General features: G+C 39.5%; 2 protein-coding genes across 2 annotated transcripts; one reads left to right on the top strand and one right to left on the bottom strand.

Annotated features, from left to right (window-relative positions):
• Nucleotides 1-32,116: 32,116 nt before the first annotated feature.
• LOC139743320 (monocarboxylate transporter 2-like) lies at nucleotides 32,117-52,345 on the bottom strand. The gene is made up of 3 exons (XM_071653810.1): nucleotides 52,309-52,345; nucleotides 37,154-37,294; nucleotides 32,117-32,361 (listed from the first exon to the last, which is right to left on the bottom strand). Exons 1-3 carry the CDS (start codon nucleotides 52,343-52,345, stop codon nucleotides 32,117-32,119), a joined length of 423 nt encoding a protein of 140 aa, XP_071509911.1.
• A 12,911-nt stretch (nucleotides 52,346-65,256) lies between these two features.
• LOC139743326 (uncharacterized) lies at nucleotides 65,257-68,695 on the top strand. The gene is made up of 2 exons (XM_071653816.1): nucleotides 65,257-67,007; nucleotides 68,440-68,695. The coding sequence occupies exons 1-2, from the start codon at nucleotides 65,292-65,294 to the stop codon at nucleotides 68,599-68,601; spliced, it is 1,878 nt and encodes a 625-aa protein (XP_071509917.1). The 5' UTR covers nucleotides 65,257-65,291; the 3' UTR covers nucleotides 68,602-68,695.
• The last annotated feature ends 3,394 nt before the right edge of the window (nucleotides 68,696-72,089 follow it).

Raw genomic sequence — 72,089 nt, forward strand, 5'->3', positions numbered from 1 at the left:
TCACTCTGTTCATTTCAAAAAAATCATTCATTATAATGTATCGTAGTGTACCGGTACATTGTTTTTGCATTATCTTATATTGTTGGAGGGACATAAAGCGACATTGGCGTGGTATCAGCGTTTTCACCGTAGCGTTTTCGCCGGAAAATGATAAATAATTGAAAGATACGGTAAAATTCACGAAGAATTGCTTTTGTTGTTGTTGTTTTTTTTAGATAAAAGGATATACACTGTATCATATGCTTTGGAAATTCCCTTCGCCGTCTAGAATAAAGACTAAGCGCTGTGGACATCATAACCTTTGGATATTCCCTTCGCTGCCTTGAATAAAGACTAAGCGCACCGCGTTTACAATAGAACACCTGTGAACATACCATAGAGCTTCATTTTACAGCTCTATGGAACATACAGAAGACAGTGCTCTTCTTTGTGTAGCGGTTAGTTTCGATTCAGAAGTATAGGGATATAACAACGAGACCAAATTGGTTAAAAATTAATTTACTATGACTAAGCTACTCATTTGGAAATGCTATCATAGCTTGATAAGCATATCTATGCCCGACAAACAAAATGACACCGAAAAGGTTTTACCACCTCAGATGGTACCAATATCTGGTCTGGCCCATGGACTACTAGGCGCCACGATCGGTGGCAGTTTTTTTCCCGTGTAAGAAGACTGCCACCGATTAAAAAAAAGAAAAGAAAACAACGACAAACAACTAGATCATAGGCGGTGTATTCGCGCGCATCCACTGTTCGTAGTCTCGTCGCATCAGACCAGCTGCATCCCCACCTAGGTTATAGGCTACATACTGTAATGCATGAGCCTGACGTTCGCACGCCCGCCTCGTGACGAGAGCATACTGCTGAACAGTGCTAGCAGCGCTCGCGTACTTCTCTCGCACGCCAATGCATGTAGAGCAATATCGACCGTAATGCATGCTTCGGATGTTGAACTACTATAGTAGCCACACAACCAGATGGCAACCAGCGGCATGCAACCAGGGAGGTGCTCTTCCCACCTCCTTGATGCAACGTAGGGCCATGGACGCAGGCGCGAACGAGTGCACCATGCCGAGCGCGATACGACTCACGTCGAGCTCCGCATGAGTTACCCAAATCTAGATAACAATAGAGTTCGTTAACAGCCTTGTACGAGTTTCAGTCGTAGGAATTGCAACACATTTACCCTCTCCATATTGCCAATGATTTTGCTCAGTTAGTATAATTCGTTTGCCTCCAGAAAAAACAAAAGGAACGGGTGTCGATTCTCATATTTTGCCATATGCAAGTACCTCCTTTAATCTAATGAACATTGCTTTCAGACCTATTAACCAAATTTCTTTTTGTTTTCATGGGAGATGTGCAAAAAACACAAGAAAGTTCACCTGTTAACAAACATACATCAATAGATTAATAAGACAAGTTTATTCGCAGCCAATTTCATTGATATGCAACATTCATCTCACGAACAGAAAAATGGATTCTTTAATCCCTCATAAACAATCCCACAGAAAAGGCAAGACATTCTAACAGTTTGCCAGAATAGTACGAAAAGATTTTCACTTTTTTTTCCAGTGAATAGGACCTACTTGGAATTGAGTACTGAAACGGAAATTGTACCTTACCAAATCATTTTCACACGTTGGTAAGAATGTATAAAACCTGAAGTGTGCCTTGATCCAGAATGAATTTTACAACTGTATTTATGAGCCTGTTATGTTGTTGGAAAATAACGTTGCTTATCATGTCATTGTGCTTAGTAGGGGCCAGATATGAAGCCATTAACTTGACAAAGATAGAAAAAAGGTAAGCAAAATAAATAGAACTATCTCTACGAAAAGGAAGGGCTGAACTCATTTTGATTTCTGCAAATATGAATGGTGTTTAAATGGTAATAAAATATACAAAAGAATCTTTAAGAAAAAAATCTCAGGAAATTATTCAAATTGTAGGCATCATATGCCCAATTATGTTTGAACTTTCAAAGGCTATACAGTATGTTAACATCTGATAGACCTGGGCTTCAGAAGTGCTCTGATATGTAGGCCTATGTTGCGAGATTTATAGTTAGTAAACGTTGGGTTGTCTTCGATAAAGTACAGTTTGCTTAATCTATTCCTGTGAGGTAACTGAAGTTAAAAGGTGAAATTTCCTTCAATACGAGATGAACTTTCAAGTTTTCAATCTCCGCCCTTGCGTTTCTGATAATGTTTATTGTTTACTCTCCAAAGGAATGGGGTTAGACATAAAAGATAATAATTATTCTATATGGTCGATTAGAATTACGGAACATAATTATTTTATTAGAGTCCACAAAGATTGTCATATAGAGACACATACGGAGAAAAAACTGTGCTTGTTTGTTTAACCTTGTTTGCTTTGTTACTGTTTTATGTTAAGGTTTTTAACACATAATGTACAAAACTGATCTCGGGGAATAAATTTATTCAAGTGAATAAAACTATATATTATATTCACCTTTATCCAGCAATTTGTTCTCAATAGTGTTTTGATCAGAGGAAAACTAGTGTGTTTAGTTGTCGCATGTCACAAGTTATCCCGGGTTACATAAAGAGCTGTCACTATACCTTGGCACTACAACTCGACTTCTGTGGAAACCGTTCTTTGTTATTCTGCCAAGTACCATTATATCCCCCCCCCCCCGAAAAAAAAGCGCAAGCGCGCGAAACCGCGCGAAACCGAGCGCTTTAAAAGTTCAATCGTGTGCAGTGGATGAAGTTGGGGGAGACAAATCATTTTGTCCCCCAAGCAATTCCCGAGATGAGGACAAATCTCGAACTTTCTTTATGGAAAATTGGACAACTACCGCCAGAATTATGCACCGGATCGCTGAATTGCAATCATAAATATGCAAAAGCTATACTGGGTCCCTTTCGATAGACTTTGTACACTTTTGAGATTGACGTTTTATTTCCTTATTTTATCAAAGAGTGTGCAGCAGATCTTTCACTTACAAAAGCTCCCTCATATGCAGAGGCGTCGATGGAGAGGGAGGGGGATGGTTCCCCCATAAAAGTATTGGGGACAAACAGATCATTTTGCTCCTCCTTGTAACTCCCGAGATGTGGAAATGTTCTTACTTTTTTTGATAGAAGACTGTCTAAATATTTCACCCAAAGATGGCTGAATTTCAATTCTGAAAATACAAAATCTCCCTCCCGTAAGAGGGGGATAGGCCTATCCCCTCCCATACCCTCCCCGTTCAATCATTTCTACTTAATTCACTTTAGATTGACAGATTTCAAAATGTTTCATCCAAAGTGTGTACCACTGTGACTACCAGGTCTGTTACTTCAGTTTAAAGAAATGCTAATGTTCCTTGGGTGGAAGGAGATATCTAGATACTTTCAATTAACGGAGGATCCCCCCCCCCTAAAAAAATATTATACACTTCTGGGATTGAAATTTCCCCAGATTACATCATAAATGTGTTTACGAGATATTTGTTGCTGCCAGTAATTGCCAGCAGTTGCGCCCGGTGCGCCCCCATCCCTTAACAACTGCTTAATTTCCAAAGCGAAAAAAGTACAGCTACAAACGGCAGTTTTTGGACTGTAAAATGTCAAAATATAAAGCTCGCTCGCTTCGCTCGCTCGCATTGAATCGTCATGCCATTCTCCTGATGTTGCTGCCGGGTAATTGCCAGCAGTTGCGCCCGGTGCGCCCCCCCCCCCTTATTTTTCAAAGCGAAAAAAATATAGCTACAAACGGCAGTTTTGGAACTGTAAGATGTCAAAATTTTCAAGCTCGCTCGCATCAGGGAGGTGGGAAGAGAAACACCTCCCTGCTCGCATTTAATCGTTATGTCATTCTCCTGATATTGCTGCCAGTAATTGCCAGCAGTTGCGCCCGGTGCGCCCCCACCCCCCTTAATTTCCTAAGCGAAAAAAGTACAGCTACAAACGGCAGTTTTTGGACTGTAAAATGTCAAAATTTTCAAGCTCGCTCGCTTCGCTCGCTCGCATTTAATCGTCATGCCATTCTCCTGATGTTGCTGCTGGGTATTACCAGCAGTTGCGCCCGGTGCGCCCCCCCCCCTTATTTTTCAAAGCGAAAAAGATATAGCTATACAAACGGCAGTTTGGGGACTGTGAAATTTCAAAATTTTGAAGCTCCCTCGCATTTAATCGTTATGTCATTCTCCTGATGTTGCTGCAAGTAATTGTCAGCAGTTGCGCCCGGTGCACCCCCACCCCCTTAATTTCCTAAGCGAAAAAATATAGCTACAAACTGCCATTTTGGGAATGTACAATGTCAACATTTTCAAGCTCGCTTGCTTCGCTCGCTCGCATTTAATCGCTATGCTATTCTCCTGGTGTTGCTGCCGGGTAATTGCCAGCAGTTGCGCCCGGTGCCCCCCCCCCCCTTAATTTTCAAAGCGGAAAAAATGTAGCTACAAAAAGCAGTTTGGGGACTGTAAAATGTCAAATTTTTCAAGCTCGCTCGCTTCGCTCGCTCGCATTTAATCGTTATGTCATTCTCCTGATGTTGCTGCCAGTATTAAATTGCCAGCAAATGCGCCCGGTGCGCCCCCCTTAATTTCCAAAGCGAAAAAAATATATATAGCTACAAACGGCCGCTCTTGGACTGTACAATGTCAAAATTCATGATCGCGTTCATGATCTTCAGTGTAAGAATTAAGACAAGAAGTTTCTCTACCATTTTATAGGCAAAATTGTTCAATAATAATCTACATAAAATGTACTGCTACCTTAAACATGTTGGACTGTTTCAAGTCGATAGAACACGCAAAAAAAAAATCAAATTGCACAAAAAGTCGTCATATTTTTGCTGCCACTTCCCTAACACTTTGCATGGAAAAGAGTGGGACATTTGATCCCTGTAAAGTGTGTGTGTGTGTGGGGGGGGGGGGGTGGGCGAGCTTCCCTCCCCCAGGGCTGCGCCGGTCCAGTTATGGGCTTGTAATCGTGGTGATGGTGACTGTCGCCAATCATCCCCCCCCCCCACTCCTCAGTACGGATTTACGCCGTTGATATATTTTCTATACACAAATACAGTATTCCACCAACAGAACAAACACAGACACGCTTTACATGGCAGAGTAAAACCTGCCCATCCTCTGCCCTTTCACAAGGTGAACCAGTTCATGTCCAATACAACACCAATGTAATGAGGTATAGTGTTGTGTACTACCGCTTACCTCAGTGATATCAGCATCCAATGTTGCTCCGTATTGCTTCATTGCAAACTGTATTTTTCTTTCTTTTCTCTATGTGTTCATACACTTGGTCGGAGGCATCGGAGGACCTTGCGAGAAATGGTCGGGTGGGGCGTTACTCACAGCAATGCACCATCTTCTCTGCTTGACTGAGCATCCAGGCTACACAGTATGTCCCCCCCCAAAAAAAAATAAAAAAAAAATAAAAAAATAAAAAAAAATCACAATCAGATTTTCGCATGATGACCCAATGACCCAATATTATTAAATTGTCTAAATGCTACTTGAGAGTCTTAAAAAATAAAGTTTTACCTCTATTTTGCTGAAAACCCCATTCGATTTGGTTAAGCGGTCACAGAGAAATGTGGATTGTTCCAAGTTTAGCAATTCGATGATCTTGTGTGTGAATACAATAGACAGAACTTGGAGGGAAGCAGCTATGATTAAGGGCTGGTATAGTTTCCGTTGAGATGGGGCTTCAGGTTTCCAATGTTTTCGGTGGTGATTTTTTTTTTTGAAGATAATGAAAAACATCCTAATTATATATGAAAGAACATGTAATTCTAAGCATATGCTAAGAGGAAGTCAAAAGTTTGTTTGGTGAAAATTGGTTATGAAATGTAGTGGCTGAGATATCCAAAACAAAGTGATCTTGACAATAGGTGGGACCCACCTTTCGTTAGGATCGCTTTGTTTAACATTGTTTTTGCATATCTCAGCGATTTGAAAACCGGTTATCATCAAATAAACTTTGAATTCTTCTTAGAATTGCATTTTTTTCATATTTCATAAAGTGGTTTCTAACTTGCAAGAAGTTAAAAGCTGAATCCTCATCTCAACTGATACTAAACCATCCCTTAGAATATCGCCATTTTGTCGGCCGTATCTTCAACACAAACAGAGGTATAGGGACATCTATATCCAATGCATTTCTTGCTATACCTTTGACCGTATGACCAAAAATTTAATTCTTTCTTTCTTACTTCAGTCCTTCATTATTAACACACCCTGCTAGTGAAAATCCGATCAGTTCTTGAATTATTTGTTGATTAAGCATATCTATGTCCTTATAATCCCAAGACCTTTGATCTTTGACCTCATGACCCATAAATAAATTTTTAAATGATATCTTTATCACTTTATCATAAACACACCCTGCAAGTTTGGTGAAAGTCCGATCATTCGTTCTTGAGTTATTGGGAGATTAAGCTTATTTTGTGCCCTGTATGACCTTTGTGACCTTTGACCTCATTACCCCCAAATTGAATAGTTGCTTGCTTACTTTCATTGCGCAAGATATATTTTTTGATTGTTCTCACATGGAAAATTTCTTTATAAACGGTATATTTTGTTGTGATATATACAGGATCGTCTCCCCATTTTTGTTGTTAGGAAAAATGCACCCATTTCACCCCATGACCAGCAGGCTGAACATCGACTGCTTAGAAAAAAAAAAAAAAAAAAACAGTACCAGCATTGACTCATTACATTTTGATTTTGCGCAGGAGCAACGGCTGGGTGTTTACCAAGAAAAGGACGCCAATATGATGAGGCATATGAAAACTTTAGTCGAAACATTGTGTATTTTTATGATAAAACATTCCTCTGTTTGAGCAAAATGATAACACATAAAGAACCTTTTGGTTCATGCGAGCTTAAAAATGAAGTAAAAAAAAATACTGAAGCACAAACGAACTCCGAGGAAAATATTTGACTCTGTTGTTTGGTTTAGCTCAAGTGGAAATCATCTGTGGCAATTCCCACAATGCGTTGCTCAAGTACCAATGAACATGTAACAGATTATTTTATAGAAATAGAAAAACTGTATAGAGAGGTATCATGCGGCTCATGTTATGAAAAGAAATCACGGAAAATGAGAGGTAAGAAGGTGAATAACCAGATGTCGCAGACTCTCGCCTATACGAATTTGAATATTCATAACGTGTTTACATCCCTGTTCGACATATAAGAATAAAAGTCATGAATGAATTATGGAAAGACCTTTGATGACAAGAATACACGGACGATGATTATGAGAGGAAGTATTTGCTTTTATTTTTATATGTTTTTACGATTACCAACGCACAATATTGTCCTCATAATCAATGTTTTGTGCGATGAGAATCTTTTTGTTGGTAGGTTTTGTTTAAAATATAAATCAACAACGGGGAAATTCAATCATTTTGCGCTGAATTGTAATGAAATGAGTTCAGAGTGCCATGATGTCTCTTGGCGTCTAGTACGAAGTCGAAGGTGACCCCATGATGACTGTAAGAGACTCGGTAGGTGATCATCAGTTGCAGGTGTGTGCTCTCGATCAGACAGTACCCGTAAGATCTGAACTCCTCAAAGATGCGAACGTGGTCTCTCCGTGTTTGCAGCGCCCCTGCATGTGCGCCGATCACTGTTGGTGTATCGAATCAGACCAAGAAGGTTTTATACATGGAGTTCCAACTGGCTGTAATTATTCAAACAGTTGTCAGATTTCTATTGATGCACAAAAGAATTCCACAGGTGCACTTGTGCCTTTGATGATCGATGTTCCAAGCCGCCGGCTTGCTGAGCAATCTGAAGATTCATTTTGAACGTTGTCATAATGTTGGCCATATTTTGCTTATTTATTTATTAAATGAAATGAAATTTCACTTAATAATAAAGCATGTAAAACAAAAGTCAATTCAGAAATTTGCGCAAAAGTGTAAATCAGAGCTGTATTATGTGAAAATGTTTAAAACTGTACCATCCTGGAAAGCTGCTTTTATCACTTTTCGACTTATTTCCCCAAATGAAACTAACATGTAATAATCTTCAAGTATAATTCTTTATTGATAGATATATCAGATTAGTGCCCACGTATGCCCAGTCGAGTAATTTTCATCTTCATTTCAGCATTTTCCCTCAATTTCTGTTCTCGTGTCCTCGTGTCTGTACCACCTAGCTTTTATAAGAAGGGATAGCGAAAAGTAATTACCATCACAAAGACATATCTTCCTTTGAAAGTGGCTGGTGATTATGAAGTGAGACACGAGTCAATTGTCTTCGCATCGGCGCGGCAGATCCTGTTTGGCACATGCTTCAAATATTTTTGAGCGGCGGCTTCGAACATAGATCAAGGGAATAAATACTCTGTTGTTACTCCATCTCTTCAACCTCCTTGATCAGACGAACCGTCCCGACTCGCGATAGCCGAGTTGGTGAGAAGGATCCTACGGTAATGAAAGTCTCTTCTTCATTCACGCACTTCCAATCGGGATTCACGTGATTTAATGGTGTTGAGTCCGCGTGATGTGATTGTTGTGAGTCTGACTGAAATGTCATTAAATCAAAAGATCCAAAACAGTAACGGGAGAAATCCACGCAGTTGCAGAATAGAAAAAAAAGGTGTTAGATTTTGGCAGAAAACTAATTGCATAGTGTATTAATGTAACAGGTTAAGTTCAATTAAGAGAGATACAATAGTTCCGGTCTGTTCACTGTAACAAAACCTTATGCGTATTCATGTATCATTATATGCCTTAATGATTTGAGTAATCACTGAATATATAGGTACTGAGGACATCGATGAAAAAATGAAGTTGTTTCATTTGCATTCAGCATAACATCGGTTAAGTCACGGTACCGGAAATTATCTATCACTTTAACACTGTAACACATGAGTTATACCTTACTATCCCATTTAGTTGTGGATTAAAGCATTGAAGTTGCAGGATCGTATACGAAAGTGACTGCGATGATATCAAAAACTCTTTGATATTAAATGAGTTTTCATATTTTTCCTTTTCTCCGTGAAGAAAAACTTTTGAATCAGCAGAAAGGCAAATTAATGCTTTCACAGGTCGAGATAATTCCACGTCTAGTGAAAATCGGGAAAACGATAAATCACGACCTACATGCAGGAATGCATGATTATTGAATTAGATCAAAACTACAAGTAGTATTAGCGATCTTTGATAATACATGCAGTATCGCTGTAGATACGCTGCATTTTCCACGCTCTCAGTGGAAACAAATCTTCAACGCAAAGACCCAACACAAATTTGGGTATTTTCAAGGGTGTGTACAGTTCTGGTCGAGGTGAAGATTTAGCTTTTAACATTTTGCGAGATATTCAGAAACCACTCTATGAGATGTCAAAGAGCATGCAGTTCTAAGGGGTATCAAAAGTTCATTCGATGAAAATTGGTTTTGAAATGGCTGAGATATCCAAAAACAAGGTGAAACAAAGAGATCCTAATAAAGTTGTGGCATGTCGCCTTTTATTATTAGCACTATTTTGGATATCTCATCCATTTGAAAACCAATTTTCATCAAATAAACGTTGAATCCTTCTTAAAATTACATGCTCTTTCATATTTCGTAAGAGGCTTTTCATTATCTCACTTAGGAATGTTTAAAACATGAATCCCTACCTCAACCAGTACTGTACAGTCCCTTTCAAAATGTACATGTATTTTGTAATTTTTTTTCTTTTCGTTTTGTCTCCTCTTCGTTTCTCAATGTCCAACGAACACAATAAAATCGATATAGCGTTGGAATAATAACAAAAAAAGATCAAGATTACCCGAAGGAGCATCGACACGGCCACAGATCGATCGAGAAGGTACCGGTATTATCTTACATGCATTGACTGAGACATCGACAAAAAGGCACATTTTACGCATTATGTACTTGAAAAAAAGATGGATTAAATTTCAAACAAAACAAGGGGCCCGTTTCATAAAACTTGCCATCAGTGACAAGTTGTCTTAGATGTGACAAGCTACTGAAATCCTTACATCTGATTGGCCGAGCGCAAATTTGCCATAGAAATGTGGCAGTTGTCACTGATGACAAGTTTTATGAAACTGGCCCCAGAAACGAAATGAAATTATCTCACGTAGGCTTGGTCGGTTCACTTGACCCATAAAATCTCTAGTGTTCAGTAACCAGTTCAGTAACCACCATGCTGGTTATAAATCGATACTGGTAAACTGTATAGAGAGAGACGAAGACCCCCCCCCCCCCCCCCCCCCTCCAATAATCTGAATATCCGCCACACTCCCGTTGACTGCATACAGGCTTCAGAAAGGTCAGAAACAGCGTAGTGTACTACTACGCAACGTCAAGGCGCATCACACACACACACACACACGCACACACACAACCACACAATCTTACACACGACGACACACAATGTACCTACATGTAACATGATATTGACAATTATAACCAGCGTAAAGAATAAATTCATCTCTATGCACCCCTTAACAAAATAACATACAGAGTTTGAATCTTGTGATTATATGCTGACATAATTAGCCGTGGACATAAATTATTTAGCGTACACACAAGAAGCGTAGTACACATGTACCACCCATTCAGGTGTGTACTAAATGAGCACCTAGTAAATGCCGCAGTATACAGTGACAGGGCCATCCGGAATGACAGAGTTAACACTGAAGACACTACCCTAGGTAAATCAGATCATACCACTGACATAATCATGGAGACAATATAATATTTCTTAGCTGCGCTATTGCATTTTTGGCCCCATGGCATCTTAGGAATTTTTTTGGGACGATGTGATTATGAATTTTGTATTTAGTGGAGAATCTGATGAGGAGTGAATAGATTAAGTAGCAGAAGAACATCAACACCTCTGCTATGCCAAACACGACGAAGGCCAGACGATAGTCAGACGTGACATCGAAGAGGAGACCTGAGGTGAAACGGAAAGAGTAAACAGAGTGTTGAGTTTCCATCTGGCTAGTCCAGATAATACTGGACGATTTTAATCGTCCGCATTCCCCACACTAACACACGCATACACATGCATGCACCCGCACAATGCGCCCAACCGCTGATTGCGACACTCCACCATATTGTCCCGGCGTTCAGACGATCCCCCTCTTCGCGGGGAGAGAGGGAGAGATAAACCCGGCGTTCAGACGATCCCCCTCTTCGCGGGGAGCGCGTAGAGAGATTGTATCTTTTTTACGATCGACCGTCCACACGTGTCTTGATATCCCCCGGTGAACGGGGGACAAATCACGGCTAGGCACCGTATGCGCGTACAAAATGGCATTTTGAGCATGCGCACTTAGTAGTCCAGTCAAAATAAGACAAAAAGTGGGTTAACCCACAACCATGGGCGTAAATCCCGGGGGGATGGGGGGATACATCCCCCCCTGAAATGGAGGAGGGGGGATGGCCGGTACAATCATCCCCCCCCCCCCCTTGAATTTTGAAAAAAAAAATGGAGGAAGCAGAAATGTGATTGTATAAATTTTGGCATATTGCATGACGTTTGTACGCCGGCCTTCAGACAGGTAACAGAGCTGAACAGTATTCTATCTTGTAGGAAAATGTATACATAATTTTCTCAAGCGCTCGCTCGCTGCGCTCGCTCGCGAAGAAAGTAACATCGACGTACACTGTAAGGTATGGCTCAGACGTTGACAACGTCAAATAGTATAGGCCTGTATGTAAACATGCTATTATATGACGAGAGTAACTGGGGACCATCTGCAAGATATGTACGAAAACAAACAAACAAACAAACAAACAATAAAAACTATATCGCCATAATTGAACCCCCTCCATTTCCTGAATCATTCCTGAGAAACGACATTGACTGGTGACTCAGTCAGGATAGATCTATGAGCATACCCAGGGAAGATCAGGGGCGTCGAATCTATCTTGGGGGGGGGGGGGGGGGGCAAAGGGGCATTTGCCCCGCCCCTACGAAAGTGTTTAGGCAGACAAATCATTTATCCCCCAAGCAATTCCCGAGATGAGGACAAATCTCGAACTTTCTTAATGGAAAATTGTCCAAATATCGCCAGAACTATGCACCAGATCGTTGTATTGCAATCATAAACATGCAAAAGCTCCGCTATACAGGATCCCTTTCGATAGACTTTGTACACTTTTGAGATTGACGTATATTTCCCTAATTTATCAAAGAGTGTGCAGCAGATCTTTCACTGAACAAAAGCACCCTCATATGCAGAGGCGTCGATGGGGGGGGGGGGGGAGGGGATGGTTCCCCCATAAAAGTGGGACAAACAAAAGCGAAAAATATAGCTACAAACGGCAGTGTTTAGGGTGTAAAATGTCAAAATTTTAAAGCTCGCTCGCTCCACTCGCTCGCATTTAATCGCTATGCCAATCTCCTGATGCTGCTGCCAGTGAATGGCAGCAGTTGCGCCCGGTGCGCCCCGGCCCCTTAATTTCCAAAGCGCAAAATATAGCGACAAACGGCAGTTTTGGGACTGTAAAATGTCAAAATTTTGAAGCTCGCTCGCTTCGCTCGCTCGCATTGAATCATTTTGCCATTCTCCTGATGTTGCAGCTAGTAATTGCCAGCAGTTTTCGCCCGATGCGCCCCCCTTAATTTCCAAAGCGAAAAATATAGCTACAAACGGCAGTTTGGGGACTGTAAAATGTCAAAATTTTGAAGCTCGCTCGCTTCGCTCGCTCGCATTTAATCATTATGCCATTCTCCTGATGTTACTGCTAGTAATTGCCAGCAATTTTCGCCCGGTGCGCCCCCTTAATTTCCAAAGCGAAAAAAATACCGCCACAAAGGACAGTTTTTGGGACTGTAAGATATCAAAATTTTCAAGCTCACTCGCTTCGCTCGCTCGCATTTAATCGTTATGCCATTCTCCTGATGTTACTGCCAGTAATTGCCGGCAGTTGCGCCCGGTGTCCCCCCCCCCCTTGATTTCCAAAGCGAAAAAATACAGCCACAAACGATAGTTTGGGGACTGTAAAATGTCAAAATTTTCAAACTCGCTCGCTTTCATTTAATCGTTATGCCATTCTCCTGATATTGCATGCTGCCAGTAATTGCCAGCAGTTGTGCCCCGTGCGCCCCACTCCCTTGATTTCCAAAGCGAAAAATATAGCTAATACAAAAACACAAACGACAGTTTTGGGACTGTAAAAAGTCAAAAATTTTCAAGCTCACTCGCTTCGCTCGCTCGTATTCAATCGTTATGCCATTCTCCTGATGTTGCTGCCAGTAACTGCCAGTAGTTGCGCCCGGTGCGCCCCCTCCCCTTAATATCCAAAGCGAAAAAATACAGCCAAAAGCGGCAGTTTTGGGACTGTAAAATGTCAAAATTTTCAAGCTCGCTCGCTTTACTCGCTCGCATTTAATTGTTTATGCCATTCTCCTCATGTTGCTGCCAGTAATTGCCAGCAGTTGCACCCGGTGCGCCCCCTTAATTTCCAAAGCAAAAAAATACAGGCACAAACGGCAGTTTTTGGACTGTAAAATGTCAAAATTTTCAAGCTCGCTCGCTTCGCTCGCTCGCATTTAATCGCTATACCATTCTCCTGATGTTGCTGCCAGTGATTGACAACAGTTAAGCCCGGTGCGGCCCCCCTTGATTTCCAAAGCGAAGAAGTATAGCTACAAACGGCAGTTTTTGGACTGTAAAATGTCAAAATTTTCAATAAAAGATTTCACCGTGGGAGGGAGAAACCCCCCTATCATACCCTCCCCCCCCCCTCGCTTGCTTCGCTCCCTCACGATCTCATAACCGCTCCCCCAATCCTGTCTACGCCGGTGATAGGCCCCACTATTTAGTAGGCCTTCGCAGTGATGTCGCACAGGCGGAGCAAGAGCTGAAATACCACGATTTAGTCATTCAATGATATATTGTGAATGTTTCATTTTCTATTGATTTTTTAAAGAAAAAACAAACAAAAATGTCACCAAAAGTGTGCACCAGATCGCTGAATTTCAGGTCTGAAAATGCAAAATCTTCCTCGTGTGGGAGAGGGACACCCCCCCCCCATACACACCCTCCCCCAGTTAATCCGGTCGCTCCGCTCTCTCTCTCACAGATATTTCAAAAACAAAAAAATGTCTTCATACTTTTAAGGTCTGATTTTCTGCCGGAAGTCATCTGACAAGCAAAAAAAAAAGCAACAAGAACAAAAAGTCTTCATATTTTTGCTGCCACTTTCCTCCCACTTTATATTTCATGCAAAAGAGTGGGACATCTGATCCCTGTAAAGTGTGCGTGTGTGTGTGGGGGGGGGGGGGGGCACCAAGCTCTCTCTCTCCCCCCCCCCCCCCCCCCCCCCCCCAGGCTGCGCCGGTCCGGTTATGGGCTTGTAATCGTGGTGATGGTGACCATCCCCCCACTCCTCAGCACGGATTTACGCCGTTGCCCACAACTAATTGCAACAGAAACGATTCCACTTGCATTTGACCAGGAGGAGCTATTAAAATAACGTATTAAAAGTTCCCTAAAATTCGAGTGGTGGATCAGTGTCTAGTTTGCATAAATTCAAAATGGCCGCCATACAACCTGTTTATGCCTATATCTCGGGATACGTAACGAATAGAAAGTAAATTCCGGTTTCTAAACCTATGGTTTTTAGGTCAAGGAATACAATTATGTTATCTGTAGCAACTTTCAAGCATCCCTTTATATAGTTTTTGCATATATTTGCATATAATTATATGCAAAATGGCCGCCATATTGCCTGTGCAAGCCCGTATCTTCGTATACCATTAATGAAGTACACTCAGGAATAAGTCGCTATATATCTGGACATAAAACCCACAAAAAAAAATATATTCTGGTATCTAAACCTACGTTTTTTTTAGGTCAGGGAATACAATTATGATATTAGCAGTAACTTTCAAGCTTCCCTTTATACATTTTTGCATATATTTGAATTTAATAAATGCAAAATTGCCGCCATAATTCCTCTACAGGCTTATATCTCTATCTGTAAAAGGTACCCAGTGGTGGTGTCTATGGTCTTAATTTTACTGCTGAAAGTCACTGTTGTAGAAAACGTTCCAATCAGGAATAATTACCTATATTTCACTAAAAATTTGCATATATTTATACATAAATCTATTAAAATTAAGAGTAGCTTATATCCATAAGCTACTCTACAAAAGTTTCATGAGTTTGGACATTTGTTTAGAGAATGTTCTTGTCATATCAGGGTACCATGTCACTCACTCACTTTCTGAATAAAAGACCCAGGGGTCCAGCCCTCACTGAGTATCTCAAGTTCACCTTCCATCCATTCTTACAGACTATTACTTGGGAGAGAGGAAATTGGAAGACTTTGGGAACCTCTAGGGCCATATCTACAAGCCTTTAGGGACCTCCATGGTCCAGGGAGGCATGATGTTCATATATTCATGACACTAGCAATAAATGCACCTACAGTACTAAGTTTGTTGAAAATTTGACCATATGTTTTCAAAAAGAGGATCAAAAATCAAAAGTGGCCCCCAATAATTTGGTCCCAGCCCCAAGGCGTCCGCACCTATAGGTAATATTTAAGGTGCCTTTGCCGGGCATCCCTTGGCCTGGGGTGGAGGGGGGGGGGGTTTGGGTATATATATATATATATATATATATATATATATATATAAGATGACGAAGTATGGTGGTAATGCATTTCAGTTCAACAGTGCTATTTATTCAGACCAAATTTTCGACGGATACATTCGTCTTCCTCAGGATCGACAATGACAATTGTGAAGAAAGACGAATGTTTTCGTCGAAAATTTGGTCTGACTAAATAGCACTGTTGGACTGAAATGCATTACCACCCTAATTCGTCATCTTTTCTGTACTGGTACCAACACATGGATTACAAGTATCATATATATATTAAATGTGTAATATTTCGAAAACAAGTTAAACTGCAAAAGTAAACTTAAATCTATATGCAATCTCCAAGATATTCAACTTTGTACATTATACCTAGCTCTGTTACACTTGGTTCTACTTTTGTGTGTGTGTGTGTGTGCGTGTGTGTGTGTGTGAGGGTGTGTGTGTGTGAGGGGACTTTTTTTTAATAATAGATTCCTTAATTTCGGGGTTCTGGGACCTTTTGGACATGGTGTCTATTTGAACACCTTGAAAGTCTATCATCCTTGGGATGCTACTATCCTAGTTTGTTGAAAATCTGTCATTACATGGGTTTTTTAAAGAGAACCTGGAAATGGTTTTTGAAAATGTATGCATGACCGACGACCGGACAGTAGAATATAAATGATGGCTATTTGCAATATTAGCTTGAACCTTTTTTGCTGTCTTGAACCTTTGGCTAAGATGAGTTTAAAATCTAATGGATCAAAGTCACTTGATTTCAAGAAAACTTTCTTTCGTTTCCTGTACATTATTTTCATTTTCTAGCTTGTGATAATACAGATACTAAGGTATGTAATGTGATCTCTCAAAATAGAGATCAATGATAAAAGTGAAAAACGAGTATACAAAACTATAGCTTACACTCACAGTGTTTTATGTGTTTACCACAAATTCTGGACTAGGATGGTGTGAAATTGCAGTCGATTAATTTAAAGCAAACAGGATCTCGGCTCCATTTCATACTGAAGCGTGGTAAGTCTCACGTTTGTTGTAAACTGTGTCCTTATTCCTAGTCACCAATTAGAACAGCATAATCTCACTCCTCACATATTTTAGAAATACAACATTACAAGTGTCTGATATATAATTGCCCGCATCTGACACTGGTATGGGTTGTGTGCAGTCAAATCTACTTGCCCTGCAACTATATACTGCCAGTTGCTAACATCCTGTCTTGCAGTTGCATCAGACTTTCTTCAGGAGTTCCTTAATAGCTGCAGCTTTGTCTGTAGTGATCAGAACATATTTGATTTTTTGATTAAACATCTTCCTCAAATCGTCCCAATTCCAATGATTGTATGTCATTTCCCTTCCACTGTTTAACTTGAAGAAAAGCTGCTACCGAGGTGGAGGGAAGGGACCTTTTGGAAGGGTTAGGAACAGAAAATGATGTTATGTATTTTGTTTTTTATCTGACTTAAGACTGCTTTTTCGCCAGCAAAACTGAATTCAGCCTTCATGCTTCTCGCATTTCTAAAAAACAACAACTGTGTGTTGGTGAAAATGTTATTAGTTGCGAAGACTCAATGCAATAGGAAACATTTCTTTTAATAAAGCTGCAGATACAACACGAAAAATGGTAAAAGTAAGACTTATAAGAATTTATATGCGTTGTATGAGCTTGAAGCCAATGAGAAGGATGCTGTTTGTATTGATCGACTGATGAATCCAAAGTACTAGTAATAGAAATGTTAAGGCATTTCCTCTTTTTTTTCTTTTTCTTTGTATCTGGCTGTAAATCACAATGTTTTACATTTTCAGTGAGTCACTGGGTGAAACCGTGCAAAAATATGACAAAATCCACTTCCATACAAATTATCACGGTCATATGTTGCTCATTGATAAACATGCCTTTACCAAAAGTTTTGCAACAAAGGACACAAGTATCAACTAAACATGGATGTAAATCATCGCAGGTAAGAAAAAATATGTTTGAAAAAAAAAACCACAACTTTTGTGTACCGTAAGCACACTTTCAAAGCTATACGAGATATGTCCAAACTCATGAAACTTTTGTAGTGTAGCTTATGGATAATCATGAACTTGATGATATGCCCCCCCCCCCCCTTTGGCAAAAAAAAAAAAAAAAGAGAGAGAAGAAATAAAGAATTGCAACATAGACACAAATAATAAGCAGTAAACATGAGGGCAAATTACAAAACATAATACATTAAATATCATGCAATCATGAAATATTTTAACGATTCCTACTACATAATTTCAGACTTTAATATTTGTGTACCTATTGAGCACACTTTGGAAGATAAGTTGAATTTACAGTTAAATAAAGATATGTTCTATTCGATGCTACTTACAGTTGTTTTCTGTTTTGAGGCTGTAATTCAAGAAAATGTGAGTACAATGTAATACAATACTTTTGATAAATGCAAGAATATACACACCACGTGTAAGATAATCATCAAGGTTTTAAATGGTATTATAACAATTTTCCCTTGATATCTTGGATGAGACATTACAGTACAATTAACGTTCTGCAGCTTGTATTCGTATATCTGAAATCATATTCACGGTATTAATTTGAATAGATTTATGTATAAATATATGCAAATGTTTAGTGAAATATAGGTAACTATTCCTGAGTGGAACGTATTCTACATCAGTGATTCTCAGCAGTAAAATTAAGACCACAGACGCCATCACTAGGTACCTTTTACAGATAGAAATATAAGCCTGTAGTGGCACTACGGCGGTCATTTTGCATTTAATTGAATGCAAATATATGCAAAAACTGTATAAAGGGAAGTTTGAAAGTTAATGCTAATATCATAATTGTATTCCCTGACCTAAAAAACATCTATAGGTTTAGACACCAGAATCTATTTTCTGCGGGTTTTATGTCCAGATATATAGCGACTTATTCCTGAGTGTACTACATTAATGACATACGAAGATACGGGCTTGCGCAGGCAATATGGCGGCCATTTTGCATGTAATTATATGCAAATATATGCAAAAACTATATAAAAGGATGTTTGAAAGTTGCTATACATAACATAATTGTATTCCTTGACCTAAAAACATAGGATTAGACACCGGAATTTACTTTCTGTGGGTTATATATCCCCAGATATAGGCATAAATAGGTTGTATGGCGGCCATTTTGAATTTATGCAAATTAGACACTGATCCACCACTCGAATTTTAGGGAACTTTTAATATGTTATTTTGATAGCTCTTCCGGGTCAAATGCAAGTGGAATCGTTTCTGTTGCAATTAGTTGTGGGTCATTTCATATTTTGACTGGACTAAAGGAGGAAAACAGCTGCATGAGCTGCGCGCTCTGTCCCCCACCAGAATTTGTTGCCGGGCTCGACAAGCTTTCCGGGGGACAGGGGAATGTCCCACCGAGCGTCCACACGATGGGATTGCCGGGGGATGTCCTGGCAAACGGGAGATTCCCCTCGCAGCGGGGGATCGTCTGAACGCAGGGATATAGGACACCAATTGGTACTCCCGAAAAAAATCAAATAAAAAAATCAAAATGTATTCAGGAGGGGTGATTTTGTGTAATACAGTGTACATACAGACACGCATCAACGTAAGTCCGTACGTACGCGGACACACTGCATGTCAGTGTATACATAATGCTACGAATACAGTCAAGGAAGTGGACTACCATCTGGCCAGAAGAGTGAGGAAAGAACCATACTGACTGACATGCTCTTGTTTCGAACGCGAAGGTTATTACTAGTATTAGGCCTGCATGAGTAACGTCTGATGCTAAGGGCTGTGGGATTAAGATTAAAGAGGAATCTCATTCCAGTTATAAGTTAGTCTGATAAGAAAGAGTAAAATCTTACGAGTACAAAGGCGAAAATTTGATCCAAATCGGATAAGTCATCGGAACAATTATAATCGGTGAAGTTATGATTTTGTAAAGTTTCGCTTTTTAATATTCTGCAGAATAGTTCGTATAGTTGATATGAATATGCAAATGAGTGAGCTGATGATGTCATCACCTCACAATTTTCCATTGATCGTGTACAAATAAAAAAAGGTGAAAATTCAATGTTTCTGTCAGTAAAACACGATGTCATTCCTGGACGAATAACTTTAGAATGCTGATCAGTTAGATATACATGTACCAGGTGCGAGACTGTGGAGTAATTGCGCGTGAATGAAAACCTGGAAATTAAAAAAATCTTACGTACGTATTACTATACGGCAAGTTGTGAAGGAATGACAACATTGCTGTGCATCTTCATTCTGACTGTTCAAAAACTGTTTCCTAAAAAATTAGCGAAACTTCAAAATGTCATAACTTTCTTCTTTTTTATCCGATTTAGATCAAATATTCACTTTTTGTGCTAAGAAAATATTACTCCTTCTTTTCAGACTAACTTTCAATTGTACCAGAATTCGCCTTTAGATTTGTTAGTGGAAGCCATTGATCGACCGTAATTCTCTCATGCTTTCAAATCACAGCCGAATTATTGCTTAGTTTCCTACAAACTGTTCTTTTTTTTCTGCAAACTTGATTTCTAAGAATAAAGAGCTTGTATCTAGTGACTTAATTTTGTCACATGTCTAAATTTGTCGAATGTCTATATAGCGAAACGTGTACTCTAAAATAAAGGTATATCCGACTGTGAGAGGACCATAGAGCTGCATTTACAGCTCTATGGAGAGGACCAATCTCTGTAAACGTATACAGATACTGTCCATATCAACACTGTGTCAGAAGCAGAATGAGTTATTCACCTGTGATAAAGCTTCCTGCAAGGGACCCGGCTCCATATGCGACGAATGAGAGGCCAAGTCCCATGTTGAAGTCTTCTGGAGGAACAGCATACTTGACACCTACGACGATTAAGGCACACTGGCTGTAGAGGATGAAACCGATGATGAAAGCATGGACGGCCTGAAAGGGGAAACTGCTGTCAATGTAATCAAGAAAGAACACCACGGAGCAAATTACACTGGAGACAGCGCCGGCGTCGACCTAGTCTAGCTTCTGGACTCTTCTTACTCGTAGGGGTGATTCAGTGTACGCGACAAGCCGTATGAGGGCGTGACACCCGAGGATTCCGATACGCCGAGAGAACTGCGATACTACAAGTAGTGCCCGTTCGTTGGGCGCGCAGTCTCTCGATTATCGCTATCAGAAAATTTGCGCCCTCTCTTGGTTTATCGCACCAAGGAAAAGGGGACGGAGCCCAGACTAGCGTCGACCCCGATGTACGGCTTGAAGAAGAGCATCAATGAGGAAATGGCAAGTCCGAAACACCCACCCATTCCGCCGATCATCGCTAGATACGATCCGTTGGACTGAGACATTCCTAAGTACTCTGCATGAGGAACGAGAAATAGCGTCCATCCAGCCCAAACAGCCATTAGGAAGAAGTTTGCTATGATAAACAGTGAGAAGAGCGGTGATCGATACAAGACTGACAGGTTTGTGGCTTGGCAGAGGTAGGTACTAGCTAAGAAGTTGCGCCGTCGATCTCTCTTGGGTGATACACCGTCATATCCGATGTCCTCTGCGGGATAGTTTTTAACTTCTCTGTGGTTGGATTCCACAGTGGACAATTGCTTGAAATCGGCACGTTTCTCAGGAGCTGAAGATTTTGTCAGCGGCCTGAGAGTCGCGGCGCAGACAAACGTGTTCATGTAGAGGGAAGCCAATATAAAGATGGTTCCCCACAGTCTGTAGTATTCGAACAACTTCTCGGACACGACTGGTAGCAAGAAGGCACCGACTGGTGAACCCATGATTGCAAGTGTGTTGATCATTCCGAACCTGATCGAGAAGTGTTCGTTGATGCCGAGTGTTGTACACACAAGTACGTTGTTTCCTACACCTGAGAAGCAAGAAATGAAAGCAGGGATCATTAGCATAAATCAGTTGGGTTTTTGTATGACACCATGCAGATTTCTTGCACAAGCTCCATAACACAACATAGGGAAGTCTTTGGTAAAAATAAAAGGTCGAAGTCAAAGATTCCACGGCATTTAATCGCCGCGGTCATGATCTTCATATTGTTCAAGCCCTGCGGGGGCTCTTTGAGATTTACGTGCTCAGTTCAGTTTAGTTTGGGTAAAGACCGGGCAACCAAGCAGAATTATAGAAGACCCTATACAAAACAACCTTTTCAGAACTTAAAGTAATACTCACCTAGGAAGGCCATGGAGAAACCTAGAGCCATCTCACTCTTTGAAAAAGCTGCCGAGACCAGTCCGACGCTGCAGGAGATGGCACCAAGGAACGCCGCCTTTCGAGGGGAAGTCCGCTTGACGAGGTATGACGCAAATGGCGCTGAGGGGAGGTATGAAATAGAAGAGGAAAGCGATCCGAAGTTGTTGGTTTCATCATAGAGAACAAAATAAACAAATATGTGATATTTTCACGTCTCATAAGTCTCATCATCGTCACGACCTACCAACTACAGGTGGTGGGTGCTGTATTAAACATTATATGTTTATATTCTATTTTTTTTATTGATAATACCTACAATGTTTTTTTCATTATCATAAATAATATATATCATAATGTGGACGATAGGGACTTTTTGTAAAAACAGAGTACAAAAGTCGCGTTTAGAGCATTTAAAAACACATTTCTGGGGAATTAACATATTGAAAAAAATCAGTTGGAAGGACTATAATCATAACATGCGGAGGGTACATTATGTGACGGTGTGAGCCCTTCGGCGAGGGAGCGAAGCGACCGAGCGGGGGAGGGTGTGAGAGTGGGATCCCCCTTCCACGGTAGGGACTTTTTGTAAAAAACAGAGTATAAAAGTCGCGTTTACCGAGCATTTAAAAGCAAATTTCTAGGGAATTAAACATAGGGAAAAAAATCAGTGCGAAGGACTATGATTATAACATACGGGCGTACATTATGTGACGGTGTGAGATCCTCAGCGAGGGAGCAAAGCGGGGGAGGTTGTGGGAGGGGGATACTCCCATGGTAGGGACGTTTTGTAAAAACAGAGTATAAAAGTCGCCCTTATAGAGCATTTTAAAAGAAATCACTGCGAAGGACTATGATCATAACTTATGAAAACTATTCATTTTACTATAAGTATATACGGGCAGAGCGAGCGAGCCACATTCACTTTGCTATTTGTCTGAATATTGTTCGAGCAATAAAAAATATTCTTATACTGCTACAAACAGAAGAAAAGGAAAAATGTAAGGTAAAGGTATGTTTCAGCGGGCACACTCGAGGACGCGAGGCTACCATGTATACACTAAATTTACTCAAAAGTTAATATTAGTGTATAGATATAATAATGTATATTGTTAATGTTTTATAATTAAAATTTCGCATTTTCAGTTATGAAATTGACAACTTTTAGACAAGAAAATGCCTTTATTATTCATTTTGGTCTTTAAATAATTGATTAATTATTTGTTACAGGGGACACTGGGGGGGGGGGGGGGGGGGCAAAAACTCGTTTTGCCCCCCCCCCCCCCCCCCAACATTTAAATGCCCCCCCCCCCCTTCCGGCGCCCTTGTCCTGAACAATGGGAAAGGTTTGAATGCTCTATCACATATTCATGAGAAATTCCACTATCACAAGTTTATCGATTGCATACTGCTCTGTTGCATACAACGATTTCGGTTGCTGCTTCGCGTTACATCTCGACTATAGAATGCACTCACTACGTAGACCTGGTATTCTATATGAAAACAAAGATTGGTCAAAAAAAAAAAAAGTTGTCTGCCATGGCCTGGCTGTTGCATCTCATTGCAAACCTTACCGCTTACTAGAAATATATACAGTCATCTATTTCACCTAGAAATTTTCAATTGTAATTTATATTTAAGGGAATTTAACTGTCTCCAGTCCCACATGTACGTTTAAATGATAAAAACATAACAAACAAAAAATAGTGAATTTGAAAACAGAAACTTTATGATTTGTGAACGTACAGGTTAACATAAGGTTAACATAAAGAGGCATATTGCTTTTATTATGTCGTGTCCTCCTATTTATGGACCTGCCCGAAAGTACACTCGTCATGTGTTTCTACAAGTTTACTTTTTTTTCCTTACTAAAGTAATTACACTCTATGTTTAAAGTCATTCCTGACGTAGTGATACTGGTAGGACCTATCTTTTCCAATAATGAAATTATTTTGAACAAATAGTTTCAAACATGTAATTTATACATGTTGTTGTAAACATTGTTTGTTTTCCTTGAAATCGTAACAAAACAAAAATGTAATGTTGGAAATAAAATTTGATTTAATCTTGGATTTGAAAAAAAAAATGGTTGTCACTTTCTTGTGTTTAATCTTGAACTTTCTTTCTTTGTTTACTCCATTTCCCTCGATCGCGTTCAGTTTAAGAATTTACAAGTTCCTTTACTTTTTTTTTCTTAACAGAATTTGTGAATGAGGTTTGGCTTGTCACTTTTTACCCTTTCCTCTTTCTTTAATCTGTTTGTTTATAGCTTTTGTCTCTAATATTGACCTGGATTTGAAAAAAAAGAGACAGATGAATATAATGATTCTCGAAATATTATCTATACTATACAGGTACAACAAGTATATATAAACCTTAAGGTTTCAATGTTTGAAATAATACATTTATCATTATCATCACGAGAATCCCCATAAGCATTATTGTGACATGACCTGTTCTCGGCACTCTTTCAGCAGAAACATCGGTCTGTCATCCAAATCTGTTACCAATTCATGTCAAATGACTGTAGGCCCCAAATTACAAACATATTAGTACATGTCACAATAGCAATATTACTATGCCTAAGAAGTTTTTTTTTTTAATGGTAGCTGTGGAATTTATACTTCGAAAACACATGATAATCTGCTTGTATTTAATGATATAATAATACATATAGGAATATAACTAAAATGAAGGAGGAGGAGGACCAAGCAAGGGGAGGATCTTGGAGATGGATACACCCGCTCCACACACACACACACGCACACATCAGAGATCTTTTGTGAAAGAATTGGATTTCAACGGTCTGGAGCACACTTTAGCAAAATATCTTGAAATCTGACAATGTAAAAAGTGTTCTAAAGTCAACATGGAGGGAGAGGTGAAGGGTAACGGTGTAAGACGGGATACTCCCCCCTCCATTTGTCACGTTCCAACTTGATGTCTAGAACCTAGACCAATATACAGTCAATCCTTTCTTCCTGCTTTTATCTTATCGGCACCAGTTTGCTGGTTATCTTACTACATGACTATAATAGTATATGTTTGAACAAAAGTGATACCACTCTCGCACACACAAAACACACGCATACACACACAAACAGAGATATACTCAGTATACACAAATACGGTATTCCACCAACAGAGTATAAAACCTGCGCACCCTCTGCCCTTTTGGCCGACGCACGATATTACAGCACGATTGAAGTTACTGAGCACATTGAGTGATATACATTCGTTTTTCATGCTTGTTTTGGCCATATAATACAAAAATTTGTCCAGATATCACATTTAATGCATAAATATGTATAGGTCAGTTGTATCACAAAACATTCTATACCATATAAAGATTTCTCAATAAAGCCTATATAGAATAAGGAGATATCACTATTTTTCTCAATAACCCGTAACTTTTTTAGTCTGTAGAAACAGTGTTATTATAACTATTGTTAACTATTACTATTGTTTAGCAATACAGTACTTAACATTGATTACACTGATTCAAATTTTCACGTTGGTCGTAATCCCTGCCTCACATTTTAGAACTGTTTAGAAGCACTAAAGCTGGGTTTTTTTTCTCATCTTCAAATAATGCCTTTAAGGGTTGTTACAGTGTCAGTTGAGATGGGGCTTCAGGTTTCCAATATCTTTTATGAAGATTTCTTAGATAATGAGAATATCTTATACAAAATATGAATAAAACATGTTATTCTAAGAGGAAGTCAAAAGTTTGTTTTGTAAAAATTGGTTGTGAAATGGCTGAGATATCCAACACGAAGAGATCCAATAGGTGGGAACCACCTTTTATTAGGTTCGCTTCGTTTTACATTGTTTTTGGGATATCTCAGCCATTTCAAAACCGATTTTCATCAAATAAACTTTGAATTCCTCTTATAGTAGTGGCTTCTAAGTATAGGCCTATAATATCTTGCAAGAAGTTAAAAGCTTAATCCCATCTCAACAGATACTACACCATTTCGACGACGGTATAATCTTCAACACAAACAGAGGTATAGTGACACCTACACAATATATTTCTTTCCTCTTACCGTATGACACAAAATCTAATTGTTTCTTTCTTACGTCAATACTCCATTATGAACACACCCTACAAATTTAGTGAAAAATCTGATCATCAGTTCTGGAGTTATTAGGAAGCATATTTTTGTCCTTATGCATGATCCCAAGACCTTTGATCTTAAACCTCATGGCCCACAACTTAAATGATATCTTTATCATTTCATCATAACACACCCTGCAAGTTTGGTGAAAATCATTCGTTCTTGAGTTATTGGGAAATTAAGCTTATTTCATGCCCTGTATGACCTCTATGACCTTTGACATCATTACCCCCAAATTGAATAGTCACTTGTTTACTTTCATAACGCAAGATAATCGTCTTTAATTGTTCTCACATGGAAAATTTCTTTATAAACGGTATATTTTGTTGTGATAGGATCATCTCCCCATTTTTGTTGTTAGGAAAATGCACCATTTTATCCATGACCAACAGTCTGAACATCGACTGCTCAGTAAAAACAAAAAACAAACCAAAACAAAAAACAAAACAAGCACTACTAACATTTTGATTTTGCGCAGGAGCAATGGCTCGATGTTTACCAAGAAAAGGACGCCAATATGATCAGGCAAATGAAAACTTTAATCGCAACATCGTGTATTTTTATGATAAAACATTCCTCTATTTGAGCAAAACGAAAACCACGTAAAGAACCTTTTGGTTCATGCGAGCTTAAAAATGAAGTAAAAAGAAATATTGAAGCATAAACGAAATCCGAGGAAAATATTTGACTCTATTGTTTGGATTAGTTCAAGCTGAAATTATCTATAGCAATTTGCACATTATATATGCGTTGATCAAGCGGGAACGAACATGTAACAGATCATTTTACAGAAAATATAAAAAATGTACTGTAAAAAGAGATGTCATGTGGCTCACGTTATGAAAAGAAATCACGGAAAATGAGAGGCACAAAGGTGAGTAACCAGATGTAGATTCTCGCCTACACAAATCTGAATATTCATAACGTGCTTATACTACATCCCTGTTCGACAATGAAAATAAAAGCCATGCACAAGATATGGAAAGACCTTTGATGACAAGAATACACGGACAAAGATAATTGTGAGAGGAAGTAAGAAATTTCTTTTAATTCTTATCATTTTTTTTACGATTACCAACGTACAATATTGTCCTATCTGACATAATCAATGTTTTGTGCGATGAGAATCTTTTTGTTATTAGGTTTTGTCCAAAATATAAATACGTAACGGGAAAATTTAATCATTCTATACGCGCTGAATTTGTAATGAAATGAGTTCAGAGTGCCATGATGTCTTGTGTACGTCTAGTACGAAGTCGAAGGTGACCCCATGACTGTAAGAGACTCGGTAGGTGATCATCAGTTGCACGTGTGTGCTCTCGATCAGACAGTACCCGTAAGATCTGAACTCCTCAAAGATGCGAACGTGGTCTCTCCGTGTTTGCAGCGCTCCTGTGCGCCGATCACAGTTGGTGTATCGAATCAGACGAACCGTCCTGACTCGTGATAGCCGAGTTGGTGAGAAGGATCCTACGGTAATGAAAGTCTCTTCTTTATTCACGCACTTCAATCGGGATTCCCGTGATTTAATGGTGTTCACTCCGCGTGATGTGATTGCCGTGAGTCTGACTGAAATGTCATTAAATCAAAAAGATCCCAAACACTAACTGGAGAAATCTAGTTGCACTACGAAATAGAAAAAAAGGTGTTGGATTTTGGCACAAAACTCATTGCATAGTGTATTAATATAACAGGTAAATTCTACTACGAGAAAATGCAGTAGTTCCGGTCGGTCCACTGTTACAAAACGTTATAGAGTCCTGTATCATTATATGCCTGAATAATTTGAGTAATCACTGAATATACATTGAGGACATCGATGAAAAATTGAAGTTGTTTCATTTACATTCAGCAAAACATCAGGTAAGTCACGGTACAGGAGATAATCTATCACTTTAACACGTGAGTTATACCATACCATCCCCAAAGGAGGATGGTATGGTATTGAAGTTGCAGGATCGTATTGAAGCATTGAAGTTGCAGGATCTTACAAGAAAGTGACTGCGATGATATCATAAACTCTTCAAAATCAAATGAGTTTTCATATCTTTCCTTTTCTCCATGAAGAACAACCTTTGAATAAGCAGAAAGGCAAATTAATGCTTCCACAGGCCGAGATAATTCCACATGAAAATAGATCAAAACTACTGGTAGTATCGCTGTAGATACACTGCATTTTCCACGCTCTCAGGTGAAACTAATCTTTAACGCAAAGGCCCAACACAAATTTGGGTACTTTCAAAATGTAAATGTATTTTGTAATTTCTTTTTTATTTTTGTTTTGTCTCCTCTTCGTTTCTCAATGTCCAACGAACACAATAAAATCGGTATAGCGTTGAAATAATAATGATAAAAAAGATTAGGACCTACCGTAAGAAGCATCGACACGGCAACAGATCTATCGACAAGGTAGCGGTATTATATTACATACATTGACTGAGACGTCGACAAAAAGGCACATTGTGCGTTATGTACTTGAAAAAAAAATGCATTATAAATTTTTAAAAAGCACAAAATGCAAGCATTATAATAAAGACAAACAAAACCAAAAACGAAATGAAAATGTTTTGGTGCGACCGATGTTATGTATAACGTCTTTAATGATCTCAGCACGTTGGCTTGGTCGGTTCACTTGACCCATAAAATCTCTACTGTTCAGTAACCAGTTCAGTAACCGCAATGCTACTTACAATAAGTAATTTCATCGTTGCTGGTAAACTGTATAGAGAGAGACGACGACCCCCCCCCCCCTCCAATAATATGAATATCCGCCAAACTCCCGTTGACTGCAGGATTCAGAAAAGTCAGAAACAGCTATATAATATTCACCACGCAGTGCATGTCAAGGCGCATCACACACACACACACACACACACACACACACACACAATCTTATACACATCTTACACACGATGGCACACAAACAGTGTACTTACATGCAACATAATATTGACAATTTATAACAAGTGTAAAGAGTAAATTCATCTCTATGCACCCCTTTACAATATAACATACAGAGTTCGAATCCTGTGATAATGTGCTGACACAGCTGTGGACATAATTATCATAGCGTATACACAAGAAGCGTACCGTACTAATGAGCACCTAGTAAATGCCGCAGTACATTGATGACAGGGCCATCCGGAATGACAGAGTTAACACTGAAGACACTACCCCATGAATTAGATGATACCACTGACATATGGAGACGTGACCCCGTTTACAGTGCGGGGCTGGGCCGAGTCGCGGCCGAGCCCAGCCTCAATTGCGAGGCCAGGCTCCGCAATTTTGTCCGTTTACACTGCCGGGCTCGGCCGCGCTTTTAATTCAAACCTTTCAATATTTTGTCGTAGTAGCGTTCTGCTTGTACAAACGCAATTTGGTATAGTCTGGTTTTCAGACAATTTGCCAACTGGATTCCGTGGCGACGAAGTCGCCGTTCGGGCAAAGGCCTTTGCCGAAGGAAAAATCCTTTGCAGGACAAAACCACCTTAAACTATACTAATTTCGACGTTGAGGGGGTTAATATCCTGAATAGCGAAATAGTACGGGCAGAGGGTTTGGAAGCCAGACTAAAATTGGCCGCGCATTAAATTGGACCAGTTCGCGTTTACACTGAGAAAAGGCCGGGCTTACCTAGCATGTATCTCAACCGTAGTCGCCCGGAGGTGCGCACGCATATTTTTTTTTTTTTTTTACCCGCAACTGTGTTTAGGCTCTGTCACACCTTTCCGGGCAAGCTACTCGGGCTTGTTACGTGTAGGGATTTTCTAGCATACCGGACATTCCTGAGGGCGGAAAAGGATTTGAGCGAGTCAGCGCATGTGTCTTACTTGCTGGACGCGTTCTACTTAAATTACACTTGCGAGTATACTGTGTGACCTTTGTACCAGTCGCGTGGGGGCTGACAACTCAGTGAAGGAATTCCTCTGATGGAATGGCTGAAATCCCACAGAATTTCATTATCTTGGCTGCATACGGGACTGCGAAGTACCTGCGTGGGAGTTACCTGGGAAGTGCTGCCGCTAAGGGCCTCCTACTGGCGTTCTGCGTGGACCTCTACGGGCATTCCCGCGACTCAAAAGTTTTGGTCATGCTCAAAACTTGGCTGCGGTTAAATCGGACTTGCGTGAGCTCCTCCGGGCAACTATACGCGCTAGATACTGTCAGGTGCGGACCAACTACGGAGAGCTCCGGGGAGTAAATTTGTTTCCCCGCAAGTCAAGCCGCAAAACTTCCCCAGTACGGTATGACAAGGCATGAATGAAAATTGCAAACATTCTTGATCGCCCGCTGAAAATCTTCTACGTGCTGGAAACTACCTCCTCGCCACAAGCCCGCGTAGCTTGCCCGGAACGGTGTGACACGGCCTTAAAATAATATTTCTTAGCTGCGCTGTTGCATTTTGGGGACGATGTGATTATAAGTTTTGTATTTAGCGGAGAATCTGGTGAGGAAGGAATAGGTTAAGAAGCAGAAGAACATCAGCACCTCTGCTATGCCAAACACGACGAAGGCCAGACGATAGTCAGACGTAACATCGAAGAGGAGACCTGAGGTGAAACGGAAAGAGTAATATAAACAGAGTGCTGAGTTTCCATCTGGCCAGACGAGTGAGGAAAGAATCATACTGACTGACATGCTCTTGTTCCGAACTCGAAGGCAATTATTACGTCTGCATGAGTAACGCATGATGCTAAGGGCTGTGGAATTTAGATTAAAGAGGAATCTCATTCTAGTTATAAGTTAGTCTGATAAGAACGAGTAAAATCCTACGAGTACAACGGCGAAAATTTGATCCAAATTGCATAATCGGCGAAGTAATGATTTTATGAAGTTTCGCTAATTTCTGCAGAACAGTTCATGCAGTTGATATGAATATGCAAATGAGTGAGCTGATGATGTCATCACCTCACTATTTTGCATTGATCGTACACACACACGTACACACACACGTACACACAATAAAAAAATGGTGAAAATCCAATGTATCTGTTATTCAATTGTAAAAGTGATATTCCTGGTCGAGTAACTTCAGAATAATGATCAGTTAGATATATCAGGATTTGAAACTGGGGGGTAATTGAGCGTGAATGAATCGTACATACAGTATATGGCAAGCTATGAGGGAATGACATCATCCCTGTGCATTTCATTTTGACTGTTCGTGAAATGTTTCCTGCAGAAATTAGCGAAACTTCAAAATGTCATAAATATTTTATTTTTCATCCGGTTTTGATCAAGTATTCATTTTTGTGCCAAGAAAATATTACTCTTTTTTTCAGACTAACTTTCAATTGCACCGGAATTCGCCTTTAAATTTGTTGTGAGTGCGTTTGGAAGCCATTGCTCTCATGCTTTCAAATCACAGGCGAATTGCTTAGTTTCCTACAAACTATTCTTTTTTTCTGTAAGCTTGGTTTCAAAGAATAAAGGCCTCGTATCTAGTTACTAAATTTTGTCAAATAACTCAATTTGTCGAATGTCTATATAGCGAAACGTGTACTCTAAAATAAAGGTATACCCGACTGTGAGAGGACCAATCTCTGTAAACGTATACAGATACTATCCACATCAACACTGTGTCAGAAGCAGAATGAGTAACTATTCACCTGTGATGAAGCTTCGTGCAAGGGACCCGGCTCCATATGCGACTAATGTGAGACCAAGCCCCATGTTGAAGTCTTCTGGAGGAACAGCATACTCGTTGACACCGACGACGATTAAGGTACTCTGACTGTAGAGGATGAAACCGATGATGAAAGCATGGACGGCCTGAAAGGGGAAACTGCTGTCAATGTAATCAAGGAAGAACACCACGGCGCAAATAACACTAGAGACAGCACCGGCATCGACCCCGATGTATGGCTTGAAGAAGAGCATCAGTGAGGAAATGGCAAGTCCGAAACACCCACCAATTCCGCCGATCATCGCTAGATACGATCCGTTGGGCTGAGACATTCCTAAGTACTCTGCGTGAGGAACGAGAAATAGCGTCCATCCAACCCATACAGCCAGCAGGAAGAAGTTTGCTATGATAAACAGCGAGAAGAGCGGTGATCGATACAAGACTGACAAGTTTGTTGCTTGGCAGAGGTAGGTACTAGCTAAGAAGTTGCGCCGTCGATATTTCTTGGGTGGTACACCGTTACATCCGATGTCCTCTGCAGGATAGTTTTTAACTTCTCCGTGGTTGGATTCCGAAGTGGGCAATTGCTTGAAATCGGCACGTTTCTCAGGAGCTGAAGATTTTGTCAGGGGCCTGAGCGCAGGCAAAGGTGTTCATGTAGAGGGAAGCCAGGATAAAGATGGTGCCACACAGTCCGTAGTATTCGAACAACTTCTCGGACACGACTGGTAGCAAGAAAGCACCGACTGGTGAACCCATGATTGCAAGTGTGTTGATCATTCCGAACCTGATCGAGAAGTGTTCGTTGATGCCGAGTGTTGTACAAATCACAAGTACGTTGTTTCCTACACCTGAGAAGCGAGAAATGAAGGCAGGGATCATTAGCACAAATCACTTTTTTTTTAATGATACAGTGCAGATTTCTTGCACAAGCTCCATTACACAACATAGAGAGGAAAGTCTTTGGTAAAAAATGATTAGGCCTAAGTCAAAGATACCAGGGCGTTTAATCGCCGCTGTCATGATCTTCATACAGTGGCGTTTCTAGGGGGGGGGGGGGGGGGCAAGGAGGGCACGTGCCCCGGGCGCCACTCCTTGGGGGCGCCAAAAACGAAAAAAAAAAGGTTTGCAATTTACTTCATTAGCAATTCAATATACTACCTCCAAATCACGCATAAGTCATCACAGACATTTCCTCATTAAAAACAACAAGAACAACAACAAATCAGTATACACAATGTTTATAGCTGAATACACATTTTTGGACACAAGGGGGCGACACATGTAATTATGAGAAATCTAAAGTACAAGTTTCATGGTTGACGACTTAGGGTGCTTAATTATTCCACTTTTTTTCTGCAGTTCTGCCATATTTAAGGTACGTAATGTTGCCTTGCGGCGATCACAAAAAAGGTCTATATAAGGGCGCAGTTTTAGCAGTGGCGTATCGAGGAAAAACGTGATTCACAACCAAATACATGTACTGAAGAAAACTCCAGCGTTTCCTTTGCAATAATACAAGAATTTTGACTCTCTACAACTTGTATATGCCTCTCTTCAACTTATATATGCCTTTTATCAATTAGCCACCATATCATTATTGAGAATTACACGATATAACTATTTGCCAACCTAAGTGAAAAATAAAAGGAGCTCACTCGCTGCGCTCGCTTGCACTAACTCTTATGCTTTGTGATTTTTTTCCCCAGTTTGTCAGTATACAGTTGGGCAGCAGAATTATTCAACCCCCTTGCATTATGGACACTCTGGCAAATTGTTTGTTCGTTCATTTTCCATCTGAGAAGATGGCTGGATCGCCCATATTCAGCTACGTTAAGCTGGTCTTCTATGGGGTCCAGTTGGATTTGAGGTGGGACCACTTCACCGGGTTAAACACCCTGCTCTTTACGATGAATGAATGAAGCGGGATCTTTTACGTGCATGAGTTGTTACTCTCTCATACACGGGACCTCCATTTTATGTCCTATCCGAGGGACTTGAATAACATTTTACTAAATCATACAAGTGGTGAACAGATAGTTTATTACAAATGCTTACCCGATCAATAGTCTTTGATTTGCATATAGGCCTAGTTAAAACTTTGATCATTCATGCATGAAGAGATACGGTCCAGTGAGCACATTATGGTCATTTCAGACCTTTCTGTGATCACTAAATCATGACTCGTTATGGTCTGATGATCACGATTAATTTATTTTGTTTTTATGGAATTTTAAATAATATCTTGCCATTCTATGCGCAACTCTTAGCATTTCAATGGGTTATATTCATTTTGACATGACTTAAACTTTGAATTATTGTATCCCCCGAACAGAGTTCGGAGGATACTATGGATTTGGCCTCGTCGCGACGCGTCCGCCGCCGCCGCCGCCGCCGCAGAGATGTCCTTGTGAGCGCTCTACCAGCTGCGTTTCTTCTCCGATCATCTTCAAATTTGGCATGAAGGTGTATGGTTAGACGAAGAAGCCTATTGTTCTTGGTGATGGCGCCCTCGCTTGTTCCGTCTTTATACATGAAAAGGTAAATTCAATAGGGTCTGCTTGTGAGCGCTCTACTGGCTGCGTTTCTTCTCCGATCATCTTCAAATTTGGCATGAAGGTGTATTATGGTAAGACGAAGACGCCTATGTTTTTGTTGATGACGCCCTCGCTTGTTCCGTCTTTATTCAAGAAAAGGTAAATTCAATAGGGTCTGCTTGAGAGCGCTCTACTGGCTGCAGTTCTCCTTCGATCTTCTTCAAATTTGGTATGAAGGTGTATTATGGTAAGAAGAAGACGCCTATTGTTTTTGGTGATGCGCCCTCGCTTGTTCCGTCTTTATACATGAAAAGGTAAATTCAATAGGGTCTGCTTGTGAGCGCTCTACTGGCTGCAGTTCTTCGATCATGTTCAAATTTGGCATGAAGGTGTATTATGGTAAGACGAAGACGCCTATTGTTTTTGGTGATGGCGCCCTCGCTTGTTCCGTCTTTATTCATGAAAAGGTAAATTCAATAGGGTCTGTGAGCGCTCTACTGGCTGCAGTTCTTCTTCGATCATCTTCAAATTTGGCATGAAGGTGTATTATGTTAAAGGGGAAGGCTAGTAACTGATCAGTGGGAATCAGTGCGAATGCTGGGGGATGATTGTTCCAATTCTTGTGGGATTCATTTAAGAGTACATAATATATCTATTGTTGTGTGAAAATAATTTGCTTCAGAACGGTCTCATATTCAAGTAATGTGCAACTTAATGCCCCGTCACTGACCAGGCATGCTAACCTGGAAACATTAAACTGCACATTACTTGAATATGAGACCATTCTGAAGCAAATAATTTTCACACAACAATAGATATATAATGTGCTCTTGAATGAATCCCATAAGGATTGGAAGAATCATCTCCCAGCGTTTCCACTGATTCCCACTGATCAGTTACTAGCCTTCCCCTTTAAGATAAAGAGGCCTATCGTTTTTGGTGATGGCGCCCTCGCTTGTTCCGTCTTTATACATGAAAAGGTAAATTCAATAGGGTCTGCTTTGGAGCACTCTACTGGCTGCAGTTTTTCTTCGATCATCTTCAAATTTGGCATGAAGGCGTATTATGGTAAGACGAAGATGCCTATTGTTTTTGGTGATGGCGCCCTCGCTTGTTCCGTCTTTATACATGAAAAGGTAACTTTTAAAGGGTCTGCTTGTGTGTGTGACGCTGGCCTTGTTTCTTGACCAATTTTTTTTTTCAAATATGGTATGTAAATATGATAGTCAAATCTATACATCTATACCTATTGATAATGCTGCCCTCACTGTTCCACCTTTTACAGGGTCAAAGGTCATTTTGATCATGTCAAAATTTGCAAAAGTGCTTATTAAATGTAATAACTTGATTGTTACTTACCCAACAGATTTATTCAGACTTGCTATAGGGAGGAGTATGGGTGATCATTCTACATGAAGGACAAAACAGTTTGTGGTGACGGCGCCCTCAGTGTTCCGACTTTGGATGCCAATGCTCATTTCTTGTCTGTGCTCTATCAGCCACATTTCTTATAAGATTTTCTTCAAATTTGGCAAAAAAGGTGCATTATAGTGAAATGAAGATGCCCATATTGTTTTTGGTGGTGGCACCCTTGCTTGTTCCGTCTTTATACATGAAAAGGTAAATTTTACAGGGTCTGCTTGTTTGTGCGACCCTGCCTTGTTTCTTGACCGATTTTTTTCAAACTTGGTATGTAAATGTATCATAGTCAAATCTATACACCTACACCTATTTGGATTTTATTGTATCCTGCAACAGTTGCCATATCATACAAAATTCTGGCCTAAAAAGTAATCCAGTTGGAGTATGGGAGACGGGTTCGGGTGATACATGTGTTCGATTGCGAGTGCTTCTAGTTAATATCATGGCTAAACCTCTGTACAAACTCTATGGTGGCAACTTTCACTAGAAATTAGTTCATTTAAATATTTTTGTACAATGAAAAATACCAATTGAAATATTAAGAATCATAGATCAAATTTAGTCATATTGTGTCACCTGTCAAAACATTGAGTGAACAAACCATGTTCAACGAAGCATTTCACGTTACGCTTCATTGATCACCGAAAGGACTGAAAATGACCATAAATGTGCTCACTGGACCATATCTCTTTATGCATGAATGATCAAAGTTTGTAACTATATGCAAATCAAAGGCTACTGATCTGTTATTTACTTGTAACAAACTATGTGATCACCACTTGTATGATTTAGTAATAATCTGCAGTTATAATGTAATTCATTATGCCAGAGTGTCCAAAATGCAAGAGAAGGGTTGAATAATTTTGCTGCCAACTGTATATCACCATTCATAAATCCAGCAGGACCAGCCATTATATCATAATGTTAATAATCACTTGAATTATCAACCATATATTGAAGAAAATCCCGTACTTCCCATACACGAACATCTTCAGAAAATGCTCACACTGATTGGTAAGTTTTAGCAAGCTTTTGGATTCAATACGTATGGTCGCATGATCTGTTATTTTATATACAGGGCAAGCCACCATATAACAGTGTGCCAGCATTGTATGATTTACAAGTACAACGAACTACGAGATGAGATAAGTGCAATGTTTCCTAAACAGAAATATACAAATTTCGGCTCACTCGCTCGTATAATTCAGAGTATTTTTTCAAGTCCTCAGTTTGATGGTATAAATCGTTATCTATAAGGCCGTCACTATATCTTGATTAGAATTGTAAGATTTGATAACCAAAAATGACAAGAATTCCATGTTTTCTAAGCTGAAACACACAAATTTTCTGCTCGCTCGCTGTGCTCGCTCGCCAAAATTTATCAAAATTTATTACATTTAAATCACCCTCAAAAGACACCTTGAAAATGCATATCATGTGGACTTTTTTAAAGACCCTACCGGGATGGGGTTGGGGTTGAACACTTTTTCAGAAATTAGGGCCGCAATTTTCGCGCTTGCCCCGGGCGCCGTTTTCCCTAGATACGCCACTGTCTTCATATTGGTCAAGCCCTGCGGGGGCTCTTTGAGATTTATGTGCTCAGTTCAGTTAAGTTTGGGTAAAGACCGGGCAACCAAGCAGACCCTACAAAACAACCTTTTCAGAACCTAAAGTATATACTCACCTAGGAAGGCCATGGAGAAACCTAGAGCCATCTCACTCTTTGAAAAAGATGCCGAGACCAGTCCGACGCTGCAGGAGATGGCACCAAGGAACGCCGCCTTTCGAGGGGAAGTCCGCTTGACGAGGTATGACGCAAATGGCGCTGAGGGGAGGTATGAAATAGGGGAGAAAAGCGATTCGAAGTTGTTGTTTTCATCATAAAGAACAAAATAAACAAATGTGTGATATTTTCACGTCTCATAACTCTCATCATCGTCACGACCTACCAACTACAGGTGGTGAGTGCTGTATTAAACATTATTTTATGTTAATATTCTTTTTTTTTCATCGATAATACCTACAATTTTTTCATTATTATAATGTAATACATATTATAATAGGGACTTTTTGTAAAAACAGAGTACAAAAGTCGCGTTTATAGAGCATTTAAAAGCAATTTTCTGGGGAATTAACATATTGAAAAAATCAGTTGGAAGGACTATGATCATAACATACGGGGGTACATTATGTCGTCGGTGTTTTCACGAACCGACGCTATTTCGATTTTGGTCAAAATTTTCAAAATCGAGATATTGGTACCAAATGAAAGTGCTTTCAGAACTCTACCAAATCCCAAGATTTTAGATCACAAAATTAATTATTCTTAATTTTATCAAAGAAAGAAAAAAACGACGGTACTCGAAATATCGAGAAATTGAGAAAAAGGAGTTTCACGAACCGACGCAGGAAAGGTACGCCGGTTCGTGAAACCCGAATTGCTAGGGTGAAGAGCAATGCGGGTTTTACGAACCGTCGCAGTTGCATTATTTTGAGCTTTGTTCAACTTACTGGCCTAGAATTAGGTTTTGGCCCTTATCCAGATCTCAGAGTGAGAACCAAACCTTCTGAAAGATGAATGACGACCTAAGCCAGCCCACTGTCCACGAGTGAAGTGAATGGTAAGCTATAATCCTATTAAAATCATGCTCAAAATAACAGTTTCAGTTGGACTACCATAACCATTAATTGCGGTAGAGTGTAGTCCCATGTATTCAATCGCGTGATGCTTATGAAGCCTAGTCTGTAAACGCCATCCAATTTCAATTAGATCCCAAATCATATTATTTTTAGTTTCTTTTCAACTTATGTCGTTACTTCTGAGACTACTGAGTACTGTAGTAGTAACGTCTGTGTGCAAGACATGCAAGATGTCAAAGTCTCGAAGACACTCATGGCTATGCCTTGACTTGAGTTGAAAATGAAATCATGAGATTGACAAAGTAGGCCTACTAAACTGAAAAAAGAAGTAAAAAGTCTAAAAGTAAAACTCAAAGGAAGAGTAAAGAATAAAGTTAGACATGTTAGACTTTAACTTTCAAGTTTAACTATTAAGTCTAAGTTAAGACTTTACTTGTAATGACAGTTACTAAATTAAACTAAGATCAGCTGAAGTCTAAGACCAAGTCAAATTAACACAGAGTCTATAGTGTAGCTCTAGATCTACATCTAGACTAGTGGTAATAGTAGGTAGAGTCCACCCATTTTTCCCCCCAATTTTTACTGGTCCATTCCTGAAAAAGTTACTGGTCAGTGTCCAACAGTGATTTTTCCTGGTCAGGGACCGTCGGACCAGTGCCAGTGTGCAGCGTTGGTGTAGATGTCATCTATGACAGTATGTGGTCTAGTGATACTACCTAAACACTACGAGTAGTACTCTACAGATTAGGTGGCTTTCCTGTACAGTGCAGTGTCAATATAGTATACTTGTGAATTCAGCCCTAGTACCGTACTGTGTGTAGATATGTGACATTATGTCTAACGTTAGTTCGAGTGGAGTACCTTTGAAGCACAGCGGTGGGTCTTTTTTTCCCTAAAACTTGTGAATGCGGCCCAACCAAATGGCGTTTAGGCCTACATATTTACGCGTGATTAATAGTGATACAGTAGCGCTGTCGATTTCCACAGCAGCCATACATAATCTTTTGTCCTTTCTTCTTTCCTTTTTTCCCTTTGTTCTTTCACCCTTTTTATTCTTGGAATCGAAGGACTTCTAAGAAATGTCCCTCGACTGATTTAACCCTTTTTAACCCTTTTTAACCTAACCTAACCGAGTAACCTTTAACATTTGTTAGGCCTAACATAACAGTAACACTGACTTAGCCCTGTATTGACTTTGTCTTTGGCCGACTTACTGAGATGGCGAGTCTAACTCTTTAACGTTAGTCTAAACGTAGTCGTTAGATCTGTCAGTGTCCGTGTCACCGGTTATTGTATATGGTGCCATCTCTAACGTACGTTAACAAGTTGATGTTAGTTATCTATGTCAACTTACTGATTCAGTAATAGTGGTACTGTCATCCTGTTGGATATCGCCGCAATATCATCCGTGACGTGTTAATTTCGTGTCACAAAGACAAAAGTTGCCAAGATCTAATAGTATTAGATGTCTAGATCTAGATGTAGTCTAGATCTATAATATAAATTTTGTGAACCACTGGTAACTTAAAAGTGAAAGGTCTAGACTTCACTTAGTCTATAATTAGACCAGACATTCATGAGGCAAAGGCCTATTTAGTAGATCTATTCTTATTCTATTTTAACGTCAATTCCTACTAACTCGCCACGTGTTATTCCTAAGGCCAAGGACTTCCGGGTTAGTGTTTTTTTTTTCATAAATACCAAACAGCAGACGTGTTTCATTTGCATTCTTGTGCAGACTTCATGAAAATATGTGCAGTATCAAAGAAATATGATGCACATGACAATGCCAGTGTTTTATAGGTGAATGGTTAATACCTTTAAAAGCTGAATGATAATGTAGAGTCTAGGTCTAATTAAGATGTTACAGTCTCTGATAAGAAACAGGTTTGATTGTCATAGACTGTTTCCCAAATGCAGGTACATGTAGTAATATTCAGCTATTTCAATGCAATGCCTTGTTTACAAATACATGTAGATTTACATTGTATATTCATGTGAATGATAATTCAATTTCTACATGAGACATACTAAGTGCTAAACATAATATCTTGCATCAGTAAAATGTGTAAATGACGAGACAATTTGAATATGCATCAAATACGAACAGCAGCATTTTTTGACATTCTTTGATCCTGCATAGGCCTACCATTTTGTTTTATGTGTAATATAAATAGAGCAAAATAATATCAACTTCAGTTTTGTTGGCTGATTTTTTTTTCTTCTCAAAATTAAAGTTGTATCTTGTGCCATGATGTTTGATTTTAATCAAAAGTTCTTAATTTCTTTCTTTTCTTTCAGATGACTGGTGCCATGTAGTAGCGAAGAACTGGACTGTCTCAGAAAAGAAAAGGAAAAGTACAGGGTCGTGTACATCACCAACGGATGTGAATACAATGGTAATGTAGAGTCTAGGTCTAATTAAGATGTTAAAGTCTCTGATAATAAACAAGTTTGATTGTCGTAGACTGTTTCCCAAATGCAATTAGTAATATTCAGCTTTTTCAAAGCAATGCCTTGTTTACAAGGACATGCAGATTTATTCATGTGAATAATAATTTAAATTCTACATGAGACTTACTAAGTGCTAGACATAAGATCTTGCATCATTAAAATATGTAAAAGGCGAGACAATTTGAATATGCATCAAAGACGAACAGCAGTATTTTTTGACATTCTTTGATCCTGTATACCGTTTTGTTTTATGTTTGATATAAATAGAGCAAAATAATTTCAACTACAGTTTAGCTGGCTGATTTCTTTTTCTCAAAATGAAAGTTGTATCTTGTATCATGATGTTTGATTTTAATCGAAAGTTCTTAATTTCTGTCTTTTCTTTCAGATGACTGATGCCATGCAGTAGAGAAGAGCTGGACTGTTTCAGAGAAGAAGAAAAAAGTACAGCATCGTGCTGATCATCAAGGAATGTGAATACAATGGCTTTGGAAAGAAGACAATCTACAGATAGGATAGAAGGGAGAAATTGGGATGAAGGGCGACAACATAAGGACGGTATATCTACAGTGAAATGTGATTGTAAAGTGGAAACATGAAAGGAGATCCTAAGATTGAAGGTGAAAACAATGCATTCCATTCTGTGATGTCGTAATTACAATTTTGCTACACTTTAATAACACTACAGAGAGACATTTATATCAAGGAAAGCTTCATGTGGATATGGAATGTTAGATTTTTTTTTTAAGTGTTCATTGGTATGTATTTCATGATAATTAATCTTGAATGTTTTGTGTGGTAATCATAACCTTGTGATCAATCTTGATAGATTTCTAAGTGCACATTGGCAATATTTAGATGATGCTGTAATCAGATTAAGTTCTATTCTCCTTTATTCTTTTATTTATTATTTTGTTGTCTTCAACCCACCTTGAATGTGTCACGTATGATTCTTATAAACATGGGAACATGCACTCCATGTAACTGATAGGACTTAAAACAAATTAACATAATTATTCAACCATCACTAGACAGTTCTGTTATAAGATGTTCTTTATCTCACTAAAATTGTAAATTATGATACGTGTATGTTCCCATGCAAACTCACAACAAAATACAGAAATTTGATTTCTTTTAATAATAATTCATTATGTCTCTAAATTTACAATTAAAGAAAGTGATTGCAATAAGGATGTCAAACATTGTATATTAAAATAATAGATTATTCATTTGTCTCCATCCGTAGTAACGCACGCAACTGCAGTGTGCAGTTTGTAGGCTGCTGGGAAAAAAAAAATCACAGGCAGCCCAAGCAGGATTCGAACCCACGACCTCTGGATTACTAGACCAGCGTCATAACCACTAGACCACCGGAGTGCCCTGGCGCTACCTTTACACATGAATAATTAAGTATAGAAGGGCTTGGGGGCGCTTCGAACTTTACTGCTCTTATTAAATATGTACATGTCATTTGCAACTCAACTAAAGATGATTAAACACACTGAAATTCTTACTTTAAATGATATTCATAATCTGTTTTTTTTTTCTTTAATAGCTTGGGATGTACACTTTATACACTGTATCGGTCTACATTTCGCCTACAATATGGAATTCTTTACTTCGAGACGTTTGTTTTTAACAAACAAAAAATTAAGAGTCCTTTAAAGGTGCTGTAAAACAGTGGTGTTTGTTTGTTTGTTTGTTTGTTTTTTTGGTGGGGGGGGGGGGGGGGGAGGGAGGGGAGTCAAATTAGCCTTGGCCCCTCTCCGCCGTCTTTTTTTTTTCCTTTAGCTGCATTTTTTTTAGTCATCACATGAAAATTCGTCTGCATCCACCCCGTAGTTTTGCTGATGACCTTTCTTTTTAATTATTTTAGCCACACACAATTTTGGCTGAATTTCCCCACCCCTCTTGTGAATTTGCTAGTACATGTACTAAAACACATTCTCAGAATGTGTTTATAGTACTGGTGGATTAAGGATTCACAGGGAGGGGGGGGGTCGGCCAAAATTTCTCTTTTCTCATATGTAACAAGCCTACGGGGCGAAAGGCTGATATTATGGGCTTTCTACACACATTTTTAGATGCTAATTATTGGTTAACATGAGCATGATCATTTATGTTGTGATTAATTTGTTTCCTTATATATGTATGACTTCTATTAGAGACTTAATTGGCTTGGCACTCCTTACATCGACCTATTTTAGACACCCATTTCCCTCTCTCTCTCGTGCTTTTTCTGTACTGTCCTGTGAATAGTGTAACTACATGTACATGCAGTACCTCTTCTCTTATGTATGATATACATCAAGTTTTTATCTGAGCATATGGGTGTTGCAGCACTCTCAAGCTTCATGCATATGCAGCAACATCTTTGTGTGTTCATATACATAGTTATGCTTGATATATTAATTTGAGAATGTTATTCTTTCTCTTGTATATGTTCCGTCCGCACTCTATAGCTGTATATGTACGATGTAAGATTTGGTGTGCATGTTCGAACTGTGTTCCTCTTTTTGTGAACACACAAGAACTGATATAATAATGAACTTGAATTACACATATTCTTGAATCTTGATTCAATCTCCATTTGCCATTAGATATGTATTGATTTATGGAGCTCTTCCACAATTGTTATCCTTCCCATTGTCATTACTCATCTCTGAATAATTCAAATTTGATATTTTATTGAGGACCTATGTTTCTTCGATTACATAATGTACCTCTTCAATATATTGCTGCAAAAGGCATAATAAAACATGACCATTATTATATATCTAAAATGAAGCTTGAAATTCTGATAGTGTTGATATTTATGTATTTTTAGGAGTTTATCAGTTTCGAAGAGTGCATGCAGGATGAGTTTTATGTTTTTATATGATCAGGTGCAGCTATCATAGAATCTGTTGAGCAGGAAAGAGAAAGATGGAAAATGAGGAATTATGAGTGAATTCGCATGCGATCCAAATGACAATAATGACACTGATAAAAATTGTGACAAAGTAAATGTCACAAATATGTGGAATAATAAGAAATAAAGAAATTAATATATTATTTCAGAGAAAGAAATAACAGAGTGCATGCATGAGTATGAAAGATGAGTAAATACAAGTAATTATTACTGACTGGCACGTCTTTTTCCCAAGATTTAGCGGTATCCTTCATCTTAGAACAAACATTCATAATTACAATGTATTATGAAAGAAGTGAACTGAATTTGAATTAAAAATAATGTGAAAAAATGAAAAAGTAAGTTAATTAAGTTAAAAAAAACAGTAAAAAGTAAAAAATATGAAACACAGTATACAGAGTACATGTATTACCAAATGATAGATGTCCAAATGCAAAAGTGTTAAATAATAATATATCCACAAAAAGGGGGGGCAAAGAAATCTTTGGAACGATCAACCACAGCTATAATAACAATACATGCGTGTACTAAATGAAGATGAAAACAATGACAACACTCTTTTTAGAACAATTAAGAGAAACTGGCTTGTATTTATCATCTTAATTATCACTAAATGTATTGTAATCATCACAACAATCATTACATGACAATTAATTTCAATTAATAAGGTTATTGTTGATAAGCAGGTATAGCCCTAATAGTATTTGTATGTAAACACATACGAAAATGAAATAGCGACGGTTCGTAAATACACGCGTATTGCACGTTACCTATTGTACAGGCCCTACAGCGCGGGTCTCACGAACCGGCGTAATACAACTTACGTCGGTTCGTGAGACCCGCGCTTAAGTACATAACCTATGGTGCGCGCAAGAAACGATGGATTTACGAACCGACGCAGTGAGTTTGAAGACAGAAATATCGTAAATTTTTTGAATTCACACTAAAATTACACTATGGATAGGAAGAACAACTTCCACTCTCTTCACCCTGTCAAAATTTTCACACACAAGACAGGAAAAGTCATTGAAAACGTTGTCTAAAACTTGTGAGATCTTTAAACGCGATTTTCTCAGAATTGCATTTTCGCTCAAAAACGAAATAGCGTCGGTTCGTGAAAACGCCGACGATGTGACGGTGTGAGCTCTTCGGCGAGGGAGCGAAGCGACCGAGCCGGGGAGGGTGTGAGAGTGGGATCCCCCCTCCCACGGTAGGGACTTTTTGTAAAAACAGAGTATAAAAGTCGCGTTTATAGAGCATTTAAAAGCAAATTTCTAGGGAATTAAACATAGGGAAAAAAGTCAGTACGAAGGACAATGATTATAACATACGGGCGTACATTATGTGACGGTGTGAGATCCTCAGCGAGGGAGCGAAGCGACCCAGCGGGGTAGGGTGTGGGGGGACTCTTTGTAAAAACAGAGTATAAAAGTCGCCCTTATAGAGCATTTTGAATTAAATTTCTAGGGAATTGAATATAGTAAAAGAAATCACTGCGAAGGATTATGATCATAACTTACGAAAACTATTCACTTTACTATAAGTATATACGGGCAGAGCGAGCGAGCCACTTTCACTTTGCCATGTGTCTAAATTGTTCGAGCAATAAAAAATATTGTTATACTGCTAGAAACAGAGAAGAAAAGGAAAAATATAAGGTTTACTAAAGGTATGTTTCAGCGGGCACACTCGAGGACGCGAGGCTGCCATGTATACACTAAATTTACTCATAAGTTATCATTAGTGTATAGATATAATAATGTATATTGTTAGTATACAAATGATGCACAGGATAGAGTGCATTAGTATACCCGAGAGTGAGCTGCATCTCCACTAACGCCACGAAATAATCCTGTGCATCATTTGTTTTATAAAATGGGTCGAAAACAGCATTTTTCACGTACCTTTGTGGGTCAATACCAGTCAGCTACATGTAGCACTCGTCGATGTTCGTCCCAAACATTTACGCACGTCGCACTCGGAAATCCCGCACATAAGTACTGTACGTGTAAAGCCCGCCGCACACTACACGATCCGACTGGTCTTAAAGTCTTAAGCCAAGCTGGGTCTTTAGACCAGTCGTACGACCAGACACCGCACACTATACGACCCGACTGTAAAGCGCGCGCAGTGCGCACTGCGTGCGCTTGGATTTTACTGCATTGTGAATGGCTGAAAGCTCACGACTGGTCGTAGAGATTCAACATGTCAAATCTCTACGACTGGCGCTAAGACCCAGTCGTACGACTGGAAACTGGCAAGACTGTGACGTCACACATCTAGTCTTAAGGTCTTAAGACCGGTGAATCGGGGCAAAATCGTGTAGTGTGCGGCGGGCTTAAGAGTATACGTACGCCACACATGTTAAGCCCGCCGCACACTACACGATTTTGCCCCGATTCACCGGTCTTAAGACCTTAAGACTAGAAGTGTGACGTCACAGTCTTGCCATTTTCTAGTCGTACGACTGGGTCTTAGCGCCAGTCGTAGAGATTTGACATGTTGAATTTCTACGACCAGTCGTGAGCTTTCAGCCATTCACAATGCAGTAAAATGCAAGCGCACGCAGTGCGTACTGCGCGCGCTTTATAGTCGGGTCGTATAGTGTGCGGTGTCCGGTCGTACGACTGGTCTTAAGACCCAGCTTGGCTTAAGACTTTAAGACCAGTCGGAAGGTGTAGTGTGCGGTGGCCTTTATGCACACAAGAAAGGCCGGCCGGCAGCCCGAACTAGAAGTTGTTTACAGGATTGACAGCGCGTATAGTAGCGCGCGACGCACTTGTAACAACTGATTGAGTGCGTACTGCTAGTGTAAATATTGTGACGTCAGGCCGAGCATGTTAGTGAGAAATTGATGCACGCACACGTGACTCATTTCAGCGCTTCCAATTGGCTACATTCTTGAACTCATTTTATAATGTATTATAATTTTCGGGGCGAAAATTTCGCATTTTCAGTTATGAAATTGACAACTTTTAGACAAGAAAAATGCCTTTATTATTCATTTTGGTCTTTAAATAATTGATTAATAAAATTATTTTTTACAGGGGACACGGGGGCGGAGGGGGGGGGGGCAAAACGAGTCCCCCCCCCCCCCCGCTTCCGGTGCCCTTGTCCTGAACAATGGCCAAGGTTTGAATGCTCTATCACATATTCATGAGAAATTCCACTATCACAGCTAGTCTTTATTCATCCTGAAATGTAGTGTATGCAAGCATATGAAATAAAATGTGCTTGTGTTTTCATGTGCATGCATTTCACCCTTTACCATGAATTCAGACACTCAGTGCCCAGGGCAATCCATCATGAATCATTAATAAAGCATTCATGTGCCTTGGAGTAAGAATCCAGAAGCCTCGTCAGCAGAGCTCTGAAAAGGTGGTATTCAAGGTATTCATGTCTCTTGTTCAGAGTCATTGTAAGCCCACGCTCACATACACATCATTAGGGAGCTTTAGATTTTGACGCGCGGACGTTTGAGCCGACGCTTGCGCTGGACGTTCTCCTCTCCCTGCGTCGTGTGGAAAAGTAGCTTTAGATTACGCTGGGACGCAACGTATAAAAAATAAAATCGCGCCCCCATATGATCAGTGCATGAAGAAGCTCTCTACGTCGCAAACTGTGCGGACGTGAAAATAGCCCAGTACGCGTAGTAAACAACTCAGGCGACGCAAGCTAAAAATAGATTGACTTTACGCGCGCTACTGCGCAAGCTCAGAACATGTTTTTTTTTCCTTTGAACGTCCGCGCGTCTAAAATCTAAAGCTCCCTATTGATGTCATGTTGATAAACGCGTGTGTAAAGTTCAATTTTGTACAAAGGGTTCAAATTTGACCAAAATCTGGAACCTAACTTAAAATTAATCATGGATTCAGCGAAACTGATTCGTGCTCTCATATTCAATTCACCTTCAACTAAATTGTACACTATTCAGCTATTACTCATATCAATGACAGTGTTATCTAATGTATAGTTTTTGAACTATGAAGGATCAAAAGTGGGAAATGCTTTTTGTAACATCACGTTGTGGTATGTGTGTATCATTTTAAACAGTAATGTATAAAATACAGTGCGACATTGAATGTACTGTAGATGGTAAAGATCAAGAATACCCTTTCGCAAAACTGAATGCTCTAACTTCAGTCACGTGTCCTGTGTTAACTCTGCTGCCCTGCGGCGAATTTTAAGGCCCGTCTTAATAGACTTCCTCCCCGGGTGGCGAATATTTTTTTCGTACATGGAAACGCTATGGGACATGAATTATTCATAAGTTTAGCTGGAATTTTGAAGTGCGCAAGCGCGTGGACTTTGATTCGATAAAATTCGATAGCTTGGCCAATTTGTACAGGATGAATGGACTCGCATACTGTACATATAGTGATCACGTGTGATCACTGCGTGCGTACGTTACGTGCTCGATATTCAGTTTGCATTCGATTCCATGGCCGCTGCGTGTCCGTCCGCGCACGGAGCCGCACCGACTTCAAACTGTCCCTTCAGTGCACTGGCAGTGGCAGTATATCAGTAATAGCAAGTGTAGAAGAAGATTATCATTCTTTTTGGTGTATTCTAGTACTGAAATGAAGATTTTGAAACCTGACTGATGGTAATGACAACCAAATGCTAACTAAATGATTAGTGAACTCACCGTAATATTGCCCTAAGCACCATTTTCCAGTGATGATTTCGCTTCAGCTTTCCGTTTGTTCTTACGACATACCGGTGGTAGCGAACGCAGTACACAACATACTGAGCTGTACTGCAATTGCGTAACATAAAGTATTAAAGTATGGGTAGCCAGGTGATAAAGGTCACCCTGGTAAGCCGTCTATGGAAAACCGGTAAAGAACAAACTTTGGATGGTCATTTTTGGCTTTACACCATAGCACTGTCCATGGGCGAATGGAAATCCAGCAGTTTCGAGTACGCATGCATATTTTATGGTACATGTACACTGTACATGCATTGTTCTCTTTTCCACAGAGGAGCTCCATTTGGATTGAGGAGAGACCAAGGGCAAGGAGGTACATTATCTTTCTTCTTCAGAGACTCCAACCCCAAGCACCTTCTGATCTGGAGATTATCCCGCCCGAAACCCCTAGCAAACGGGAGACTCCAAGTTGATGTGTGCGAAGCGCGAAGTTCCTAGGGTTCTAGATGTTCTCTTGTGCTATCTAAGGCTTATTTTTTCAACATACGATAGCAATAAGTAAGAAATCCTTTCCACCGGGAGACACAGAGCCAGGGCGGGAGAAATCAAATCTCAAACGGGAGAACAGGAGATTTTGCAAAAATGGGCTTTCGGCGGGAGATCTCCCGTCGAAAACGGGAGAGTTGGAGTCTCTGCTTCTTGCATGCTGGAGCTGAGACCAGCTGGGGCCGTATTCTGAGGGCTTATTAAGTGTCTGATTAGCACTTAATTAGCGAATCGGTATTCTGAGAGCTTAATTAAGTAGGGGTTTATTAACTACCATGACAACAAGCGTTTTGGCGGGAAAGTCTTACGCGCTTGCGCGTATCAATGCGCGTACACCTCTGAGAGGACTTAATCACAGAGTTAATTACAAATCGGTATTCTGAGCCTGTAATTAAGTATGAAAGTTAATGGAAAACTTAATGATACCAAAAGAGTGTCATTAACTACTCCGATATGAATGAATGAATGATTTATTACCAAATTTAAGTTCAAGTTTACAATCACAGATAATTTATACAATCATTGAGGATACAATAATAATAATACAATTAATAGGAATACAAGACATGAAAGTATAGAATCAAACTTATCAACAATATGAATATGAAAGTAGGCCTACAAACATATTTACAAATTTGGTAAAAGGGTCCAACAAATAGCAACGCTAGTGGACGTTGGCCCTTGAATACAGAAGAAGAACATATAAATTCAACAAGAAAATTATTTACATTATAAATAAGTATATTTACACTATGTACAAGATTAACATTTTGAATTTGATAAGTGTACTTATACATTACTTATATTACTAGAATTGAAGTTTTTGCTTCGTGGATTACAAAATAAACAGATCTAATCCAATTATGTGTAATCTTGCAATAAATTCTTTTTGAAGACTTTACCAAATTTTTTACGAGAGAATGTATAACGTAACTCAGTTGAAAGATTGTTCCATATTTTAACACCAGAATATGCTATTGATCGCTTCCCTAATTCTGTTCTGACACTTTTTAGTTTAAAATTGCACATTTCTTTGTTTCTTGTTTCGTATGTATGGTCAATATGAGAAAAATAATACGATGCTTTATGAGGTAGGTTATCATTCACTAGATCCTAGATAAATATTCCAATTAGGTATCTATATTCCTTAAATACATCCAATAATTTTAGTTCATACAATAAAGGTGCTGAGTGATGCCTGAAACTTTGGAATGTTATCACTCTCGACATTCTCTTTTCTAGAATTAGAAAAGGATTTAAGAAAGTTTTGTTTGTTCCGCCCCAGACCTCCAATCCGTAGGTTATGTGAGGTAGAATAAAAGCATTGTATAACAGTAGCAGTATTTGTTTAGAGACGAAGTGTCGTATTCTGTACAAAAGTCCTATTTTTTTGCTTAAAACAGTGCATACATTATTGATGTGTTTCTTCCAATTTATGTTTTCATCAATACAGATTCCGAGAAAAGATATTGAATCAACTGACTCTAAAACAGATTCGTTAATTGACAATTGACCAAATATTTCAATTTTTCTACGCCTGCTTTTGAAAATCATATACTTAGATTTATTAATATTAACTGTTAGCTTGTTTGAATTACACCATGCAACCACATCTTTTATACTCTTACTAACATCTGCTAAGTTTATATTGTGCTCATTTGCATTGAAAGTATGAAAAAGATTAGAATCATCGGCAAATAATCTAAAATTGAAATATGAAGTTGAATTGGGCAAATCATTAATATAGATGAGAAAAAGTGTTGGACCCAAAACAGATCCTTGAGGAACAACACACGAGATCAATTTATTTGAAGATATGCAGTCATTATAACATACAAATTGTTTAAAGTGAAAACTAAGTTTCAGCAAGTGCTTGAGAACCCGTCTAACACCATTTCATTTTTTCTTGCAATATATCGAAAGAGTCCACTAAGAAACTTACCTGGCTGACGCGGTTTGCCGGAATGATGAGTCGGTTTGGAGTATTTTGAGAAAAATAATAATAGTAGGAAAACCGACTTTTATTCCAGAAGGCTCCAGACTAACTCGGTCTCGGGAAAAATTCGACCCTACTTCAGACAAATCACACGCAGTTCGTGATCGCCACATTCTACTGGCCACTGCATAATACCAAATGAGGCCTAACTGAATGGACAGGAAAGTGCATGCTAACGTAATCCTGTACAAACAAAACAAAAATGACAGCGCGCGGTCCTCAGTTGCTGAGACGCGCGGTCTTTGGAGTTTTTGTTGTTGTTTATCAAGCGCCTTTGATTGTTTTAGAGGTGCTTGATAGGCGCACACTACTGAGTAATTTTGCATGCGCGCAAAAGAGGTTTTTGATGCGCGCGTTGTAACAACTCGGACCATTACTGCGAGTAGCCAGAACACGAAGCGCTAGTTCATACAGGCCGCTCCCATAAGAGGACAACACTGTACAATCAGAGGGACAACCATTACAACTCATCCCGCCGTCAAAGCGAAGCCGAGTTATCCCCGAGTCCGAGTTTAGCCTGACTGCGTTCGGGTAAGTATGGTTGGGTGTTCATAATACCGGCCACCTAACGTTTTTCTATCAATAGAAACGTGAAAAATCTCACAATTTGCCTGAAATTTTACTCACGTGTGGAGAAAATACTCCGGATTCACAAGTGCGCACTGAAAATGCGATCTGAGGTACGCGCTCTAGATGGCGGCTTCGAACGCGTGGGGTCTCATTTTTTCCGCACTCAGTTGCCCTGCTCATTTCAACCGACCACCCTGACAATACGTATAAAGGGCACTTAAATGCGTTTTTTTCGACAGGCCGCTGTTTTTTTCTAGCCGTCATTTTTTCCCCAATAATATTTGAATATATTTTGAATCCTTCGATATTACTTTTGAAGGACTGTTTGATGAATTTGAATTGATTTTCATTAGGAAACTTTTCATCGTAATTGAAATAAATTAGATGAGTCGGTTTGTTTTTTCACGTTCATTTCTCGTTTCTGCTTCAACTCGTACGGTCGTAGCGGGCGACAAAATAATTATGTCAATGTGTATGTGTAACGTGTGTGCACGATCGTACAAGCGGCGGTGACAATTTTGCGGTCAAAATCGTCAAATTTATTACGGAAGGATACTCTACATCTAACAACGAGTCAGCAAAGGTAGGCCACTGCCGGCCTAGTTTATATGTAGTTACACGATAAATCATATTCGATTTTGCTAAATTTCGTTAATTTAGAGGGAATACTTATTTGTTTTCGCCTCATTTTACTCGGTAGCGTATAGCCCAGTGAAGAATCGAACACCGTTGCGCGTAGTCCCATGCGTACATTTTCTTTCTGTACGCGCAATGCCATTATAATGCGCGGTCGGTCATTATGCACCCGGTCGGTGGATTGCACACCTACCATACTGAGCAATCTCTTTGGTACTGAGACTGAACCTTTTTGGTTAATATTTCGCATTTTCGTCGTTACCCATCGAATATCTTGTTATAACACCGTTATCCTGCACATTTCCTAAGCATACGTTCACATTTGGGAGCGAAATTTGACAACTTTTGCAGGCGTACCAGAACTTTGTTTGGGCTTTAATGGTATATCACGCATTAGAGAGTTTTTTCTCGGCCACAACGCGTAACGATGCTTACCGTCTTTGGTAACCGAGAAGCGGTTGAGTCTTGTCATGGTATCCGTAGAATTCAGAGGAAAAAAAAAAATAAAGGCGATCTTCGGGGAATTTTGTCATTTTATGTGAGCTCTTCGCGTGCGTAGATGAAGGGTTGTAATCAAAGACCGCATAGTGTGCGCACGGAGCTCTTGCGTTATATTACAGGGGGTGTGTGGAGGAGCGCGCATTCAGGGCATATTTGCGCGCGTGATCATCATTTTGGCTTTTAACAACGTGTCTGATTCGATGGAATAACAATTAGATGGGAGGAACCTAAGATATTAGGGAGATTTAGATTTTAGACGCGCGGACGTTCAAAGGAAGAAAAACATGATCTGAGCTTGCGCAGTAGCGCGCGTAAAGTCAATCTATTTTTAGCTTGCGTCGCCTGAGTTGTTTACTACGCGTACTGGGCTATTTTCACGTCCGCACAGTTTGCGACGCAGAGAGCTTCTTCATGCACTGATCATATGGGGGCGCGATTTTATTTTTTATACGTTGCGTCCAAGCGTAATCTAAAGCTACTTTTCCACACGACGCAGGGAGAGGAGAACGTCCAGCGCAAGCGTCTGCTCAAACGTCCGCGCGTCAAAATCTAAAGCTCCCTATTGACCGATTCTGTGACGCGCTATGTGTATTTTTGGCATGGGCAGCGCCATTAACGCGGTGTCTTAGCCGACCCCCCCCCCCCCTCTCCCCCACCCCCTTCCGCGCACGGAATGAAAAAACTGATGCATGGTCGTTTTAGCCAATAGGCGTCTCGTACTGAGTGCGCGAATGCTTGCTTAGTGCGCGAACCCTTGTTACAAGTGCGTGATAAACATGTTGCCCGGGGGTGGGGGAGAGGAGGGGGGGGGGGTCGGCTAAGACACCTCAAAATGAGCTCATGGCTGCGCCCAGTGCCACAAATTGTCTGCTGCCCTCAACGAACCCGAATCGGTCTATAGACCGATTCTGTGACGCGCTATGTGTATTTTTGGCATGGGCAGCGCCATTACTGCGGTGTCTCAGCCGACCCCCCTCCCACTCCCCCACCCCTCTCCCTACATTAGCATGCGCACGGAATGAAAAACTGATGCATGGTTGCTTTAGCCAATAGGCGTCTCGTACTGAGTGCGCGAATGCTTGCTTAGTGCGCGAACCTTTGTTACAGGTGCGCGATAAACATGTTGCCCGTGGGGTGGGGGAGAGGAGGGGGGTCGGCTGGGACACCGCAAAATGAGCTAATGGCTGCGCCCTGTGCCACAAATTGTCTGCTGCCCTCAACGAACCCGAATCGGTCTATAGGGGACTTAATCATACCGTAATTACGTCCTCAGAATACCGATTTTGCCCATGATTAAGGGCCTATTAACTTCTCGACTTAATTACGAAGTTAATTACAGACTTAATTACGACTTCAGAATACCACCCCAGGGGGGCATTTCATGAAGGAACTTGTCGGATAAAATATCTGACAAGTCAATTATATCCGACAAGTTTTGAGAAATTCTTTAGTCTGATTGGCTGATTTCTCTGAACTTGTCGGATATAATTGACTTGTCGGACATTTAATTTTTATCCGACAAGTTCCTTCATGAAATGCCCCCCTAGGAAGGTGAGTCCCAATTCCCAGGCTGGAGAGACCGAATCTGCGTCCTCGAGAGGGTCGCGATGGTATTCCTCGTAACGATGGAGATGGTATACCGGTAGTAGGCCTGTCTGGTTGAGGACGAAATTGGCGGAACAAAATGCCCCAGATAATGCCCAGCTGCCGCATGATAACCATGCTGGTAGTGTGAGACAAAAGGAATATAATGACAATTAAAAAAGATAAAAAAGGGCCAACTATAGGCCTATAATCATATGCGACAAAGGTCGAATAATCTAAAATAATTGGCTTTTTTTGTTTTGCTTGTAATTCAGTGTCGATAAGAAACCGTGGTAGAAGAAGTGCGGGTACTATAAGCCTACCCCTTATTTTCATTGTTACTGTAAAAGTGGATATTTTCGCGAGACTAATTTTTCGCGCTCGGCCGAGTAAGAAGAGTTTCGCGTGTTTTTAATTCCGCGGAATCAAGCCATCAGCTTCTGGAAAACATGGCAAGCAAAAATATTCGCGTGCTTTTATTTTCGCGCTAGTTTCTGGTTGCGCGAAATGCGCAAAAACTTCAACACCGCGAAAATTTCCACTTTTACAGGTATATAGCTCTAGATGAAACCCGGAAGTGGCATCAGAAATATAAACTGGGCTCCGAGCACGTGAGATGATGATTTCGTATCTGCAATGTTTCTAGAAGACTTAATAAGTTAACCAATGTTTTAGAGCTAAATAGGTTTCAGCTGGTCGCCATAGCTGATTCCGCACCAGGCAGGAAATTAAATTTTGTGCTCGGTGTGAGATACTATTAGGGCCTAAAGTTAAACCATGTCTCTTTGTAATACATGTATTAGGACCTTCTGGAAAAGCCCAGTGCTAACAATGAAATGATGCTTGTGGGATACAATATAAGGGTAAACACTTTTATTACAAAATTCAATCATAGGCCTAATTATGGGAATTCAGCGAATGCAGACATACAAGATCAATGAAACACTCACTAAGAGTTTGAGGAAAATCCGACCAGGACTATTTTAGTTCATATGAATGTTCACAGTTTTAATTTGTTATTTCATAAATGCTCTATTACGCTTTTTTGTATTCATTTCATTTCGTCCATTTTCCTTCCAACTAAATGCAATTCCAGCTAAACATAGGCCTACATACTTGTGCAAAATTCATAGGCCCTATCGGGGAGAACCGTGTAATAAATGAAATATACAATAGAAATAAATTGTGACTTTCATAATTGTACCGAAAGCAAAAATTGATGCAAAATTTTGTAGATGATGCAACATTTTTTTTCTCTCTCTCTTTTCTCTCCCTCTACAACAATGTAAAGGAGCTGAACTCTCAATGACACTGAACCTTTTACCTATAACTCCTCCAGAATTCAATGGCAATATTTACCTTCAAGTTTGTGGCATATGTTCAATATACAAAAGTAATTATTCTTTTCATAAATGTGGATCTTTTTTGTTTCCTCTTTATTTTGTTTTTAATTGTTGAATATTCATTTACTAGTTTTTTATCCTCAATATCATTCTACTTCACAACGTCATGTACAGCAGTTGTTTCATACACAATTAAACAATGCGGTTTTGGTTATCAACAAAATAACTGTCACGTTAAAGAGTACCTTCTGTCGGTCTTGGATATTAAACAAAATGTCTCGTTTTAGACCTTAAATGTAATGAGATACGGAAGGAACAGCAGTGATCATATATGCAAGATAAAACGAAGGAAACAATGCAGGACAAAGTGAAATTACCTGCGACACACATCTCTGAATCGAGGGGAAATTGATAAGTACATCGTTATCAGCAAATTGCCCATTTTTTGCCAAGTCGGTTCCGACCTTTAAAATTTCTTAAACAACAGTATAAAGAGCATTAATGTCTGTTTATGAGAAAGGAGGTCGTTAGTTCGGAAACACTTAATTTCCTATATAGCTTTCAAAGTGAGCTCTCTGATGGAAGAAAGTGACTTTGCACCACAAATATATTTCTCTCCAAAGATAACAGCATGAAAAAATTAACGTATAGGATTTTGGAGACGCAATCTTTTTCACAATATTTACAATAATGATACAAATTGCTGCATTACATTATTGTCATAGTCTGTCAATATTGTACAAATTTATGCGTCAATTTCGCCTGAAAATTATCAAAATGGAAAAAGAAGAGACAGTAATTTATTGTAAAGTTTGAAAAGAGATTGCACATGGCTCTTCTCCACAATTGTCACAAACTATATCAGTGTATTGAATGATAGGATAGCAAATCCTTTGAATGGATATGGTTTAGCAATTAAATTCAATCGATTTGTGTAGACTCTGTTATTCAATGACAAGATGCATCTGTATGGAGGATTCCGTTGCGTTAGGGAAATTATTCATGCCTATGCATGATTTTATCAAAAGGACGAGATTTTCAGTCTGTACTATTATGATTCAAAACAAACCAACAGAAATTCACGTTTTTCCATTTCAATTTTATTTCCCATGACCCCTCTTTTGTTTTTATGTTTGGTGCTTTCTTTTCGTAATTCATCAATCTTATTGTACAATGACATTAGGAAGTTCGCCCATATGTATAAAGTTTTTCTCCTTATATTGTGGTGATGATTTTTTGTTCCTTTGTGTGTGTGTGTGTGTGAGTGTGTGTGTGTGTGTGAGTGTGTGTGTGTGTGTGTGTGTGTGTGTGACTGTGTATGTGTGTGGGATGAAAATTATTAACACGCTAACTTGAGTTTCAATTGACTTTAACCAGTCGATAAACGTACTTTATTCTCAAGGTCATGTTTTATCTTACTATCTTTTTCCAGAATGCAGAGTATCAAAGCATTTTCAAGGCACAAAATTGAGTCTTTATTTGTATACATACAACAGTCATTATGAAGAATCAGTGGGCCAACTGTCTGGATATCTTTGCGCGTAAGAGTATGATATTGTCAAAGAGATGGCCTGGTGAAACGGAGAAAACAGATATTAAACTCAAGGCCAGTTGAGTACGAGAAGATTAAAAAGAGACTCACGGATCTAGCACTTCGCATGAGGCAAACTATCAAAAGATTGAGGGATAGCTGAACCCCCCCCCCCCCCTTCCTTGGAGAAAATTCCATGATTATTGGTACACGAAAATGCTATCTCGGTCACTGCCGACGGGCGAATGCCATGAATATTGAAGAATAGTATCATGAAACGAAACTCAAGTGAAAAATATCGCTAAATGCTGTTCACACAATATTCACGCTATACAGAAATGGTTCTGCACGAAACTACTATGGACAGCTAGTGGCTATTGCACTTTAGTTTTTGAAGGGGCTGCACAAACGAGATTACTGTCTAACATTGTTTCAAATAAGTTAGGCTGTTTGTGAGAATAGAGTTGATGTCATGCTATGGAATTATGAACTCAACTGCTTGTTTCAATGTCTGGTAGAATAATAAAGTGCTTCAAATAAATCTATGAACTACCAAACGATCGAGGTGATAATTAAAAATACATTACATCGAGTGATATTCATGATAAAGATTGCGCTCTTACGGGCGATTTATGGATCACGTGAAAGAAATGACTCATAACAGAACATATTAGAGCGTAATAATGCAGTGGGTTATCACTTGTCATGGTGGGTTAATTTATTACACATTTTGATGAAAAGAAAGACACAAACATACATACAAAAATGGTTCAGAAGAAGTTACGTTATAGTTAATATACAAAGATAAAAACACCAAAGCTGCTACGAGGAAACAATATAATATCAAATGCCAGCTGAATGCGGGGGAAAACAAAGGCCAACGGCCTATCAGTGCCTTAAAGTAGAAATGTCGCTATGCGACTGGTATGCCTCCCCCATAATGCATGGTTTTCCCAATAGGTCTATCGAATACTACAATAGATGACAGTTTCACGTAATTGGCAAAATATCAAAATGACAGGTTTGTCACAGATGTGTTAAATGTTCACTTGTCCCTGAACTTATGTTTAATTGCTATGGATGAATGGCTGTAGGCCTATTGTCTAAGAGTACAGGTAACCTTGGGGATTTGAGGATTTTTTACATGACTTTTGACCCTTTTTTAAGTTTAAAGGGTATGTGCAGTTCTGGTTGAGGTGAGGATTTAGCTTTTAATGCTTTGCGAGATATTCAGAAACCACTCTATGAGATGTCAAAGAGCATGCAATTCTAAGGGGTATCAAAAGTTTATTTGATGAAAATCGGTTTTTAAATGGCTGAGATATCCACAAACAAGATGAAACAAAGAGATCTCAGCCATTTGAAAACCAATTTTCATCAAAATTAATAAACGTTGAATCCTTCTTAAAATTACATGCTCTTTCATATTTCATAAGAGGTTTCTCATCATGTCACTTAGGAATATCATAAACATGAGTCCCCACCTCAACCAGTACTGTACAGTCCCTTTAAAGAAGAAGTGAAATTGAGCACTTAAACTTGATCTATTAACTTTTGACCTTTGACCTTTTGGCAAGAAACTTCCAAGAGAATCTCTATTGGGTAATACATGCATACACTAAATTTCAAGAAAAATCCTGCAGGCATTGCATAGATAAGTGGAAAATGGTGAAATTTTGAGGAGTTGACCTTGACCTTTGACCCCATGACCCCTAAATTCCCTAGATATAATATGTAGCAAGACATGTATGTCTATATTCAAAAGAGATCAAACCAGAGGATTTTTTTTTTCTCCTCCGAAACTTAAGACGTTATGACAAGCCGACCGGAACTCCATTTTATACATTCGTCAATCCACCATTGAAAGTGTAACAGCCTTTAACATTATCATGCACTTTCGGGATCAGTACTGTTCGGGATCATTATAATCTTATAAATTTATGCGATTTATCGACTTATACGACGTCGACCAAGGCGGGATTTACTGTATTATCATTTTATGATTGAAGGACTGAGTACAGATATAATGGTACATGCCATGCTCCTATATCATGAACAATTACTTCATCGTGCTCTTAGGACATGCATTCTTCATAATACCCATCGATCTTGTGCACTGAACAGCAAAGCCTTCTTACTGCTTCAAGACAGCAACCAGGGGCGGATCCAGGAATTCCGTAAAGAGGAGGCGCCTTTACGAAATTAAAGGGGGGGGGCGCACGCGCCCCCATTCTTTCTTCTTTTTATTATTTTTTGTTTAAAAAAAAATAAAGTGGAGGGGCGCGCCCGGTGCACGTCCCCCCCCCCCCCCCGATCCGCCACTGGCAACTGGATTGTTACAAAGTGCGTGCTGAAAAGGACCCCCTCGTGCGCAATGATAACACAATAAGGCAAGTGCCAAAATGTGTCTCGCCCATTCGCGTAGAAGAAATTAAAATTTTCTAACTCCCGGAAGTTCATTAACCCTGTCTATGACCTTTGACCTTGTGGTGACCCTCAACTCCCCAAGGGACATCTACCATCCAAGTTTGGTCACAAACGGACATAGGGAACAAAAGTTATGAGCCATAATCAAAACGTGCCGTAAAAACTTAACACTGGGCCCTAAAAGTTCGTTTACCCCTGTCTGTAACCTTTGACCTTGTGATGAACTTCACCTCCCCAAGGGATATCTACCATCCAAGTTTGGTCACAAACAGACATAGGTATCAAAAGTTATGAGCCATAATCGAAATGCGCCGTAAATACTGAACATTGAGCCCTAAAAGTTCATTGACCCCTGTTTGTGACCTTTGACCTTGTGAAGACCTTCAACTCCCCAAGGGACATCTACCATCCAAGTTTTATCACAAATAGACAAATACATCAAAAGTTATGACCATAATCGAAACGCGCCGTAAAAACTTAAAGGGACACAGTCCTCACGAAATTAAAAAAAATATGTTGTTGTTGGTACCTCCAATGAACTACTTTCACCAAAAACAAACTTTAAAATCACCAAATAAGCTCGTACATTTTGGTTGAAAAAGTGTGACTCTGCATGGTGAATATGCTAATGAGCAAGTCTTGGCGGAGAGTCATACGTCGTCGATGCACAACTCTTCCCAGCCGTGTTCTGCTCGTTATCCGTACGCTCCCTAGTTTACCCGGATGCATGAAGACGTCGGTGGCTACTCCGACTCGTATTTGACATTGTTTCTACGTTGTGTGTGTGTGTGTTTGTGTGTGTGTGTATGTATTGTGTATTATATTCGCACGTGTGGACGGTACAACTAGATGATAGATCTACGGTAGATACGCGTACGCACCCCGTACGCGGTTTGCCCTTCGCACTTTTCCAGTCTCAAGCGCAGCTGCAGCCCTACCTGTCGCCGCTCATGCATGTTCTATAGTACGTACACAGTGTACATATTTGTAGGTAGAAACGATACTACACAGGCCTGCTAGTACACTACAGGGGCGACCGCATTCAGCGTCGTCTGGTCAGGCTATCTTACATCAGTAGTTTTGCTCGAATCGTGCAGAAAATTTCCCAGGAAAATCCTTTTTTCCGTCCCAGACCAACAAAAGTATCGTAAAAGGTGAGCTGTATGGCTCTGAAATATCGGTACAACGATGCCGAACATAAGAAACTTAGGGCCTACAAAATCTCGAAATCGTGTTGTGACCTACCTGTGCGTGGACAATTTGTGAAGCGATGATTTTACGTGGACCGGCAGGCTGTCGCCCTCGGTTATAAACCGAGAAAACTCCTGAAACCAGATGCAATCCTGACCATTTGCTCACATGAGTTATAAAACAGAAACACCTCGAGCATCGACTTCGAAGAGAACCGAGGGAAAAAAGCGTAGAGAGGTAAGGAAAGTGGCTAGCTATGTTTAATTTACCGTGGGCCTGCAGCCGGGGTTGGACTGCAGTACAGTGCCACTGAGCTAGCTGCTGCCAGTGCCGACTGGACATGCACGGCAAAGTGGAGCGAAATCATATCCCTACGACCCCTGTGTTTACCCTTCCCGGCTCACGTCATATTTTTTTTTTCGAGGAAAGGCGATTATCTGACTACTTACAGAAATATTGAGATACAAACAATATTTTCTTTGAAGAATTCGACTCTCTCATGCACAGGTTATCTTCGGTTTGAATGCCAAAATCGACTGGACGGAGTCGAGTGTACTGTGTATGTATACATTGGTATGCTAAGGATTTGCGCGCGAGAGTGGTTTCTACGCTAAGAAGTATGCAACACGGACGGAAGCTAGAAAACGACCGTGCCTATTTGATGTCAAGTTCATGGTATATTTGGTTTAAAAATACATATAAATTTATGTTTACAATATTAATTTTTCGTAAATTATATATATCTAAGCTTGAAATATTTTGTTTAAAATTATAAAACCACAAACTTTCACATTATATGATAAAATTGCAACTAATCATTTGAACACTTAAATTGGTTTTTAGAGGCACGGCTGTCAACTTGGTGAGTAGGGCATGCACTACGTAGCATCTTTTTGCCGGCTCTTTCACGATCGCTTGCAGGAATTATTTTTCAAAAATCGCGTACGGAGACAATTTTTGATGTCCAAGCGTATAAATTGGTGAAAGTTTATATTTTTTACTCTTCTTAATTATCAGTACAGTGAAAATCTCAGGACTGCTTCCCTTTAACATTAGGCCCTAAAGTTCATTGACCCCTGCCTGTGACCTTTGACCGTGAGGTATGCTTCATGTTTGGTAAAATGTGTAACTTTGCATAACCACTCTTCCCTCCAAGTTTGATTGACCCGGCGTTCAGGGAGCTTTCGATTGAGGACGCAATGAGATCTGCGACGTAAATTGTGTGTGTCGTGTGCAAATTTCAGCCGTTGGCATAGTTACAAGCTTGAAGTCCTGCGTCCATCTCGAATCTACTTCGGTAGTAGGCCAAAATAACGTCGTTCTAGAATCACGGACAAGCCACTTGGTAACTAAGGGAGTTAGCCAATCAGAGACAGACGGACCTTATTTGGCAAGTCCCCGTTTATGAATGGAACCCCTCCCGCCCGCGTGTTTTTTTTAGACGGCACAGATTGGGGAAACTACAAATCTATCGGGGACCCTATCCCTAAACCTAACCCTAATCCTAATCCTAACCCTAACCATCAAACCCTAACCCTAACCCTAACCCTAACCCCAACCCTAACCCTAACCCTAACCCCAACCCTAACCCTAACCCTAACCCTAACCATAACCAAAAACCCTAACCCAACGTTTTTCCCATAGGTTTAACACGCGCCATGCCCCAATCTGTGCCGTCTTAAAAAAAAAACGCCTCCCGCCCGCCTATTTTGCACACTACACAGCTAGCTAAACAGCAGCAAACGATTGAACCATTTCTGTATCGCTTTTCACATACAGTAATACCGCTAGCTAGCGCCCTTGTACAGTACCAGTGTACGCGCCCCGCGTATGGATGGAGGAGTAGTGGGCTGTGATCATCCACTGCATTGGGGCCAGGGTGGGGGCTGCCGCGCCGTCCCCCCCCCCCCCCCGTGTGGGAGGACATAACATTCTTGCAGGGACCGATATGGATTCTGAAAACGACGCCATTTCGGTAAGTTTAAACTAGAATCTAGACTCTGATCCCTAGTGATAGCTACGCCAACGGGTACATACGATACACGCACACACGTTTCTTCCACTGGCTACAATGTTCAAAACAGTACAAATAAAATTTTCATTTTTCTTAATTTGTCGGAGAAAAAAATTACTTTGAAACACTTCAAATGGAACAATATACTTACAAAACAACATAAATTCACTTAAATTGGTTATTTACTTGCGATTTCTGCTTGAAAACTAGCAAAAAAAACGGAGCTTAAATCGGCATATCGCTGCACATGACGTTGTTTACAGCGCGACACGGTAACACTATGCCGGAAATAACGCATGCTTTGGAGCTACTTCCGGGTTGTAGGGGTCAGAGAATTTGATTGATTTATCGCGGGCATTTTGATCTACGATCGCGAACGATGGCTTCCAATGAAGGTGAGAAATTTCTGAGCTTGTTTCGTGTAAAATTTGAATTTTTTCGTGAATTATTTTTGAAATTGTGTGCATACAAAGATGGTGCTTCAAAATCTGAAATTTTACCCCGTTTTTGCTCTGAATTCATGAGTGATTTGGTGAAAAGTGAGTGATGTTGAACTATACGAGAACCTGTTGTCTGTGTTCAATAGATAGTGTGTGTTTTAAATACACCGGCATCAGGGGGAATCCCGCTGCCGGGGATTGCCGGGAATCATGAAAATGAGACCTTTTCAAAATTTTCGTCCACATTTCTTTCTCTTTTTTCGCGGAATAGCGCCCTCATTGTTGAGAAAATGCCCAGTCTACCTGAAAGCCTAAAATAAAAGGCTTGAAAGCCTTGAGAAAATCCCCTTATCCCCCTTTTAAAAGTCAATTTGAGGTTTCTATATTCACAACTTGTTAATAGACCTGTTAGTCTGTATTCTGATCAATAAGTCTGACCATATTTGGCATGGGGGGGGGGGGAAGTCACCCTGATCCCTCCCACCAAAAAAAAAAAAAAAAAATTGAATTTTTTGTTTGAAAAGGTTTAGCATTTTCATGATTCCCGACAAAAACAAATAGTTATTAATGAAGCAGACCTAGTGCTTACCTACATCCTAATGACTGTATGGGGTACATGTGATATGCTCCCCCCCCCCCAAAAAAAAAAAAAAGACACAAAGAAACAAACAAAATCTGATCTGATTAAAAAAAAAAAAAAAATGTTTACATCTGGAGAGAACTAGGACCCAGAATTGGGGGGGGGGGGGGGGATTACACCTCACTGAATTATAAATAGAATAAGATAAAATTACTTTCAGGTCTCGAAAAATTGGGGGTGGGGCAACGTATGTTGCGGAGGGACATATGCGATTTTTGTCACTTACCTTGATGAATACCTCATCCTCTTCTGATTAATGCCACTGTTAGATGACTTTAGTAGACGACATTTTATGCATTTCCTATGACATGCACAATAGCCATATCCGCTCAATCAAAAACTACTTAATTTGATTGATATCATCCCAATAAACAATAATTGGAGCGAATAAGGTGTTTTCAAAACTTCAGATTCACGTAACCGTGTTAATACGCTATTTACACAGGGTCACTTAAAACAAACGTTCAGGAAAAATGGAAAATAGGGGGGGGGGGGATATATGAGTGCTGTCTTTGCGAAGTATACCATGAACATTAAGTAGAAACCAAACTTGTAGGCCTATGCTTCCATGATATATGTTGGCAAGAATGAGAGAAGTTGTGAAATCTTTGAGAAACTATTTTTTGCCATGTCTAAACATTTGGCCCCAACTGTTACCTGTAATGTCTAATTGTCTTTTTACTTCAAATTGTCTAGTATGTAAAAACCTATAAAATGAAAAAGATGAATAATAAGATGATTTCAGATTCTGCTCTTACATGTACCATGGAATTGCCCATTTGGAATAATTAACATATATGTGGTTTTTTTTCTATCTTTTCTTTTGTTGGGTTTATTTCAAATTTAAGGAACTATGACTTCAGCAACTGTAACCAACCGACAGGTTTTCGAGCTTCTTAAAAGTCAAACTCAAACTGCAGTTGCAATCCATCTGAAATCAATCTTCCCAAATAGTCCTCCACATACAACTTTCCTCAAGACCATCCAATCTCTAAAGAACAAGAAGAGACGACTCCAAAAGGATCATCCTCGACTCCCTCATTTCGAACTATTTTTGTCAGCCCCATTTGAGCCACCATGCAGTAAACCCAACTTGCAAAAGCCCAAAGCTGTATCCGGTATTTGTGATGAACACAAACGATGTCCATTTGAGAGTGTCGCCAAGGATGCTGTGAAAGAATGTAAACAAAAGACAAGTGTTCTGGAAAATCAAGAAAAAATCATCAGTCAAAAGAGAAAACAAAATGAAGAGTTAAGCTATGAAGTGAAGAAAATCAAGCAACAAGTAAAGTACCACAAAAAGCGTAATAGTGAGTTCGACACTAGACAGGAAGAAAAAAGTGAAAAAAGGATTGTTGAACTTGAGGAGGAGGTAGACAGACTGAAAACGGTCATTGTGGAACTTAGGCATGAAAACAAGGAACTCAGCAATGAGCTAGGACAGAGAAAGCCTGGTAAGATAGAGACTTACGATTATGAAAACAATTGTTACAATGATGCTACAAATAAGTGTGTGTTTGACCTCTTAGATAACCATGTTGCCACATCCAAAGTTTCCCCTGTCATAAATGCAGTGATTGAAAATCTTACTGAGCAAAAGTGCACCCGACTTCCTTCGAAATCAACCATCGAAAACATGAACATCCAGCGACTTGCTATAGCACAAGAGCAATTGTCTTCTACAGTCTCACAGCAACCCAACACTACACTGTACTCTGATGAAACTTCAAAGTTTGGCGAGAAAGTTATGGGATACCACATATCGGATGAAGATCAACGGTATTATGTCCTGGGCCTTCGTGATATACCAACAAAATCAGCCAGTGACACCCTCAGCACCTTCAAGGAACTGTTGCAGGATCTAGATGAAGCCACATTGTCTGCTTCAGATGCAGGTAAAAAAATCCTTGCAAACATTCGAAATACCATGTCTGACAGAGCGGCCACGGAGCTAAAATGGCACGAGCTTCTTCAAAAATACCGTTCTGATGTGCTACCAACAATACAGGAAAACTGGCAAAACTTGTCTGATGAGGAGAAGCAGCCCCTGGAAAACATAACATCATTTTTTTGTGGTCTGCACTCCCTTGTTCAGTACGCGGAAGTTTGTGAAAAGACGCTGGACTCTGTAGAAACAAGCCTCTTCGATGGAAAAGGAGCAGGAGCACTTGTGAAAGGCCTGGCCTTCAAAACAGAGGGAAATGGTGTACTGCGCCTTGTGAAGAATGCAAGTAAGGCCTTCGCCCGTGGAGGAAATGAACAATCAGGTGTGTATGGACCATTCAAACTCTTCACCAAGGAGTTTCTACAGGAGAACGGATTCAGCAAAGTCCCAATAGTCCCATTCCGAGGGAACCGGTTTAATATAATGTTTTTCAATGCAGGCTTCATTTTCTTCTTGCACAAGCAAATGACATCATTCCTCGACAGCTATGGGGCATCAAACAAGTTGCTGAAATGCGTAGAGGCAGATCTGAAGGAGCCCTTCTACCTCGCTGGGTGCAGAGCCTTAGGACTCATCAGCAAACATGTAACGGCTCCCTTATGGAGGATTCTGGAGGATAAGGCTGTGCACATCCTCGACTTGCCCCAAGTTTATAGTCGCATCCAGGAAACCTTAGGTAAGGGCACCGACAATCCCCAACAGTTCATCGATGGTCAGCTAAGTCCCTTCCAGGTAAGCAGTGATGCCGTTCTGGACAGCCTGACCAACGCTTCCGAGCATGATGGACTCACTTGCTCCATCCTGAAGAACCTCTTGCCTGCTTTGGCACAAGTCATGAAGTCCCATGAAGCCCATCTTGAAGTTGAGACAACAGATGATCAGCGGGCAAGTACGAAGAGTGTCGCCAAACATAACAAGTTTGCAGAAAGGGTATTTGCTTACCTGGACCATCTCATGAGAGTAAGACCGAATGCTACTCTCCTTGGATTGGAAGCAACAATTATGTTCTCTCTCAACAAGACCAGTGAGTGGCTGAAGTCCTTGCCTGACCAAGAAGCCAAGAAGCTTATCAGCACAGCCAGAAAGCACTCGCGAAAGCTTAAGGCTCAATTCAAGGAGAGAGTTGAATCCATCCGCCAACAAAAAAGAGAGGCAATGAAAGAGAAAGAGAGAGAAAAGCAGAGGAGAGAGGAAAAAAGGCAAGCAGACTTGGAATTCTACACCCAGGAAATCCAATATTATGGCTTGTGGCAATCTGAGCGGGAGGTAGAGGAAATGGTCAACTCTTTTAGGTCTGACAACGACAAGGTGAAAGCTCTCAAATCCCAACTGAGGTTTCGTCAGCATGTATTGAGGCAGACAGCATCCAGGCCAGAAGTGTATAACTTCAGCAGCAAAGGCTCGGCACACTCCTGGCAAACTCTGCAATCCAATGTGAAGGAACTCGTACGACAAGCCTTTACCCTCCCTCCACCATCAGTTGTCGATGAAGGAGTCCCGCTTCTTGTAGGTAGAAGGGTAAGCCTGGTGAAAGTTCCACTCCACTCCATTCCTGAAAAAAAGAAAGACTGAAAAGGAAATATATTAGTAAATGCAATGTACACATTTCATTCATTTATATTACAATATGCATGCAACATGATTGAATGTAATGTCATTGTACAAGTAATATTAAATGCGATATGAATTAACAACCTATTTCATATAGGTAAATTACTTTTTGCAGCTGACCGGCATTTTGTCATTTTCTGTTTCTATGATTTGAGGTATGTACTGTATGCTTTATTTATCTATTAAGTAGTTTGAGTTGAATACTTTTTGTGTAATGTGTAGTGTGTAATATTATTTGATTTAGATTATTTTTTTCTTGACACTGACATCCTTCCACTCTTTCCCCAAGGGTTCACTCGCAACCTACTTTGACCATAGCCGAAATTATGACATGACTCTAAGTTGCATGTATATGTTTTATATTGTATCATGTTACTTACTTCAAAATATGTTTTGTTTTTGTTTTTATTTTACTTTGTTTGCATGATCATAACGTAATAAATACCATTTTCAACTTCAATAAACTTTTCTGACTTTCTTGGAAGACTGTTTGTGTTTTATTACATCAATGAAATCAACATATTTACAGGTAATTGTTACAGTGATTGAAAAGACATGAACAACTATAGCAAATTCAATAAATACAAATAAATGAAAAAAAAAAGATAACAATGAACTTTATTTTGTCAATTTTCTGTTTGTTTAGTTACACATGTATTTTAGTTATGGAATATTGGGCTGTGTGTGTTGGTGTGTATGACTTTTGAGCACAGGTGGTCCTTTATAGAAGTTCTTGTCTTCCTTGTTCTAATTATCCACACATGTCATCTCATGCAATGATACCATCTGCATTCAGTGACTCTTCGACTAAAACTTGTCCTCAATTAATTGGTACTAATTTCTACAATACATGGCTGCCTGAAATGAAATTTATGTCGGTTTATATGTGCACAGGCAAATAGACAAAATGTCTAAAGCTATACTAGGTGAAATTATTTCCATGTCTTGTCATGCCTCATAATATTATTTTGACCATTTATGATTTATGACTTAGCATTTGGTTTGTTTTTAGTTACCTTTACTTTATATTTGTTTTTATTATAATTTGCCTGGTATCAGCATACGGTAGTGTGGAATAAGCATATTTAGCCAGTGAGCCAATTTAATTTTTTGTATCCAGTATCTCATTTTATCCGGTTGGGAAAAAAATAAAGGAAAACAAAAAACTACAAACAACAATTTTTTACATTTTGTAACAATCTTTTATATCCAATTTAATAGTACAATTCAATATAATAGTACAATCAATGGCCCACTGTATTTGAATGCAAAAAAATATAATATATCTCATAAGAACAGAAGACTCAGCATTGTTCTGTTAAAATTCTGTCAATAACAGATTAACCACAAGTTCCAGGAAGGTGACTACAATGGCAAGGTGTTGAGCTGTGTGCCAGGGTACCCAGAATGGTTCAACGTAAAGTATGATAGCGATGACGCCATCTACTCCTGTAAACTAAATGAGGACTACAAGAACGGAGACATCAAAATTTTGTGCTAGTCATTGGACTTTGTAAAGCCAAAGGATTCTCAGCGAGAACTACCTACACAAAAAGTAGGTCATTTCATACATGAATCATTCATTCCATATAAGTTTTGAGCAAATTTTCATGATAATATGCCTATGATTCAATAATGATGCATTTTTAGAACTTTGTAACAAACATGATACAATATATATATTTTCTCGTTAGTATGGGGGGGGGGGAGGAGGTTGAATCCACTGCCAGCGATATGCCGATTTAAGCTCCGTTTTTTTGCTAGTTTTCAAGCAAAAATCGCAAGTAAATAACCAATTTAAGTGGATTTATGTTGTTTGGTAAGTATATTGTTCCATTTGAAGTGTTTCAAAGTAATTTTTTTCTCCGACAAATTAAGAAAAATGAAAATTTTATTTGTACTGTTTTGAACATTGTAGCCAGTGGAAGAAATGTGTGTGCGTGTATCGTATGTACCCGTTGGCGTAGCTAACTGATGTCTACACTTCATTGATTTTGTTATCATGTCTTGTGCATGTAATTTGATTACTTCCATACTTTGTAGTTTTAATTAATATGCAAATATATGCATATTCACATAAATAAGGGGTAAAAACTTTACATTCACCAGGAAAGATTGTTTGGTAATGTTGTACTTTAAGTTCATTCACAATGATTAACGCAGCTACATGAAGCTTTGCTGTGTTCATTCGAATTGTCAAATCTAGTCCATGAATATGAAGGCTCAATATGTATGGAAATTTATGCAAATTTATGCATATTCACATAAATAAGTGGTAAAAAAGCTTTACATACACCTGACAAGATTATAAGGTAACTTTGTTACTATAAGTGAAATTCACAATTATTTGGCAAGCTTTGCTGTGGTCGTTTGATTTTTTTGTCTAATCTTGCCATGAATATTGATAAGGCTCATTATTCATGGAAATTTATGCGCATTTATGCTCATTAAAATATTGTTGACAATCTTTATGTGATTGAAATGACAAAACAAAGCTTGTTTGATGTAAATTAAAAGTAATTGATAATTGTTTTCAACACTTTAGAGATTATGGTTGATCCTAAAGAATAAGAAGGAAATTTTCTTCTGATTATGAATAATCGGAAGAAAATTACCTAAATTCAGCAAATTAAATATGCGCTAATTTGCATATTCAAGGTTAAGATGAAAAAACCGTACTCTTAATGAAAAGATAATTGCGTAAGCTTCAAAACAAGTACAAACAAGCCATACTTTATACATCAAATTAAAAATCATTTGGGTATGCTACTAGTGATACTAATACTAGTAATAGATAGCCTAAATCAACATCTATCTAACGTTAAATTGACAGATCTAACGACCAACGTTAGCTATTTTTAACATGTTGTTAACAAAGCTAGAAATGTAGAATAGATAATGTTAGCGTTAAGTCTAACGTTAAAAAAAAAAGTTAGGAGGTTGATCTGACAAGACTTTACAAGAATCTCTCTAACAAATAGCCCTAACGGTTAGGCCTAACGTTAGATCTAGAAATGAACTAGAACTAGATAACTGACGTTTCTTTCTAACACGGTCACGGGTACTTCTGTTACTTTACAGGTTAATAACTGGTTAGAATTAGATCTAGCCTACCTATACTATATTACTAATAATCTAACGTTGTTAGGCCTAACGTTAACACGTAACTTTAGTCCTAACGTTAGTCGTTTAATAGATCTAACGTTAGATGTTCCAAGACTAACATGTCAGACCTCCTTGTCTAGACCGAGTTAGATCTAACGTCACTCACTACTCACTACTGTACTGATGTAGCTAGATCTAACGTGAGAGTCGTTAGATCTGGTTAGGTGGTCTATTGTACTTGTAGTAGCCTAGTACCTTTTCTACAGGTGTAACACCTAACGTTTACAAGTAAGAACCTGTTTAACAAGGTTAGATCTAACGTGTTAGGGCCTAACGTTAGTGTTTTGCAACCCTAGCTAGATGATTATGAAAGACACGATTTAGGATAGATTCTATAGGTCTAGGCCCTATAGCTAGCCAAGGAAGTAACGTTGGTTCTACGTCCATGTGTACTGTTAAGTCGTTTAAAGACATCTACATGTTAACGTTAAAGTTAACGTTGGTTAGACTAATTCATTTAGGCCTAACGTAGGCCTTAGTGGATGTCAAGATCTTGGCGTTAAGAACAGCACCGTAACACTAACAGTAACACTGACACTACAGTTTATAAAGGCCGTAACATTAAACCTCCTAACATTGAGTTAGATCTAACGTTAGGAGGTCTAAGTTAATGTTAGAAACAGGTTCTAACGTTAACATTAGATCTAACGTTAATGTTTTAATCTGATCATGTTTATAAAGTGGTTGTAGATCTTAATATGCATGTGTTTAGATTAAAAGGGATCGTACAGTTTTGGTTGAGACCTAATTTCTGGTTTCTAACATTTTTTGGTGAGATAATGAGAAACCTCTTATGAAATATGAAAGAGCATGTAAATTCTATGAGGAATTCAACTTTTATTTGATGAAAATTGGTTTTGAAATGGCTGAGATATCCAAAAAAGAGCGATTCTAATGAAGTGTGGGACCCACACTTTGTTACGATTGCTTTGTTTTACTTTACTTTTGGATGTTTCAGTCATTCCAAACCCGATTTTCATCAAATAAACTTTGAATTCCTCTTAAAATGTTATGCTTTGTACCGTACTACATAATAAGTTTTTTCTTGGTATCTCGCAAAAAGTTAAAAGCCCAATTCTCATCTCCACCAATACTGTACCAAGTAGTTGTGTATCATTCCTTTAAATGTGTTTTTGTGTGTGTGTGTGTGTGTGTGCTTCACGTGAGTATTTTTAATATGCGTGTGTGAATACAACATAAATTTCATTGTTTCATTCTTTATTCTTTCTTACTAACGTTAGTAGTAACAGCCAATGCAATAGCATTAACTCACGAACCGTCTGTAAAATACAAAATCACTAACTTCTGCTTCTAATACATAGAAATACGAGACTGTGAAGACAGAGTCTGAAAAATAGCAGTGGTGCTAGGTAGTGATTGTTTTATCAAGAAAAGAGTGGTGCTAGTGTATTGTTCCCTTCAGCTACGTCGGTGATTCTAGAACGACCTTATATTGACCTGCTTAATAGATTCGAGATGGACGCAGGACTTCAAGCTTTTTTGCACACGACACGCAGAATTTACGTCGCAGATCTCACTCCGTCCTCAATCGAAAGCTCCTTTTTAACCTTTTTCCCGGCGTTCAGACGATCCCCCTCTTCGCGGGGAGCGCGTAGAGAGATTGTATCTTTTTTACGATCGACCGTCCACACATGTCTTGATATCCCCCGGTGAACGGGGGACAAACCACGGCTAGGCACCGTATGCGCGTACAAAATTGCATTTTGAGCATGCGCACTTAGGAGAAAAACAGCTGCATGAGCTGCGCGCTCTGTCCCCCACCAGAATTTGTTGCCGGGCTCGACAAGCTTGCCGGGGGACAGG

This window comes from Diadema antillarum, unplaced genomic scaffold (assembly GCF_040938485.1).
Source record: "Diadema antillarum isolate AM-2024a unplaced genomic scaffold, OU_Dant_1.0 seq00001069_RagTag, whole genome shotgun sequence".
Taxonomy (NCBI): domain Eukaryota; kingdom Metazoa; phylum Echinodermata; class Echinoidea; order Diadematoida; family Diadematidae; genus Diadema; species Diadema antillarum.

Bases quoted from the DNA above. Each gene is read 5' to 3' on its own strand.
- LOC139743326 (XM_071653816.1), top strand. From the start codon at position 65,292: ATGGGATACCACATATCGGATGAAGATCAACGGTATTATGTCCTGGGC. The intron at 67,008-68,439 runs GTAAGCCTGGTG...TGTCAATAACAG, and splicing joins CGCTTCTTGTAGGTAGAAGG to ATTAACCACAAGTTCCAGGA.
- LOC139743320 (XM_071653810.1), bottom strand. From the start codon at position 52,345: ATGACAAGACTCAACCGCTTCTCGGTTACCAAAGACG. The intron at 37,295-52,308 runs GTAAGCATCGTT...ACCTCCCCTCAG, and splicing joins CTTCTCGGTTACCAAAGACG to CGCCATTTGCGTCATACCTC. The intron at 32,362-37,153 runs GTGAGTATATAC...CTCGCTTCTCAG, and splicing joins TTTCTCCATGGCCTTCCTAG to GTGTAGGAAACAACGTACTT.